Raw genomic sequence first — 72,089 nt, 5'->3', positions numbered from 1 at the left:
TGTCTCCCAAATAACAAAACTCTTCCACACACTCAAGAGATTCACCAGCAAGTTCAATCCTTTAACGTCTGACAATCTCCACCTGCTCACCTCTGCACGCCGTACACATAAAATCAGCATTATCTCGCAGTCTACCTCTGATACCACTACATCTCTTATGCACCCATTTATCACACACGCTGCACAAGATGGAATTACTTCCCATGCCCTTGTGGCAAACTGCACATGGCCACTCTCCCTTGTCTTTGACAGTACCGCCACCAACCCTAGATATCATCACTTTTGTTTTATCTGCATTTACCCTTAAACCCTTTTGCCCCATAACATCTCTCCACTTCCTAAACCTTTCCTCCACCTCCCTTTCATTCTCTGCAATCAACACCAAATCATCAGCATACAACACCTCCATATCATTTAAGAGTCTCTCCCACCTGCTCACTGTGACATCCTCTGGCACAGTCACCTGAGCACACCGACTGGCACTAGCACACCTGTACAAAATATCGGCCATTTGGCTCACATTAGTATCAATGTCAGGATCAAACTGGGGAATATCGAATCGAGAAAGGTCCCCAATAAAGTTTTCGATGTGAACATCACAAAACTTTATAGGACGTTTTAACCGAGATTTCTTCTTCTTACAACTTCAATACAAAACTGCATGATCACCAAGCGAACCCGCCCGCACACCAAGGCACACCCTATCCACCACAGGGGGGGACAGAGCAACCGCTATGGGGGAGTGATCCGATGGAATATAAAGACCATTATTCACAGTGAAACTTTAAATGCAGTTTAAAATATTGGTAGAAGCAATACACACATCTACTTCAGAAATCCATTCATTATGTTTCCTATACGTCAGATTGCTCTTATAATGTTTTTCACCATATTTCAAGTTATTTACCACCACTAAATTTTGTTCTACACATACAGTAGTCATAGTATTTGCATTCTCATTAGGCAAATTAATTTGCTCAGGAATCTCAGGGTAGGTGAAATAATCAGATCCAGGGACAAGTAAATTCACTAAAATACTTTGAACACCAGTACCAAAACGTGTGTTCAGGTCTCCCATTCGTAGAACATTACAATTTTCCTCTTTTCCACATATGATTTTCTCTTGTATATAACTGAAACTGTTAGGATTAAAGTACTGCGAATCTGTAGGGGGTATATACACAAACCCCAAGAGCACAGAGCTCAATAGGGACAATCTGAGCCAAACTTGGTCTTTCATTTTACAGTCTACACCCATCACAGATGACTGTAAACAACGCTTTACCAGTACCACTGTGCCCCCTCTATGTCCGTCTGACCTCACAGTGTCTCTATAACAAACATAGCCAGGTAGAGAGATACGATCACTAGTTTTCACTTCATTCAACCCTATCACATCGTAATTCATTAACAATGCCAGTACAGTACATTGGGCTTTTCTAACTTTGTACGAACCCCATTGATGTTCCACCACATGATTGCAACATGTCTTCTTTGTGGTTCACCTAGAAAGGAGCCGGCCGTCAGCTGTCGATGACCACCTGATCGCGATAAAGTTTCCTCTCATTCGTGTTCAGCCTGATCGTGCAGCCGACGTTCTCTGGTTTAGTCCTCTCTGCCGGCTCAACATCCCGCACACACACACACACACACACACACACACACACACACACACACACACACACACACACACACACACACACACACACACACACACACACACACACACACACACACACACACACACACACACACACACACACACACACACACACACACACACACACACACACACACACACACACACACACACACACACACACACACACACACACAGATAGATAGATAGATAGTTTATTGACCACAGCTTACAATATATTCTCATATACACAATCACAAAAACATATATGCATATAATTTGTACAAAAGATTATAACAAATTCACAATACTAAACAGCCATAGTCCACAAAATAATTCATCAAAATACAGCCAAAAGACTTACCGGTATCTAAGCAATTACAATAACAAAACAAATGATGAATCAGCTGACAAACGTTAATGATACACCATTAAGATATCATGAATTACTTTGCATGTTTTTTCAAGAGTAAAAGCTTCTCCGAAAAGATCCGCCATTCTCCTAAAATTATATTGTTCTCTGATATCCTCTGTTAAAGGGCACACCTCTACCACATGTCTCTCTGTTTGAATAAGACCACAGATACATAATCTCTCCTCAATGGGAAGACTACCACGCCCCCTCCTGTTCCACCTTCCAGTCTCCACCGCCAAGCTATGGCCACACACACGGAATCTTGTGAATGACATACGATGTGACTCGCTGACCAAGTGTTTTGTTTTATATATATCATGTAATACAAAGTCAGGATTAATTTCTCTATAAACACGACACCTAGATGCAACTGAGTCTGTAATCATATTGCGAACATTAACAATTAAGGAAGATTTGCCGGAGACTTCATTCTGAATGAACTCCTTAACAATTTTCCCTGTGTGCGTCCTTGCGTCAGTGGTAATTCTGATGGCAAGTGACAGCGGATCGTCATGCATAACAGATCTCTCTAACCACATTCTATGAAAAAACTTGTGTTGGGACCACTTAATAAAGTCCTGAGGTGTCGGATAGCCCGCCTCAGCATAGCATACAAGGTTGGATGTCGACCTTCTCACTCCCAACAATTGTTTCAATGCCCAGTTGTAAAGTTTAATGACGGGTTTAACGTCACCACCAACCCATGACTCACAACCGTACATTAGGGATGAGATCAAGGCTGCATCAAACACTCTCCTTTTTACAATAAACAGGACATCATTATTCTTATTTACAAAAGACATATATTTCAAAACATGACATAGCTTGTTTTTTGCATGCAGCTGAACGGCTGAGGACACGGAGCCATCACTCGTGAAGGGTGAGCCTAAGTACACGTAACTAGAACATTGCTCAATAACCATGTCCCCCACGTAGATCGGCTCCGCGTCCCTATCCTCGCCATTTATCACAAAAAATTTAGTCTTACTACTGTTTATCATCATCCAATAATCTTGACAGTATTGGTATGTTATCTCTAGTTTCCGTATCATGCTATCTCTGCTTGTTGAAAGCAACACAGTATCGTCCATCATGACTAGGATGTGTAACCATTGTAGAAATCCTTCTGGGTGACATTTATCCTTCATTACCTTTATCAGTTCATTGACAAAGAGTACAAATAAGAGGCATGAGGTCGGAGATCCTTGCCTAACACCTACTGTAGCAGTCATGACGGCAGCGCCCACAATACTCTCCGTTACCCGGTACATCGCTGCTATTGCTGCTAGCATCACCAGACCACAACCTAACCTCTTTAGAACTGAAAACAACTTTCGTCTCGGAACTAAATCATACGCCTTAGAAAAATCTATAAATGTTACAAAAAGTTTTAGTTTCTTTCTCTTTGCAGTATCAATAAGGAGGCGCAAAGTAACTATACTGTATGTTCCGTACAACCGCGGTTCTTTTGCGCTCCTGCCTGTTCCCTGAAAGGAGTAAACCATCTTCCTAACCGCTCACATAACACCATGTCATATAGTTTAGCTATGCAATTTATGACACTGATTCCCCTATAATTATTAGGGTCTCCTCTGTTTCCCTTCTTAAAAATAGTGAACATTTTTGCCCTCTTCCATGAGCTAGGATACAAACCAGAGAAAAACACATTGTTAAATAACGTTGTAATAGCAAGTATCCACTGCGCTGGGAGTAGAGTCAACACACCCAGGGGGAGACCGTCTGGCCCACACGCTTTATCAGGCTTTATTTTCTTTACTTGTTGGTGCACCTGTGCGGGCGAGATGGGCTCATCCAGTACGGGGATAGTGACATCAGTTGTCACCTCATCTACAACCTCATTGTTCACATCCTCTCTGTTCAGCACAGACTCAAAATGGAATTTAAAATCCTCATCACTGGGGCACAAGATTTCATCAGGTCTGTCCATGTTAAAGTCTCCTTTCCAATCAATTGCTCTCCACACTCTTGCGTCATCAGCGTCATCCAGCAGCCTCTCCCACCTACCAAGATTGCTACCACCTATCTCTACTGCTCTGTCTACCCTGCCTACATTGTCCTCCGCACACGAGTATAAAGCGTCAGTGATGCGCTTCTCAAAAGCTTCAACATTTACATAATCTTCATTAGGTACTCTTTGCATAATATTATTCACAAATGCTTCTTTTTTGATTCTGTTAAATCTGAGTGACTTTCTCATTAAACAAGTCTTGCCAGCATTTCCATGAAGGGCTGCGTGATCCCCTAGCGACCCCGCCCTCGTCATGAGACTGTCCAAATCTACGCCTGAACACGTAACTGTTACTGTAATGGGGGCATGATCGGAAGGGAGGTCACCCCGCCTTAACACAGAAAAATCACTCATATAGTCTATCAGAGACGGTGACGCCACACACGTATCCACCTCCGAAACCCAGGTGCCGCGTCTCCGATATGTTTTATCACCAGGAAAATGTTTGTCAGCATACATGAGGTTATTAATGACAACCAATCTGTTATCAATACATATAGTACACAACAATTCAGCGTTATCGTTAGCCCTGTTTACATCATCGTGAATCACTGGGTATGACATATCATTTACATTAGGTATCTCCGCTATCGACACACACACACACACACACACACACACACACACACACACACACACACACACACACACACAGAATTTATTTTTGGGTAGGGCTGGTAAAGAGACCTGTATGATCATGAGAGTTAACAGAGACAGTATTAACACTCTTATGACTCACTCTCAGCTGAATGCCATCGCCCAGCAGTACCTGGAATAAAATACTAGAGTTGCCCCTACCATGAGAGGGCCCGGGTACCATCTAGTGGTTGTAAAAGTAGCTGGACAAGTCTCTCGTCTTGGTAGGCGTCGCTACTTGGCTACTTTTGCTAGTGGCCGTATGACAGTGGAAGGGCGAGGGTGTGTGTGTGTTGCTGTACCATCATTCCTCTGAGGTAAGTGTTGGATAATTGCTGTTTTTAGCCATTAAGGTGACTACATTAGGACACAAGGATATCGCACTGACAGCCAGGAAGTATCATGGCCCAAAGAAATATTACCTATGAGGCTACTAGACGTAATTCTGATGAGACAAGGGGGCTGTTGGTGTGAGGGAGATGAGGAGGCCTTGTACCGCCTCAATCTTGGTGTCTCAGACCAGTGAAATAGCAGTGTGAGTGTCATCCTGTAGATTCTCGTTCCGATCAGACTGGTGGACTAGGCTTGCCTGCCTCCTTGTCCATGTCCACCCAACAGTACAGTTTGGGACCTGAATGTAAACTGATAAGTGCGATTCAGATATGAGAGGGACAATGTGATGGAAAAAATTATTGTATGTAAATTATTTTGTCCTGAAGCGCATGCACACACACACACACACACGCACACGCACACGCACACTCGCACACGCGCGCGCACACACGCACGCACGCACGAACTCACGCGCACGCACACACACACACACACACACACACACACACACACAAAGTATATTATGGTGTTGTTCATTTGCCTAGGCCGAGATCGTCGTTTTTTTGCAGCTGATTTCCCGTAGTGCAGTGGTAAATTTGGACAAATATACAGCTCTGCATCATTTCCACGTCCCTTCTTCGTGACTAGCATCAATCTAGTGTTAACCCCTTGTCACAACACAAAATTTAAGAAAGAGATTGCAATTTTACGCCAAGTTAGATTGAACAGGGGTCCTTATCCTGCAGCGGTGTGTCACAGGCTGATGATGATGATAATAGGGTTGTCGGAGATGATATTGATAATGATGATAGTGATGCTGCTGATGATAGTGATGTTGAAACTCCTGAACCAACTAACTGGACCGAGATTATGGTGATTGTAATGATGATGAAGCAGTTGGGATAATAATGATGATGATGATGACGGTGATGGAACTTATGTAGTAACTCTTTAACAGGGTTGTGATGATTGCTGTGCTTGACGCTGTTGCTCCTGGCGATGATGATGATGACGATGATGATGATGATGATGATGATGACGACTACGACAACGATGATGATGGTGATGACGATGATGATGGTGACGGCGACGATCTTCATGTCTATGGCTGAGTCACCTCTTGTTTTTCGTTTCTCTTCAAATGTAGTTGGTGACTGTGTGTAGGAGAGAGAGAGAGAGAGAGAGAGAGAGAGAGAGAGAGAGAGAGAGAGAGAGAGAGAATGTGTGTGTGTGTGTGTGTGTGTGTGTGTGTGTGTGTGTGTGTGTGTGTGTGTGCGCGTGTCCGCGCATGCTTCTGTGTATTTGCGTGCGTGCGTACGTGTGTACAGCATTTCCCTCACACTCGAACTATTTATATCATAAGAGTGCAAATGAGGTCAGGGATATTGCTCTTCTTGGCCATACAAATACTAAACATTTACACTATATTCTGAAAAAACATACTGGATTCCTAAGGTCACTCAATGGGTTTCAAAAATCATTGTTCACTGTCTCTTTATTTATCGCAAGGAAAGGGATGGATGTGTGTCCGAAATAGTAGCTCAGTTTTGGTCTTTCTCTGGACCGTGAATGATTTAAATGGAATAATTATCCTTATTTATATTGGTTTAGTTGTGAGGATGCAACACACGTTTTGTTTACGTTTTATCAGGGCACATCAAAGAGCGGCCATGTCCATCTGCTTCTCACTAATGATTTTCGAACGAGGTTCTACATTCCTCTAGATTTTAGGGACAGTGAAGCCGCACAGCACCACAACACGCCATACCATACCATACCATACCATACCACACCACACCACAAAACCCCACACCACAAAACCCCACATCACAAAACCCCACACCACACCACACCACCCCACACCACAAAACCCCACACCACAAAACCCCACACCACAATACCCCACACCACACAACCCCAAACCACACCACCCAACACCACACCACCCCACACCACACCACACCACACCACCCCAAACTTTACCACACCAACCACCCTTCCACACCACACTAGACCAAGGAGATTAACCTAAGATGCGAACCTCGCCCATCTAGTAATTCTGAGCTTGTTTCCAGGTAACTCCACACACCTCAGGTCACGTCTTTCACAGAAGAGATAATGGAAGGACAGCGAGCGTAACTGAATGGCAAGCCAGAGATGGAGTGAGAAGAAGAGGTGCACAGAGAACAAGATGGAGAGATCATATGATGCAGATCTACCGAGCAATAACGGAACAGGCTAACAATCAATGGATCAGAGTGGAGAAAGGTGAGAGGGTCCTTATCATGCAGTGGTGTGTCACAGGCTGATGGTGATGATATTGATGGTGATAATGATGTAGATGCTGATGGTGGTGATGCTTTAACATCTCAACGTATGAGGTTACAGAATGCACAGTGAGGCTGCATAGTCAGGAAACGGAAGAATATGAGTGCATTTAAGTATTTATGTAATGTGATGAATAAGGATGGAAGATTAGAGGATGAAGTGACTGAAATGATGCGTCAGGGAAGGAGGGTTGCTTGTTCTCTAAAAAGCAGTGATTAGGAAGAGGGAACTGAGGATGAAAGTATGAAAAAAAAGGGCACTGCATGCTGTGATTCCCACTTTAAAGTATGGAAGTGAAGCTTGGATCTTATTGAAAGGACGCAAGTCAAGAGTGAGAGCGGTGGAAATGAGCTACTTGAGAGGAGCATGTGGAGTTTCATAGAGAGACAGACAGACAAATGGGCAGATGAAGGAGCGTTGTGATGCTGATGTGGATGAGACTGAAAGCGTTAAGAGAAACACTTCGAGATGGTTTGGCCATGTGGAGAGGATGGCGAATAAGAAAATGACCAGAAGAGTGCACTTGGAAGGGTAGAGTTGGAAGGGTAGAGGGGGATGGGGAGACCGACGATGAGATGGAGGGAAAGAGTAGAATCATATGAGTGCGATACTTGAGCTAAATGGTAGAGGACAGTACATCATGAAGGCGATTTGCTTGTGGCCACCCCTTACGGGATTAAGGAGTCTGGCTATAGGTAAACCGATATAGATAAATAGATAGATAGGTAGGTGATGATGATAATATGATATTGATGATGATGATGAGAATGGTAATGATAATGAGAATGACGGTGTATATAATGATGATGATGATAATGACGACGACAGCTATGATGATGATGAGGAGGAGGATATTGATGATGATTTTTGTCGGCAGGTGGAAGGACGAAACAGCAGGAACTCTACCATCGGTCCAAGCATCCACGATTCCACATCCATCCATACATCCATCCATCCATCTTGCTTGATGTTAAAAGCTAAGTCTATTTAACTTAAGTAGTACCAATTGCTTCTTCATAAGCTTTCCAGCTGTCTGAACAGATCTGCAGTAGCTTTTAACTTCTAGAATAACTCGGTTCTGGTGCTCAGTTTGGTACTTTTATTTTCCTTTCAGCAGAACTGCCGCGGCAGATTTTGAGAAAAGTCCCTCAAGTAACTCCTATTATTTTTTTTACTAGGTTTCTAATGATGTCCATAGATCCTTTGTTGCTTTAATAGTTTCCTAGACAACACAGTCTTGGCGCTATTCTCTGCCACCCTATTATACCATGTCATATAGTGTTCTCGCTCGCTTGCCCTGTTCGCTCGCTCGCTTGCCCTGTTCACTCGCTCGCTTGAACAATAAATCACTGAAGAAAAGGTGGTATAAAAACCCCCTAAGCCGCCATAGTATTACACCCTCGGTATGCAGTTCGTTCCCTGTGGCATTGTAACTTTGTGTACCCGGAGCGCTTACAAAATAACTTACAGTAATTTTCCTTTCGTAACTATACTTGTTTCACTTTAACTTGGCCTGAGTTGTTGTTGTTGTTCTTGTCACATCTTAGGCTCCTCTGGATGTGAACCCAGTGCTATGTTGAAGGACTGTCTGTGTTGTGGTGGTGTGGTGCAGGATGTGAGTGGGTGTGCTGTGGTGTGGGGGTGCCACTTTGCGGTATGAGCACAGGAGATTGTATGTGTGTTATATTTTGTGTTACTGTTGTAGCAGGGAAGGTTGGTATGCTCGTGTCTCTGAGTTCGGTAGTGTCTGAAGGGTGTATGCCTGGTGGTGGCACATGAAGGATGCTGTTTGGTAGAAAGTTTTGGCTGGCTGGGGTGTCCGCGTGTTTATGTATGTGTTTGGTATAGAAAGTTTTGGCTGGCTGGGGTGTCTGTGTGTTTATGTATGTGTTTGGCAGAAAGTTTTGGCTGACTGGGGTGTTTGTGAGTTTATGTATGTGTCTGGGAAGTGTAGAGTCGGGTGGAGGAGGGGATATGTTGCAAAGATAATCTGTGTAGTGTTGGGCGGTTGTTCGATTTTGTTTGTGGAGAGGATGATGCAACATAAGGTTACAAAGGTGGGACGGATCTTGAGCTGAAGTGATGAACTGTGTGCCTCTCATATTCACTTGGTCTCTGACTGAAATTAGTTATGTTTCTTGGTGTAGGCTGTCAGTACTTGTGGTCTTAGTGTCTTCTGCTATCAAGGTATTGTTTTCTGTTCTTTAAAGCTTCTTCGTGTTTGTGTTGGATAACATTACGGCTCAGCTTGTACGGCAGTAATTCACGGTTGTTTTAATGTATTACTTATAAGTGGAGCATGGAGTTGGGATGTATATGAAAGAGGGTGTGAATTAGGGGGAGTGATGCATAATGACGGGGGACAGGGTGGCATAGAGGCGACTTGTTTGTGGCCACCTCTTACGGGATTAAGTCGTCTAGCTATAGATAGATTGATAGACAGATAGCTTATAGTTTCCATACGGTTTGCCGAGTAGTAGCGATAGTTATCACTAGAATATGATGGTAGTCACGAATGAGTGCCGTGGAAAGGATGTTGGGCTGTAGTATTGGCTGTTTCTGCTACTGATCTGCGTGACATTCTCATATGCTTTAAATGAAACTCTGTGTCAAGTTAAAGTGAAAGGCGTGTATGTTTGTGTAGGAGGAACGAGAGACAAGGAGGTATTCTGTGGCCTGTTTTCTTGGGACTTCCTACAAGACACAGTAATAGTTATGACGGGGCATTGATGGCAAGTTTGTGGGTCAGCACACACTTACGGCCTCTCATTATACAAGGTGGTCCATATATTACGCCACCCAGTTCTTGTGTGTTGCGGGCACGGCTCAGTGAACATTACCAGTGTCTACCCTGCATCATTATCTACTTCCCACAACCCTCTTCAGGCTTAGCTTTATAATATAGGCTTTAATTTAGGTCCATTGATTGCATGGTGGAGAATTCCCATAACCTTTTTTATGCTTAGCTGTATATCATTGTATTGTATAATCTTTTATGCCCACTGATCACACGGCTGAGCAGTAATTTGGTGAAGCGATCAGAATGTCTTAGCTCATCACAAAAGCCGTCCCCACAACACACAAGACTGCAGAGCGCAATATACTTATCACCTATATTAAGTCAAAGCCACAGTTAAAAAGGTAATGAAACAAGACAGAAAATTTAAGTTTTCATTATTAATACTTCAGTACAAAATACATTAACAGAGACAGCAATATAAAATATGCATTCAAAAGTAGCATTTGTCCACAGAACATCCTGGACTTGCAAGGCAGATCACACCATCACCACCAGGCTTCTCTCGGCAGGTCAGGGCAGATCACCAGCAGCAGCAGCAAGTAATCTCACGGCTGGGGAAGACACGACACCCTGCCGCCGCCGCCGCCGCCACCACCACCACACCACCAGGCATCTCAGAGTAGGGGAAGACACCAAACCACCGTCAGGCTTCTCACAGCAGGGCAGACCAAACTTCAGCAGGGTATGACCAGTGTGGCAAGGAAGCAGCGTCAAGGCAGCAGACTCCAGCATGACCTGTGGACCAGATGTGTATTAGTTCAAATCAGTGTTAGCTTTAGTTATTTAATCTTCTATCTATCTCTATCTATTGCCAGACGCCTCTATCCCGTTTGGGGTGGCCACAAACAAATCGCCTCCAAGTCGCCCTGTCCCCCGCCATTTCACTGCCCTGCTTCCAACTCACACCCCCCTCTCTCATATACCTCTCCACCCCATCCCTCCATCTCATCCTCGGCCTCCCCTCCCTCTTCCCCCTCCATCTCACTCACATACATTCTCTTCGTCAGTCTTTCACCCTCCATCCTCTTCACATGGCCAAACCATCTCAGTGTGTTCTCCTAACGCTTCCTATCACATCCACATCCACACCACAACGCTCCTTTATATCCTCATTCGTCAGCCTGTCTCTCCATGTGACTCCACAGGCTCCTATTAAATAACTCATTTTTTCTGCTCTCACTCTTGACTTGTGTCCTTCCAACAACGTCCAAGCTTCACTTGCATACGTTAGAGTTGGTATCACAATACTGTCATGTAGTAACTTTTTCACTTCCATGCTCACTTCCCTGTTTCTTATCACTGCTTTCAAAGAACCAGCAACCTTTCTTCCCTGCTGTACCCTTTCAAGCACTTCACCCTCCAAACCTCCTTCCTTACTCATCACACTACCCAAGTACTTAAACGTACTCACATTTTCCAATTCCTCACCATCGAACCTCGCTGCACATTCACTGACTTCACCTCTCTCACAGACCATGACTTTACTCTTCCCTACATTCACCATTAGATTCCGTTTCTTACACACTCTCCCAAACTCATCCACCAATCCTTGTAGCTTTCCTTCGTCTTCACTCAACAACACAGTATCATTTGCAAACAACAGTACAGGGAGTTTCCAAACACTACCCTTTCTCACCAGGGCCACTCCAACATCCACTACCCTACCTTGTACCTCTTTTATTATCCCATCCATGTACAGATTGAACAACCATGGAGACATGACACATCCCTGTTTCAACCCAACCTTCAAAGAGAAAAATTCACTTTGTTCACCATCCACACGCACTACAGCCTTTGCACCATTGTACATACTCTTCACAGCATTCAACAACTTCCCATCTACTCCATATATTCTTATCACTTTCCACAATCCTTGTCTATCCACCCTGTCATATGCTTTCTCCAAATCTATGAAAGCCGCATACAACTTCTTTCCCTTCTCTAGAAACTTTTCCACTAAAGATCTAAGAATGAATATCTGATCTACACAACCTCTTCCCTTCCTAAAGCCTTCCTGTTCTTCTCCAACTAATTTCTCTGTTCTTTCTCTAACTCTGTCAATAAGTATCCTACCATACACTTTTCCTATTATACTAAGAAGACAGATGCCCCTATGATTACCACAAACTTCTTTTTCCCCATTTCCTTTGTACAAGGGAATAATTATACCTGACTTCCAATCATCTGAGACTCTACCTTCCTCCCAGGCCAATCTGCACATCTTCCACATCCATTCTACTACTATCTCTCCCCCATGCTTCAGCATTTCACCACACACTCCATCAATTCCTGGGGCTTTCCCCGATTTAACTTTCTTCATTGCTTCCACAACTTCTATCCTACTGATTTCTTCCTGTCTTCTCACCTCTCTCCTTCTCCCAGCCATTCCCCAGCCACTTATACTCGCATTACTTCCATCCTCTATGTTCTCTATGTTAATAAGTAAATGTTTAATTTGAAGTGTGACGTCACTGGTGCATTATAGGAGCAACGTTGAGAGATGCTGGAGATGAGTGAAGATTTTATTCTTTACGGTGTTAGTCTACTTCTTATTATGGTAATTCTTATGCCCATGTGTTTATCAGTGTTTGCTGTCATTATCGAGAGGTGTAGTCGGCTGATGTAAGTTGTAATTATTAGCTATAAGGATGATATACGGCGGTGTGTATCTCCAGGTGACCAAGATGTCCCTTTAAACTCGAGTAAGCAGTGCTACTTAAATCCCCCGATATTCACACCATCTGTTTAGGTTTAAAGGTCGAATGTGATCCTGTACATGGGCAGGCATAGTAGGTTAATTGGCTGGAAAAAATGAGGGGATGTGTGTAAAAACTAATGGGTAGTTTGTTTACATCGGGGATATAAACTCCGCGAGTCCCTTTAACTCTTGCAATCCCGGTGATGCCCTTTTCAGTTTATTCATAGTGCCAGAAGGCAATTTTATTCAACTTATGCAAAGTCTCTGCTATTGCAGGAGTTCAGTGAGGCTGTGCCTAACCCCTACACTTCCAGAAGTCTATACAAAGCTAAATATAATCATGAGATGGCATGAAAAAAAAAAATCCCTGCTCTGTGAGTTAAACTAGTGAAGACTGAAGGTATTAACATGTGTAGGAGAGACACTGGATAAAGCCTGATTGGAGATATAGTATATTGAACTGGAAGGACTGCATACCTTACATCCTTCATTAACCATTGCTGCTACCTTTAAATAAGAATTATCATACTGAAGGTAATTACTAGCAGCCTTCATTAACATATTACTGTACTGTAATTAGGAGAGAGGTTTCATAAGTTGATTGGAAGTCAGGAGACAGCAGGAATATACCATTACTGTTGAGGGGGATGAATTTGTGTGTAGGCTATGATATAGGAAGCATATCTCAGAATATGGATGTACAAGGTTAATCATATCTTGTATAGTACTTACACTTTCAGATTTGATAGCTTTTCCTTTTGTAATCTTTACTGAATGATGCAATCAGTTCATGATTACACATTATATAATCTCAGACTTCATCTGTGTCATTGTAGTTGGCTCACCTTGACAAATTTTAGTCCTTCTGCTGCTTAGTTCCTGTATCTAAGTGGTAGAATAAGACAGTATTATGGTTTTGCATCCTCCCCATAGATCTTCATTGTGATTTGCATGATAATCTAGTCTTTATCTCTAGAAACAGCTCAGCATTCAAGGTGGAGAGATGCCAGGTTTTTGTCAGTTTAGGGTGGACATGTAGTCTAATAGTTTGTCTTTATTGTTTTATGTATTCATTATTATTATTTTTTACTATGGATCAAATTTAGCGATTCATCTCTTCCGTTTATAAATCGGTACAACAGATAGGCTTTCATTCTCAGAGTATGACCACTGAGTACTGTACTGTCTTCCTGTGCAGTGTATATTTTGTCATTTGTACTCTCATTATAATTTTCATTAAAGAATTTGTATCATATGTTTAGTTTCTGTGTCACTCAGTGTGTTAAGTTTATGTAATATATGGTTAATCGTTTAAGTCATGCCGTTGGATAGCAGGCTAAGTTGCAGTTTTTACTTTCTCCCTTTATATAAGTAGCAACTGCTCTATATTCTTTCCATAGCACTTGTTCATGATTAGCATTAAACTGCAGGCTTAGGTATTCCAAGTAGCTCAGGAAATTTCGAGATATCTCCTCCTAAAGCGACATTAATAGGTACATGACAATTTAGTTTAGTCTGTGCATGTTGTTCAATTTCCCATTTTTTGTAACCTGTAAAGAAATAAAATACAGTAGAAGTTTTAGCCACTACCCTAATGGGGGCGCGGTAGCATGGTCAGTATGGTGCTGGCCTGCTGATCAGGAGGACCCGGGTTCAAGTCCCGGTGTGATAGAGGTTTCTTTAAAATGTGGCTGAGGGAAGTTTGCATAGCAGGCTTTCCTTAAAACCACAAGGCCCCCATACTTACACTTAGCTCACACACACCAAGACACTTACACACACTACTACATACATACACACACCGACCGACACACACACACACACGACACGTACATAGCCACAGCCACCTTCACACAGTAGACACACCACACACACACACACAAGACACGTACACAGCCACCTTCACACAGTAGACACACCACACACACACACAAGACACGTACACAGCCACCTTCACACAGTAGACACACCACACACACACAGAGGGTGAGACAGACACACCACAGGCAGACAGAGAGGGGTATATACAAAACACAGGGAGTGAGAGAGGAGGGGGGTTTATTAAAAAGTCCAATTTTGGTATACCTCCTGTGGCAAAATTGATATACCCCCCCTTTAATATTTTTTGGATATTTTCGTTTAGTGCCCCCCAGGCCCCAGACCCACTCGGCTGAACCAAATTGTCTGGCGTCAGCTGGAACATGATATACTAGAGTTATGCCGGTCATGCAGGGGTTAATGGTGAGTGTAGTATAACTGTCAGGCTCCTATGACTCACTCAGCCGAACAAAATCGTCTGTCAGCTGGAATGGAATACTAGAGTTGTCCCAAGCACCAGAGGATTAAGAATCTTAACCCCCCAAGCATCACTCAGGGGGTTAATCTTAACCCCCTGAGTGATGCATCACTCAGGGGGTTAAGATTAACCCCCTGAGTGATGCTCGGGACAAGCATCACTCAGGGGGATAAGATTCTTAACCCTCTGGTGCTTGGGACAACTCTAGTACCCCATTTCAGCTGACTCAGACGATTTTATTCGACTGAGTGAGTCATAGGAGCCTGACAATGTCAATACAGTCACCATTAACCCCCTCACGACCGACATAACTCTAGTATCATGTTCCAGCTGACGCCAGACAATTTGGTTCAGCCGAGACAGGATCCTAGGGTCCTGAGAGACACTATAACAGCGGTTCCCAACCTGGGACCCATGGCCCCCAAGGGGGCCATGGGACATTGACTGGGGGGCCATGGGCCTTATTGGTAATATAAGATATTATAAGGTATTTGGTCTGGGTAAAACCTGACAGAAATCAAGTATGAAATATACCTTACTGTGCTAGTTTAGCCTTAAGTATATTGTGGTAATTACCGTTTTCTGCACAATATCAAATATTAAAAATATATTAATATACGATCTGAGTTATATAGGGGCCATGGAGCTTCTCATAATTTTCTCGGGGGGCCACAGGACCAAAAAGGTTGGGAACCACTGCACTATAACATCACAAACAAAATACAAAATGCCTTCCCTCCATCCTGAACGTACTATAATTCATTTACATTAAGTAAGCTCGTATTTTCGTATTTTTGCAGGTTATTTCATGTATCTTAGTTAAAAGAAAAAAATACTACCAGCCGGTGAATAAAACCAACACTTGTAGACGAAGAATATAATTACCAAACAGTTTCGGTGGACACTGCCACCATCTTCAGTGGTCAAGATAGTGAGAGGGAGTGACATACTGACACTACAAGGGTTCCTTTTTATGCCTGTGTGTGTGTGGAAGGGTGGGGTAAAGGTGAGGTGGGGTGGGGTAGATTGTAAGCGGGGATTAACCCAAGGGGGATTTTGGGGGGAACATTACCGGACAGGTCAGGTGTAATTCCTATCTGACCTTACCTGTGTCGTAGCAGGAAGGGACATGTCTCTTCCTGCTACGACACAGGTAAGGTCAGATGGGATTTACACCTGACCTGTCCGGTAATGTCCCCCCCAAAATCCCCCTTGGGTTAATCCCCGCTTACAATCTACCCAACCCACCGCACCTTTACCCCACCCTTTCACACACACACAGGCATAAAAAGGAACCCTTGTATAATCAGTATGTCACTCCCCCTCACTATCTTGACTACTGAAGATGGTGGCAGTGTCCACCGAAACTGTTTGGTAATTATATTCTTCGTCTACAAGTGTGGGTTTTATTCACCGTCTTTGATTATCACGCAAGAGTGATTCATCCAGCCAATACTACGAGCTCTGTATCTTTTCATAGCCCTTCTTCGTGACTAGCATCGTATTCTAGTTATCTATAGTTACAACTGAGCATTCAAGTTGGAGGGATCACAACTTTAAGCAATTACAGTAAACAAACAAACAAAAAGCAAGTGTCGTCCTCTTGACCTCTCGTCTTCGCAGGAATGCAGCGGTGGCGCCATCTTGTGCGTGGAATGCGTGAAGTGCAGGCTCTTGAGTGGAAGGAGCACGGAGCCACGGGAGACTTAATAATATTCGCTAGTCAGCCGGTCTAGAAGCCTGGGACATTTGCCTGAAATAATAATAATAATAATAATAATAATAGTAATAACAACAAAACCACTCATATACATAATTCAATATCTTAGTCACTCGATCTGTCCATTCCGCCTCTTCTGTACGAGAAGCATTTCTGTAAGCTATTTTTTCTAACATGGGAGGTTCGATACGTTTGATTCAGCCTATCCATAAGACTCCTAAAGCTGAGTAAATGCCTCTGAAAGTTGCAAAATATAAAATATAAAACGTCTATATGCTATAAAAACCTTTGTTCACCTCCGGGAATCGATCTGTGGCGCCTAGAACAAGTGCTGACGTCATGTTTACACTTTGGCTACCTTTAGACGATTTCCTGGAGCTTAAAAAAACCCTCTCGGGATGATGGGACAGACACAATAACCCCTTCAGACAGAGAATGACTTAGTTACTTTGTTCTAGGTAACCGGACGATTTTATTCAGCTTAGGAGATCCCCTCGTAGTGAAGGGGTTGATGGTGACTGTATCTAACCCCTCCAGTAGAAAATTTCTCTCCAGAGTTGAAGAAAATCGTCTGGAGGAAGAAAGATGAATATGGAAAAAAGTGTTAATGTGGACAATGAGTTAGATAAGACTGGTTTGGTTAAGGTAGGGTAGGGATGGGACGGTTGTGGCAGGGTAGGGTAGCGTTGGGTCGGTTATGGCCGGGTGGGGCAAGGTTGGGTTAGTTTTGGCAGGGCGGCGTAGGATTGGGCCGGTTTTGGCAGGGTGGGGTAGGACTGGGTCGGTTTTGGCATGGTGGGGTAGGATTGGGTCAGTTTTGGCAGGGTGGGGTAGGACTGGGTCGGTTTTGGCAGGGTGGGGTAGGATTGGGCCGGTTTTGGCAGGGTGGGGTAGGACTGGGTCGGTTTTGGCAGGGTGGGGTAGGAATGGTTCGGTTTTGGCAGGGTGGGGTAGGAATGGTTCGGTTTTGGCATGGTGGGGTAGGGTTGGGTCGGTTTTGGCCGGGTGGGGTAGGATTGAGTTTTTTTGGGCAGGGTGGGGTAAGGTTGGGTCGGTTTTGGCATGGTGGGGTAGGGTTGGATCGGTTTTGGCAGGGTGTGGTAGGAATGGTTAGGTTTTGGCAGGGTGGGGTAGCATTGGGTCGGTTTTGGCCGGGTGGGGCAGGATTGAGTCTTTTTTGGCAGGGTGGGGTCGGTTTTGGCAGGGTGGGGTAGGACTGGGTCACTTTTGTCAGGGTGGGGTAGGATTGTGTCGGTTATAACAGAGTATAGAATAGGTTTTGGTTGGTTTTGGCAGCGTGGGTTAGGATTTGGTCGGTTTTGGCAGAGTGGGGTAGGACTGGGTCGGTTTTGGCAGGGTGGGGTAGGATTGGGTCGGTTTGGACAGGGTGTTAGGACTCCATATTATAATTATAAATCATAATAGTTCCGTCATATCCAACGCCTATTTCACTCAGTTATACTACACTGTCTCATCCAATTTGGGGCGATCTTCTCTACGATTTTTGTTCTTCCCCGCTTAGTTCAGTCCTTTAGTTCATTCATGACCCTTGGCTTTCCTTTTCATTTTTATTTTTTTTATGTGGTGGAGCGCAGGGGCACGAGGCTAGACCACCATTAGTCCAGAATATTTAAGGGTAGGCCACCAAGCTACGCCCTGGTAACGTCTACACGTCAAAACATCTGTCCACCTCTGGGACTTGAACCGCGGAGCGCTGGACGCAGAGCTCCCGGTTTGCGGATGTCACTTTTACACTTTGTTAGCTTCTGACGATATCCTACAGCTTCAGAAAACCCTCTTAGGATGACGGGACAGAATCATGTAACCCTTCAGACCAAGAACGATTTATTTACTTTGTCCTAGATGACCGCACGATTTTATTCAACTTAGGAGATCCCCTGACAGAGAAGGGGTTGATGCTGGCTGTATCTAACCCCTCAAATTCAAAATTCCTCTCCAGAGCTGAAGAAAATCGTCTGGAGAAAGAATGAAGAAAACTGAACAAAGTGTTAGAGTGAAAAATGAGTTAGATAAGATTGGTTTGGTTAGGGCAGGGTAGGGTTGGGTCGGTTATGCCAGGGTGGGGTAGGGTTGGGTCGGTTTTGGCAGGGTGAGGTAGGACTGGGATAGTTTTGGCAGGGTGGGGTAGGACTTGGATGGTTTTTGAAGGGTGGGGTAGGGATGGGTCGGTCTTGGCAGGGTGGGGAAGGGACGGGTCGGTCTTGGCAGGGTGGGGAAGGGACGGGTCGGTCTTGGCAGGGTGGGGAAGGGACGGGTCGGTCTTGGCAGGATGGGGTAGGATTGGGTCGGATATGGCAGGGTAGGGTAAGATCGGGTCGGTTTTGGCAGGGTGGGAAAGGATTGGTCGGGTTTGGCAGGGTGGAGTAGGACTGGGTTGGTTTTGGCAGGGTGGGGTAGGATTGTGTCGGTCTTGACAGGGTGGGGTAAGGTTGGGTTGGTTTTGGCAGTATGGGGTAGGGATGGGTCGAGTTGCGTTTGGGAGGGTAGGATAGGTTATGGGAGGGTAGGATAGGTTATGGCAGGGTAGGATAGGGCTGGGTGGTGGTGGGCTGGGTAGGATAGGGCTGGGTGGTGGTGGGCTGGGTAGGGTAGGGCTGGGTAGGGTAGTGTAGGGCTGGGTAGGGTAGGGTAGGCTGAATCAGGGTAGTGTAGGGTACAGAAGAGAGGTGGGTATAACTGCCGTTTAGTTCCGTCATATCCAACGCCTATTTCACTCAGTTATACTACACTGTCTCATCAAATTTGGGGCGATCTTCTCTACGATTTTTGTTCTTCCCCGCTTAGTTCAGTCCTTTAGTTCATTCATGACCCTTGGCTTTCCTTTTTATTTTTTTTTTTTATGTGGTGGAGCGCAGGTGCACGAGGCTAGACCACCATAAGTCCAGAATATTTAAGGGTAGGCCACCAAACTACGCCCTGGTAACGTCTACACGTCAAGACATCTGTCCACCTCTGGGACTTGAACCGCGGAGCGCTGGACGCAGAGCTCTCGGTCTGCGGATGTCACTTTTACTCTTTGCTAGCTTCTGACGATATCCTACAGCTTCAGAAACCCTCTTAGGATGACGGGACAGAATCATTTAATCTTTCAAGCCGAGAACAACTTATTTCCATTGTCCTAGCTGACCACACGATTTTATTCAACTTAGGAGATCCCCTGACAGAGAAGGAGTTGATGCTGACTGTATCTAACCCCTCAAATTCAAAATTCCTCTCCAGAGCTGAAGAAAATCGTCTGGAGAAAGAATGAAGAAAACTGAAGAAAGTGTTAGAGTGAAAAATGAGTTAGATAAGATTGGTTTGGTTAGGACAGGGTAGGGTTGGGTCGGTTAAGCCAGGGTGGGGTGGGGTTGGGTCGGTTTTGGCAGGGTGAGGTAGGACTGGGATAGTTTTGGCAGGGTGGGGTAGGACTTGGATGGTTTTTGCAGGGTGGGGTAGGATTGGGTCGGTTTTGGCAGGGTGGGGTAGGGATGGGTCGGTCTTGGCAGGGTGGGGAAGGATTGGGTCGGATATGGCAGGGTAGGGTAAGATCGGATCGGTTTTGGCAGGGTGGGGTAGGATTGGGTCGGTTTTGACAGGGTGGGGTAGGGATGGGTCGGTCTTGGCAGGGTGGGGTAGAGATGGGTCGGTTTTGGCCGGGTGGGGCCGTCTCCCACCTGCATTCAGACCTCGGCAAATGAAGGGGCCCGTTTACCCACAAATATCACACATTTTGTTGGCCCCCACCGCATCCCACCTACTCTGCCAGTGGGAGCAAACAGTGAGTGGTTAGATGAGTATCACTGAGCGAGGCAGGGGAGAGGTGAGGATGGGCGAGAGGCAGCAGCCTTTGCCAGAGCGTCAGCATGCTCATTGCCCACAATGGTACAAAACCACAAAGCAGTCCCTAGCAAGCACAGCCATTCTAAAACACTGTAGACAACAAAAGAGGATTGGACGGGAAAACACAAAATGGAGATCGGCAGAGTCGCTAAAAACTGTATAACAAACAGGAGGGAAGCTAAATATCAATTTGACTGCGAGTAAAATAGCAGTAAGTTCTGCGATAAAAGTAGATACGATGGGGAGAAGACTACTACCACGAATGAAATCGGGAAATATAACACCCAAGCCTGTCCCCTCACGGGATTTCAATCCATCAGTACATACGAGAATCGAGACACTGTGAGAGGAAGCATGTTCTAAAAAATAGCAAAGAGCCGCCTGTGAGGAAAGAAAGGCCCCTCTCTCAGGAAAGTAAACACGCGGTTGCACCCCTGAGAGGAGCCAGGGAGCCATCCTTGGTACACGCACAGGACAAACAAGAAAGGTTGGAACATCCACATCCCCCATGGCAGCCTTCACCCTGTACCCAAACGGATGTGGATAGCGAGGATACGGCGAGGCAGACACTCCCTCCGGAACAGAGCCAACAAAATCTTCCTGAACTTTAGCAAAGACGGTGACACTAAGGACACTAGTTTGAGGCACTCCCTCCTCTTGAGGATATGAGGGAAACAAGGTGGCACCAATACGGAAAAATTCCATAATCAGTAAAGGCAACCTACCACGCAAACCAAGATGGTGACCTGCAATACCTGGCTTGTGAAACGGTAGGACAACAGCCCCCCGCCAAGAAGCAGCAGTGGACGAATCTCTCCAAATTCTATTTATAAGACTCAGGAGGAAGGACACTGCTTCATCATCCAGGTACCTCAGCACTGCATGGGGAATATTATCGACTCCGGAGAAGTGTCAACAGGGAAAGGGTAGACCAAAGTTTACAACAAGACTAAGGGATGTTGTAAGTCTCTCCACCCCCAGAACGGATGTCCAACACCTTAATCTCCTCCACCTCCCTAAGCCTGGCAAAAACCGAAGAACGAGTATCCCTACAGGAGACCTCAGCTGTAGGATAGGGTAGGGAACGCTAGGGCAGGGTAGGCTGGGGTAGGGTAGTGTAGGGCAGAGAAAAGTAGGTTAGGATGGGTTGGTTTAGGCTAAAGTAGGACAGAATAGGAGAGGGGTAAAATGTGCCTAGTCCAGGAACGAAAAATATATCAGTTATCCATGTAACTAGCGTTTTCTATTTCGGTAGATTATTTTCTTGTCTGCCTAAAGTATCGTGATGTACGAACAATGAGATTAGATATCGAAACTGTAAGATGCGAATTAGTTACAAAGACGGTATTTTGTTTTGGCTAACGTTACATCGATACGTTCAGCTAAGAGCAACTCGGCAGAACTGAACAGTATATGACGTGCTAGATGAACGCTGTGACCGGAAAATAAATATATATGTATATATACTTCAGCATACAGTAAGCGATTTTATGTTAACTGAAGAGAAGCCACCACAGCTAATGGGTTAAGTTTACACACACACACACACACACACATACACACACACGTTGCGAAAAGTTTCACTGACGAAGTGGGTGGCTACTGTCCCCCTCGAGCAAGGGGACTGGTGTGTGCGTGTGTGGTCACAGCCTTGCCCTTAGATCGGACTATATGAGCTCTCAGCTCCCTTGCGGGAGGGTAAAAGCTGACGATCACGACCATCAAGTGATCCTGACCGACCCGGTGAATTACACACACACACACACACACACACACACACACACACACACACACCATTACTTGCAACTGGCTGGCCTATCATACAGCCATATCCTATATTCATGAAGTACAACACATCTTACATTTATGTAGTATGTAAAAAAAAAAAAAAAAAAAAAAAAAAAGATGGTTATATAATACAGAACTGGGAAATATGATGATGATGATGATGATGATGATGATGAGAGGGGAGTAAACAGGGTGAGATGAGGAGAATGAGAGAGATGGATGGACATAACAGTGAATGTATTATGTATATTAACCTGACAAATGCCGAAGTAAGCTGGTAAGGGTGAGGTAATATGGAGCCTGACCCTACCGTGACACCATATAACTATTGATTTATCCACCGATAGATCTATCTATCTATCTATAGCCCGACGCCCCAATCCCACAAAGAGTGGCCGCAGACAAAACGCCTCCAAGTCGCTGTCACCCACCATTTGACTACCCTCCCCCCAACTCACCCCCCCTCATATACCTCTCAACTCCATCCCTCCACCTCATCCTCGGTCTACCCCTCCCTCCACTTCACCTACATACACCCTTCTAGTCAGTCTTTCATTCTCCATTCTCTCCACATGTCCAAACCACCTCAGTGTATTTCTCCCAATCTTCTCAATCACATTCACATCCACCCCACAACGTTCCTTCACTTCTTCATTCGTCAACCTGTCCCTCCACGTCACTCCTCATGCTCCTCTCAAGTAACTCATTTCCACTGCTGTCACTCTTGACTTGTTCCCCTCTTGCAAGGTCCACGCCTCGCTTCCATACGTCAGGGTAGGGATCACAATACTATCATGCAGTGACTTCTTAACTCCCATACTCACTTCCCTATTTCTCATCATTGCTTTCAGTGTACAAACAACCTTCCTTCCCTGCTGTACCCTTTCACGCACTTCATCCCCCAAAGTTCCATCCTTACTCATCACACTACACAAGTACTTGAATGCACTCACATTCTTCATATCCTCACCAACTAACCTCACTGCACACTCTGTGACTTCATTCCTCTCGAACACCATAACTTTACTTTTGTTTACATTAACTTTCAGATTCCTCCTCCTACACACTGTCCCAAATTCATTCACCAAACCTTGCAACTCTCATTCATCTTCACTCAACAATACTGTATCATCAGCAAACAGCAACACCGGAAGCTTCCAAATGGTTAACATAATGTCTGAATTAATGGCATATCTGTCACACTGATCAGAATTAAGACGTACTGTAACGATATCTTATACATGTACTTTATGGGTTATAACCAGGACAACACGACTCTTATCTAGTTCCTATGTTGATATATAAACCCAAATATCTAAGTATGTATGGACGAACTAATGGCATACTCATCATATTTATCAGAATTAACTTATTATAAATCAATGACTTACTAGGTACTGTGCTATATAATGAAGTAGTTTTCTCAATATTCATTGTACTCACCAAAGATCCTGCGATGGGTGAAAACAAAGGAGGACGGTACACACTGTCCCTGCAAGGAAAATGGAATGATTACTATAACTGCACATTATATGGCTACATAAAACTAATATTATAAATGTGGATTTCTCTCAGAATAAGGCATAAAAAATTGTCATTCCACTTTGCGAATATCTCTGCACGTACATGTTATCTCATGCATGGTGTACACTAACATTTTTTTTTATATATATGCTTGCCTGGTGCACATGTGAGTGAATGTGTGAATATTTTATGTATACATGTGTGTGTGTGTGTGTGTGTGTGTGTGTGTGTGTGTGTTTGCTTCGTGTTCCATGTGTTTTCTGTAACTGTTGCTCCGTTTTTCGTCTGTTTTATATATTTTGTTTGTACTTTGTGTTACTGCAGCTTTATATGCTTGTATGTTTCGTGTTTCGTGTGACTAAAGGTGAACTGCTTAAGAACAGTTCCTTTTATAGATACGATTGCTTCTTCCGGAATACAGCAAATGTTTTCAGTTTATTTCGCTCTGTGGACGATTGTATAAGAGCGTCGTGGAAAATACTGGAATTAGAAAAACTGCAGTAGATACAGCCTTGTTTACCAGATATCCTGCCCAAGTTTCATTAGCAGATACGTTGCCCAAGTTGAATAAAATCGTCTGAAGTAAGAATAAGCTTGAAGAGACGTTGCTGTACTGAAAGTCATTGGATATGCCTTGTTTTATGTCTTTTCGTATGTGGCTGCGAGATAACAGACTCAGGTTCAGTCTTTTATGGCAAGCGTTAATAGATATCTCAGTGCTTTCTTTCATATGAAGGTTAATATATCACTGGAGTGTTTCTAAAGCTTTCCGCCTCCTCTCAAGTAAACATGTTTACTGTCTATTACACTCTCCCAATTGGTAGCATAACTGGTGTGTTAACAGATCCCCACCTCTCAGGCAAGGGTGTTTACTCGTCTCTGTTACATGGGTGTCTATTACACACGTCCTATTGGTAATCTGTTGATGGTTTTTCAAAGCTTCCCACCTGTCTCTCGTGCAACGGTGTTTATTATCTATTACACTCCTCTTATTAGTGATGTGTCAAGAGCATGTTTTTAGATTCCGACCTCCCTCGTGCAAGGCTTTTTACTGCTGATTACACACACCATAAAGGGAGTCGCACACATTATACAATGACAACTCTCTCAAATCATTCATGGTCTTCTCATAGCCTTCATCAGCCTCTGAACCACGTAGTCTCGTCTGCTTATACTTGAACTCCTCATAGTCCTCATCAGCCTAAGAACTACCAATGACTAGCATCCAGCACGGTAAATGTTTCCCTGGTGTACAGGAAACCATTTGGCTTGTCACTCAGTGTAGAGTCACCCACAGGCAGAAGGAAGGGGAAAGAATGAAGGAAAGAAAGACAGAAGAGGGGGTGTAAAGTCACCTGTAAGCAGAAGGATGAGGAAAGAATTAAGGAAAGAAAGAGAGAAGAGGATGGAAGGAAAGAAGGATGGAGGAGAGGAAAGGGCAGACCCTCGAGAGCAGCTCTACATCGAGTGAGTGGATGGTGAGCGCTCCCACCTACCACAAATAATAATAATAGTAATAATAATAAGTACTTTAATAACCCTGTCTCCTGCCATTTCACTGATCCCCCCCTCTCATATACCTCTCCATTCCTACCTTATCCACAGTCTCCTCTTCCTTCTCCCTCAACTCCCTATGCCAAATGAGGAGGATGGTGGACCGTAGGAGAAAGGGAACTTCTGGTTTCCTGTCCAGGCAGCTGGCTGGTATTAACGTGGCAGCTGGTTGGTATTAATTTGGCTTTCTTCTCCCCCCCTGCTCCCTCTCTGTAGGCGGTTTCCATGGCTCAGTCAACTCACACACCTGAAAATATACTACACATTAGTTCTTTCCTTTCAAACCTTGATTAACAAAAGTAGCTTGTTGGCAGCAAGAACATTATCATCTGGAGACAACATGAGTTAAATAACTTGTCAATAACAAATGCAAGATGTTTTCAATAATAATTCATCCATCCATCCATCATCCAATCCTACATTGCCCCATGTGGAGCATAGGAGCCCAGGGCTAGGTAACTGGTCCCGACAATTATGATGAGAGTGACCAGCCTCACTCATCCCTGAGTGGCATTACATAAGCAATCAACCCCAACCACCCCTTGGATATAAACCTTCACTGGCTCAATCCAATTGGAACATCACAATTACCCACTAAATCACCAGGCGCCAAAATTTGGTTATATGGTTACAACCCAGCATAGTAAATGGTTTCCTGGTGCACAGGAAACCATTTGACTTGTCACTCAGTGTAGTCACCCACAGGCTGAAGGAAGGGGAAAGAATGAAGGAAAGAAAGACAGAAGAGGGAATGTAAAGTCACCCGTAGGCAGAAGGACAAGGAAAGAATGAAGGAAAGAAAGACAGAAGAGAATTGAAGGAAAGAAGGATGGAGGAGAGGAAAGGGCAGACACCCGAGAACAGCGCTACATCGAGTGAGTGGATGGTGAGCGCCCCTACCTACCACAAATAATAATAATAGTAATAATAATAACTACTTTAAGAATAACGAGAACCACTCTAAGTCTCAATGGCATGCCTAATGGGCCACATCCCCACACATCATTCAAGGCCCTGAAATCCTGATACCACAACACAGGCATAACTATCCACACACAGGAGGAGGCCGTAGCACGGGCCGAACAGGGTAGTACTCCCGAGGGGAATGGGAATGCTGGTGATAGGGAGATCTGGAGCTCCTGTTTCACTAGCTATCTAACCATCCCCCTTTGCTGACCTTTTCAGTGTGACAGTAACATGGAGAGTAGACCAGCATACTCTCCCAAACATTTCCTCTAACTATCTATGCACTACACCACATGCACTTTACATTTCACACAACGTATCCCACTACGTTACAGGGGTTGGCGCCAGCAAGGGCATGCGGCCAGAAAACTTCGCCCCCGTTACCTAGTGGCGGACTTCTGGGGGGAGGCGTGGCGGGGGTTCCGCCGGCATAGATCATGGGTCCAGGGCGAGATGGGGCTCGGGCCTGTGCTAGAGGGTACAGGGCATTGCGGTTCCCAGGCTGCCGCTTACGCCCAATAGAGAGGAGGCCCGAACCTGGGAGTAGCGCCCCAGGAGGCTGCCCTATCAGTGGGTGTATAATGGCGGGATAGTTGTAGTGCCAAGACGCGCTTGGAGGGTGTCCCTGCAGCTGTCCTGGCAGGGTGCCCCGAGGCCACTACCACAGCCACTGGTAAGCTGGTGGGCTAGGGGTCCCATATCCACTGCCTGGACCTGGGACTGTGCAGTGAGTGGGACCTGTGCTGTGTCTGTCCCCCTTTATTAATACTGAAGATGACAAAACAAAATAAGTTTCAAAGCAAGCCTGAGGACAGTAAATCATCCATGGGGATGAGGGTGGGCTCACGGAATGTGGGAAGTTTGAGGGGAAGAGCAGGGGAAGTCGTTGAGGCATTCAGTAGGAGGTGGGTGGATGTGGCGTGTCTGCAGGAAGTCCGGTACAGGGGTGGATCAGCCAGAAAGATTGTTGGGAAGGACTGTTGCTATAAGATGTTTTGGCAGGGGGGGACAGACGGATATGGAGGTGTTGGTGTGATGGTTGCGGAGAAATGGGTGGAATATGTTATAAATGTTTTGAGAGTAAGCGATAGGATATTGGTAGTGAAAATTCTGTTGGAAAGAAAGATAGCTGTGATTATATCGGCATATGCTCCACAGGCAGGATTGGATGAATCAGAGAAAGATAGATTTTGGGATGATTTAATACGTGTAGTGGGTGGTATGCGGGATGATGAGATAGTGATTTTGGGTGGGGACTTAAATGGTCATGTTGGTGAAGCAGCACAAGGTTATGAAGGAGTGCATGGGGGATGTGCATATGGTCTAAGGAATGCAGAAGGGGAAAGGATACTCGAGTTTGGGGAGGCAACGGACATGATTGTGTGCAACACATATTTTAGGAAAAGAGACAGTAGGTTAATTACGTATGAGTCTGGGGGAAATAGCAGTCAGATAGATTATTTTCTGGTTAGGAGGGCCGATAGGAGGTTAGTGAGGGATGTTAAAGTTATAGGAAGTGAGGAGTGTGTGCAGCAGCACAAACTATTGATTTGTGATATGTTGCTTAAAGAACAAGTGATGAAAAAGAGGACTTATGTACACCCGCGAACCAAAGTTTCGGTACCCCCCTCGATGGAAGGAAGTTGAAGTCAGGGTTAGAGAGAGGGCAGGTGAACGGACAACCGTGAGTGGTACTTTGGAACTGAGCTACGAGGCGAATAGTGAGAAACTTAATGACACTGGATTCGAAACATTTCCATGCAATTCACCTGCAAAACATTATGCGTTCGTAACATACATACTGTAACATATAACATAGACTACTGTGTTATCATGGTGTCCTGTGATACTGACCCATTTGTTTCGGATCCTCATCACACAAATAAAGCACCGAGCCAGTTGTATATAAGTTGCAACTTGTCATTATAACTGCAGTCATAATTTTTGTGAATGTTATCCCTGGATTGTCTATAGCTATAATAAAGAATGATTGTGAATTTAATGTTGATTTTCACAGTAGTTGTGCGGATGGTTATAAATGTGGCAATTATTTTATGTGGACGACTAAACCACATTGTGATGGACAGCGGAGAGCATTCGCCAATAATTTACTATAACCAGATGAAATTAGATGTAAACAACACAAAATATTATGAGACAACGACGACACAGCTGTGGTATCCTGCTCCGTCTTGTTATCAAGGCCTTAACTGTGGCTTCACCTCATACGTGCATTATTTCCCTTCAGTCGCTGCCTCTTTTATTACTCTTACTTCCCGGTATCCTCTTACTGCGAGTCGTCATATTCCTTGGAGGGTTTCTTGTCGTCCGATCCTATAACCCCTACTGTATTACATTATTCCTCACATCATCACTCCCAGACAAACAACGTTAGCACAAGACTAATGAATTTGTTAATACCATTATTGCCACTGCCACTACTATTCCCCCTTTCCCCATTGTGTCTACTGCAATTCCCCTCACAGTACTACTACTGCTACTCCTATTACTACTCCACTATAAATCTGTATAATAATACATATGATTGTCCTTATGTCTGTGTATCTGTTAATCATATTGTCCCTGTCCCATCGTCCACAACTCGTCACTTACCCCGCACCGCTACCCCAGTTGCACCCCACCCCCCTCTCTCCCACCCGCCATGAGCTCTATTCCTCTCCCACTCCGAACCATTTTACCCCTCACCTCCTTCTTGGGCCACCAGGCCTGTTGTTCACCTTTTACCGGTGAATATACGTGGCATGCATTAATAAGAATAATTATAAAATTGACAGCAACAACATACATCTGCAGTATTCCGAACATTACATAATTATAAAAGTTGCAGACCCAAACGTGCTTATATTACGGAGCTCTGATATATTAACCACAGAACCGACCACAGACCGTTCCTATCATTGCCACTGGACCTTACCTGTAGCACTTCACCATAGTAATACAACCCACTGAAGTCCTTTGTGGGATCACTACACACGTTTGGGAAAAATAACAGCGCACAACATGCCTACAACCCATGAAAGTTTCACTGACATCCAGTAAATTGCCTAGAAGTTAGCGAACAAACACACGGCTGGACATAGACTGAGGCCGAATGTCTCGCATCGGTATATGACAACCTGACAAAATTATTACGATCCTGCTTTGTAGGTGTCATCATAGTTATAATAATAATAATAATAATAATCATAATAATAATAATCGTAGTAATAGTAATAGCAGTAGCAGTAGCAGTAGTAGTAGTTGTAGTGGTGGTAATAATAGTAGTAGTAGTAGTAGTAGTAATCACATGTTAATATCCATGATACAGAGGAGGACAAACACCATAATCTCCCTGATAAAACAAGTGAAAACAGCTGTGACATATAAAACCAACCAGTGCCATAATATGCTGTAATGGTAGGGTTTTAGTAATACTAAATTAATGTTTGACCGCAACCCAACCTTCTGTCATGGCAAACAGATTCTGCATTGCGTCGACACATGCCATGCCAGTGTGTGTCCTTCTCAGTATCGTGCCTAATAACATGTGATTTATTATTATTATTATTATTATTACTGTGATGACACCTGCAATGCAGGATCACAAGAGTTTTGTCAGGTCATTACATACCAATGCGAGACATTCTGCTTCTGTCTGTCTGTGTCCAGTCGTTTGTTTGTTTGTCCAGTAACTTCTCCTAGGCTATTTGATGGATGTCAGTGAAACATCATATGCTTATTTTAGTGGTTTGTAGGCATGTTGTGCACTGTTATTTTTCCCAAACACGTGTAGCGATCTCACAGAGGACTACAGTGGGTTGTATTACCATGGTGAAGTGCTATTGGGAAGGTGCAGTGGTAATGATAAGAACGGTCTGTGGTCTGTGGTCGGTTTTGTGGTTAATACTCGTATATCAGTGCTCAGTAATATAAGCACGTGTGGGTCTGCAGTTATTAAGTGTAATGTTAGGAACACTACAGTACACATCTACGATGTTGTTGTTATTATTACATTATTATTGCCTACCTTTAGAAGGCAGAGCGATCATGTTTTTAACTGCATCTGTGTGTGTGTGTGTGTGTGTGTGTGTTCCTATTATATCTCATGAACGGCTTGAGCTATCAACATAAAACCTTCTTGGTATCAATATATGGCCTAAAGTTTGGACTTGGCAAACAGAACATTTTAGAGGCCGATTAGCGTTTAGCTCTTAAATGCCTTCTTTTTTATCATTAATGCATGCCATGTATATTCACAGGTAAAGGGTGAACAACAGGCCTTCTACCCCAAGGATGAGGTGAAGGGTAATGTGGTGTCGGAGTGGGGGAGGAGTAGAATCCATTGTGGGTGGGAACTGGAGTAGCGGTGCCGGGTCAGTGACGAGTTGTCGACGGTGGGACAGGGACAATAATTATGATTAACAGATACACAGACATAAGAACAATCATATTTATCATTATACAGATTTATAGTGGAGTAGTAATAGGAGCAGCAGTAGTAGTACTGTGAGGGAAATTAGACAATATGAAACGGGGGATTACAGTAGTAGTGGCAGTGGCAATAATGGTAGTATTAACAAATTCAGCAGTCTTGTCCTAACGTTGTTTGTCTTGGAGTGATGATGCGAGGAATAATGTAATACAGTAGGGGTTATAGGATCGGACGACAAGAAACCCTCCAAGGAATATGACGACTCGCAGTAAGAGGATACCGGGAAGTAAGAGTAATAAATGAGGCAACGACTGAAGGGAAATAATGCACGTATGAGGTGAAGCCAAGGCTTCACCTCATACGTGCATTATTTCATCTGGTTATACGTGCATAATTTCATCTGGTTATAGTAAATTATTGGCGAATGCTCTCCGCTGTCCATCACAATGTGGTTTAGTCGTCCACATAAAATAATTGCCACATTTATAACCATCCGCACAACTACTGTGAAAATCAACATTAAATTCACAATCATTCTTTATAATAGCTATAGACAATCCAGGGATAACATTCACAAAAATTATGACTGCAGTTATAATGACAAGTTGCAACTTATATACAACTGGCTCGGTGCTTTATTTGTGTGATGAGGATCCGAAACAGATGGGTCAGTATCACAGGACACCATGATAACACAGTAGTCTATGTTATATGTTACAGTATGTATGTTATGAACGCATAATGTTTTGCAGGTGAATTGCATGGAAATGTTTCGAATCCAGTGTCATTAGGTTTCACACTATTCGCCTCGTAGCTCAGTTCCAAAGTACCACTCACAGTTGTCCGTTCACCTGCCCTCTCTCTAACCCTGACTTCAACTTCCTTCCATCGAGGGGGGTACTGAAACTTTGGTTCGCGGGTGTACCTAGGAGGAAAATATGAAAGCTGAAAAACCAAGTAGTAAGGGATGGCTTCTATAGCGAGTTGAGGAGAGTGGTGGCTGAACAGGGAGCTGTAGACAAAAGCGTTAATGAACAATACAGAGCCCTCAAGAAATATTTCTTGAGAGTTACTGATGTAACATGTGGCTGGACAAGAGGACCACCAAGACATAAAGTAACTTGGTGGTGGGATGAGGGTGTAGAAGCTGCAGTTAAGGAGAAAAGAAGGCTTTTCCAGGAATGGAAGAAGGGTGGTAGCAAAGAGGAATATTTGGCTGCCAAGCGTAGGGCTAGGAGAGAGGTATACAGGGCAAAGTCTGAGTCACAGAGACAATTACTTGATAACCTAAATCATGGGGAAAGGAAAAATATATTTAGGGTGGCAGGTCAGGTGAAGCGGGATAATCGGGATATCATAGGTGAGCAGTGTGTGAAGAATCATGAAGGAAAGGTAGTGGTGAACAGTGAGGATATTAAAGATGCATGGAGAGAGCATTATAACCGGTTGTTGAATGAGGAGTTTCACTGGGACAGGGAAGGTTTGGAGCCAGCAGATCCAGTGTCTGGCCCTTGGCCTTTGATTGATACTGCTACTGTGAGTGAGGCAATAGCCAGGATGAGGGTGGGGAAGGCAGCAGGTGTGTCTGGGTTGACCGCCGAAATGTTGAAGGCCTCAGGCGATATAGGGGTGAGTTTAGTCACTGACATGATAAATAGGATTATTTATGGGTGTGTTGTCCCAGATGATTGGCTGAAGTGTGTAATTGTAAATGTGTATAAAGTGATGCCCTGGAAAGAGGAAATTACAGAGGTATAAAGCTTTTAGATCAGATAATGAAGGTAATGGAGAGAGTTTTAGAAGGTATGATTAGAGAAAGAGTGAATATTGATGAGATGCAGTTTGGGTTTATGCCAGGTAGGGGGACCACGATGCCATATTCATTGCTCGACAGCTTCAGGAAAAATATATATTGGTAGGAGAAGGGATCTTTATTTCGTTTCTCTTGATTTGGAAAAGGCCTTTGACAGAGTCCCTAGAGAGGTGGTGAAGTGGGCAATGAGAAAGCTTGGCTTGGAGGAGTGGCTGGTTAGGGTGGTTATGGCCATGTATGTGGGTCCTCACACCCAGGTGAGAGTGAATGGAGATTGGAGTGATGAGTTTTCCGTGAATGCTGGTGTGCATCAGGGGTCAGTCTTGAGTCCCATGTTGTTTATCATGGTACTTGAAGCCCTTTCACGTGACTTTAGAAAAGGACTCCCGTGGGAATTGTTGTATGCTTATGATTTGGTGTTGATTGCAAAGAATGAAAGGGAGGTGGAGGAAATGTTTAGGAAGTGGAGAGATGGTATGGGGCAAAAGGGTTTAAGGGTAAATGCAGATAAAACAAAAGTGATGATATCTAGGGTTGGTGGCGGTACTGTCAAAGACGAGGGAGAGTGGCCATGTGCAGTTTGCCATAAGGGCGTGGGAAGTAATTCCATCTTGTGCGGTGTGTGTGATAAATGGGTGCATAAGAGATATAGTGGTATCAGAGGTAGACTGCGAGATAATGCTGATTTTATGTGTACGGCGTGTCGGGGTGAGCAGGTGGAGATTGTCAAACGTGAAAGGATTGAACTTGCTGGTGAATCTCTTGAGCGTGTGGAAGAGTTTTGTTATTTGGGAGACATGTTGTGTGCTGGAGGTGAGGCTGGAGCTAGCTCTGTGGCTAGGGTGAAAAGTGGTTGGAAGAAGTTCAAGGAGCTCTTGCCTCTCCTGACATTGAGAGGGCTCTCCCTACGTGCTAAGGGGTCTTTGTATGCAGCATGTGTTAGGAATGTAATGCTGTATGGCAGTCAGACCTGGGCAGTGAAGGAGGAAGACATTCGCTGGCTCAGACATACAGAAATGACAATGATTAGGTGGATGTGCAGTGCGTCCCTGCGTCCAAGGCCTGGAGGGGCTGGGTTTACAATGGAAGAGTTGAGAGGTAGGATGGGACTGGAGTGTATTGGTGTTGTGATGAGGAGAGGTAGCTTGAGGTGGTTTGGACATGTGAAGAGGATGGGGGATGATAATTGGGTGAGGAAGGTGAGAAGTGTTAATATTGGGGGTGGGGTTATGAGGGGTAGACCAAGAAAGACATGGGACGAGGTCATGAAGTGTGACCTTAGGGTTAAGGGACTGAACAGGGAGGCTGCAATGGATAGTGCAGCATGGAGAGCCGCCATTAGGTGACCAAAGCCGACACATGCAAGCATGTTGGAGCCTTTAAAAACGAAAACAAAAACGAAACACATGCATTTCATAAAACCCATCCAATAATCCATCCAACTTTTCAAGTTAAATAATTGCTGTCAACCCTCATTATGTACTCCCCCATACAAATGTCATCCAATCATCATCTATCTGCTCAGCAAAAAATCAAACACACACCAAAATGAGATACTGGTCTCTGGTTTGAATAAACCTACACCACCTGTCTACATATAGCCGGACCCTTTAATCCTGTAAGGGGTGGCCACAAACAAATTGCCTCCAAGTCACCCTGTCTCCTGCCATTTCACTGCTCCCCCCCTCTCATATACCTCTCCATTCCTACCTTATCCTCAGTCTCCTCTTCCTTCTCCCTCAACTCCTTATGCCAAATGAGGAGGATGGTGGACCGTAGGAGAAAGGGAACTTCTGGTTTCCAGTCCAGGCAGCTGGCTGGTATTAAGGTGGCAGCTGGTTGGTATTAATTTGGCTTTCTTCTCCCCCCCTGCTCCCTCTCTGTAGGCGGTTTCCATGGCTCAGTCAACTCACACACCTGAAAATATACTATACATTAGTTCTTTCCTTTCAAACCTTGATTAACAAAAGTAGCTTGTTGGCAGCAAGAACATTATCAACTGGAGACAACATGAGTTAAATAACTTGGCAATACCAAATGCAAGATGTTTTTAATAATAATTCATCCATCTACCCATCATCCAATCCTACATTGGCCCATGTGGAGCATAGGAGCCCAGGGCTAGGCAACTGGTCCCGACATTTAAGATGAGAGTGACCAGCCTCACTCATTCCTGAGTGGCATTACATAAACAATCAACCCCAATCACCCCTTGGATATAAACCTTCACTGGCTCAATCCAATTGGAACATCACAATTACCCACTAACCCACCAGGCGCCAAAATCTGGTTATATGGTTACAACCCAGCATAGTAAATGGTTTCCTGATATAGACATAATCTCCATCAGTAACCTTCAGAATGACACCAAGGTGTAATATACAAAATAATTCGCTATGGAAAAGGTGTTAGGAAATCTCAAGTCACATATAATATGGCCCAAAAGCTTATGACATCTAACCTTCAATCCGATGACCTAACAGTAATGAGGGGGATATGAAGACTAAAGCTCACCCTTTCAATTAGGAAAGGTTGCTTCCTAAATGAATAAAATTGCTTGTCGGTATCCACACTATAATGAACCCCTTCAATACGATGTCTACTAGATTTAATTATTGCAACTGCCACGAGATTTTATTCAACTTATGACATCTCAAAACTCTTCATCTTAAGTGGAACTGCCGAGACAGACAAAGAAAGAGACAGACGGAAGCAGAGACTAGCAGAGAGACAGAGGCACAAGCAGAGGAAGATTTAGAGGAAGAGAGATTGGATCACTTGCAAGGACAGGGAAAACTGATGAGAGGAAATCAGGTAAGGAGAAGGGTAGAAGGACAGAGAGAGAGATTGAGACAGAAAGCAGGAGGGAGAGACAGAGAACATGATGCAGAGGTGAGTGCATGCAACTGAATGAGGTAAACGTGAGAGGATGCGGGGTTTGGAAGTGGACGAAATGGAACGATTCTTTCAGTCTAAAATGGAAGAGGCTGAAAGAGTGCGTAGGCTGGGAGCAAGAAAGAGGAAGGAGAAAATAAGTTACTTAATGACCAAGTGTAAGATGGTGAATTGAAGTAGGAAATGCAAATGTGGAAGACAGGAAGACAAAAGATTATTAATGAGAAGCAGTGGAAAATAGTGATTTGAAAGCAGGAAATGAATACATGGAAGGCAAGACAATGCTTGATAGTGTCCTGGTACCAACACAGACGTCGGGCAGTGAAATCTGAACAGTGATGGCGAGGTAAACAAAGAATATTTACACTCCCACTATATTTTGCATTCTGAAGTAAGGCAAAGAGCTGTGAAATACAACACTTTCTGTTTAAATTTTAACAATTGAACAGAAGACAGAGCTGTGAAATAACTATGCACCTCACATTTCAAGAAATATATTATGAGGGAGGGGGGGGTGAGTTGGGGGGAGGGGAGTCAAATGGTGGGTGACAGAGTGACAGAGTGACTTGGAGGCGTTTTGTCTGCGGCCACCCTTTGCGGGATTAGGGCGTCGGGCTATAGATAGATAGATAGAACTTTTTTTTTAGCATAAACAAATATTTTGGCTACTCAGAACTATCATACACGCTGAAATGTATGGGGAAATATTGTTTGGTTTCAGTTTCATGGATGGGAGAGAGTTCGTTACCTTTCTGTTTGATTTAGTTCAGGAAGACAGCTGTTCAGGAGAGGAGCATAAACACCCCAAAGAGGAGAGAGAGAGAGAGAGAGAGAGAGAGAGAGAGCACAAAAACCAAACACAAAACAGCCAACGAGAACTACAACACTGTGGAAAAAAAAAGAAAGAAAAAGGAACTCGAGAGCATAAAAACATGTATGCCTTCAACAGAATACCTTGGGCAATTCTGTGCTGTCTGGACATTGCTACACCTCACCCTGCCCTTGGGTGGGAAAGGAGGTTCGGATGATGATGATGATGATGATGATGATGATGAGGAGGAGGAGGAGGAGCAGGAGCAGGAGGAGAGACACGACGACGACGACGACGACGAGGAAGATGAGTGAAGTTTAAAATATAAGGAGTCGATCACGCATACACAAATAGGGCTCAGAAAACCATATAAACACAACCCTCTACTCCCATCTGATTCTGTGACCTACGTCTTGGCTTCAGTCTTTCTCTCCCTATTTCACTCTCTCGTAAAAGTCTTGGTCCCTGTCGAAACGCCTAAATTTACTGCATTGTCAAAGTGGTTTATGCGTTCGTTCGTTGACGATTTCCTCCCCTATAGGGAGGGCCGGGCCTTACATTAGCCCAGTCACTGGATTTTTGACTGGATTTCTTAGTTGGTTGTGTGGGCTGTATTTGAGGGGGAAGAAACCACCGTGGTGGTTTTGTATGGTCTTTTTTTTTTTTTAAATATTAAATAATATAGCTCACAGGTGCATCATATGCCTGCACACGTTGATGTATAAAAACATCCGCGCATGCAGGCACAAACACACGAGTGATTTTAGAGTGGGAGGGTATAATGGAACAGGTGACAAGGTGACCGTTAGGCGCGGGGATTAACGGTACCTGAACCGTATGGAAGGGGGCATGGTGACTGAGACAGTTGTGGCTGCCTGACTGAGTGATTTTAAAAGGGTGGGGGGAAGTGTGCAGTGATGTTTGCTAGGGTTGTTATGGGTGTATTAGCAATCACTGCAGCAGCTGCTTGTTTAAGTGTCTCCTCGGGGCTGGCTGCCGTATTTATGCGGGGTGTATCTGGGTTGGGGAGATTGACAGGTCTGTTAAATTTATTGGTGTTTCGGCAGCTGAGAATATAGTGGAGAAACGGGAATGGGGTATCAGTGTTGCAGTTTTCACACGTGCTGGGTTGTGCCTCATTTGTGAGTATATGAGCTTTACACTTATATCCCAGGCGGAGGCGTCGTATACTTTTAAGTGTTCTGCTTTTGAATTTGTTAATAGCATTTATTGGCTCATATTTTGTAGCGGCAGCATACCATATTGCAGAAGGGGAGCCCGCCTGGACTTGATGCTCGTGTTCTGAGCGGTTGATTGTTGCTGCCTGCATTTTAATTGTTCTTTTGATCTGAGTGAGGCTCGGTGTTATGTCAACCTGAACGTGTGAATATTCCGTGGCTTCTTTGGCTAGTTGGTCTGCCAATTCATTCCCTTTGATACCTACATGGCTGGGTATCCAATTAATTGTGATAGTTCCGCCAGCATCTCGTATTTCTTGCGCGGTGGCAATTATGTCAGTAATTAAATGAGTGTTATCAGACGGATCCTGTTTTCTTAGCGTTTGTATTGCGCTGGCGGAGTCTGTATGGATGATTGTATGGGATGTTGGGTTGATGTCTAGGGCATCATCCATGGCGGTAAGAATTGCAATTAATTCAGTCTGGAGTGTAGAGGTTCCATCTGATACACGCACGCCAAATGAGTGTTCTCGGCATACGACTGCAGCACCTGCTTTATTGTTATTCACAGAGCCGTCTGTATAGTAGGTTGATGAGTTGGGGGAGGTGGGGGAGGTGAGGGAGGCAATTTGCATTAAGCTCTCTTGGCGTAATTGTTGTACGGGAGTGAGGGCTTTAGTGGGTTATGCATTGCGGTTTTTTGTTGGTCGGTCCATCCAAAGTCAAGTATCACACGAGGTGGACGTAGTTTTGTGTGTGTGTGTGTGTGTGTGTGTGTGTGTGTGTGTGTGTGAGAGCGCTTGTGTTTGCTTCGTGCTCCATGTGTTTTCTGTAACTGTTGCTCCGTTTTTCGTCTGTTTTATATATTTTGTTTGTACTTTGTGTTACTGCAGCTTTATATGCTTGTATGTCCCGTGTTTCGTGTGACTAAAGGTGAACTGCTTAAGAACAGTTCCTTTTATAGATACGATTGCTTCTTCCGGAATACAGCAAATGTTTTCAGTTTATTTCGCTCTGTGGACGATTGTATAAGAGCGTCGTGGAAAATACTGGAATTAGAAAAACTGCAGTAGATACAGCCTTGTTTACCAGATATCCTGCCCAAGTTTCATTAGCAGATACGTTGCCCAAGTTGAATAAAATCGTCTGAAGTAAGAATAAGCTTGAAGAGACGTTGCTGTACTGAAAGTCATTGGATATGCCTTGTTTTATGTCTTATCATATGTGGCTGCGAGATAACAGACTCAGGTTCAGTCTTTTATGGCAAGCGTTAATAGATATCTCAGTGCTTTCTTTAATATGGATGTTAATATATCACTTGAGTGTTTCTAAAGCTTTCCGCCTCCTCTCAAGTAAACATGTTTACTGTGTATTACACTCTCCCAATTGGTAGCATAACTGGTGTGTTTACAGATCCCCATCTCTCAGGCAAGGGTGTACTCTCGTGTCTGTTATATGGGTGTCTATTACACACGTCCTATTGGTAATCTGTTGATGGTATGTTTTTCAAAGCCTCCCACCTGTCTCTCGTGCAACGGTGTTTATTATCTATTACACTCCTCTTATTAGTGATGTGTCAAGAGCATGTTTTTAGATTCCGACCTCCCTCGTGCAAGGCTTTTTACTGATGATTACACACACGATATTGGGAGTCGTACTCCTCTCTGATTATACGATGACAACTCTCTCAAATCATGCATGGTCTTCTCATAGCCTTCATCAGCCTCTGAACCACGTAGTCTCGTCTGCTTATACTTGCACTCCTCATAGTCCTAATCAGACCTCAGAGCTACCTATCCAAGCCGTATATTACTGTTATCCTGTGTTCTTTTTATCGTTCTTCTTTTTTTCACTTTTTCTGGCCCCATTCATGCCATTCTGCGTTTTGTTTCAGTCATTTGCTCTCTTTATCTCATACTCTGTTTTTTTTTGGTTTTACTCTCTGCTCTTTTTCTCTTATCCCACCTCTTTTTCTCTCGTATTCCTGCCACGGTCCGCCAGTTACAATATTTCACGGTTTATGATGCAGATACGAGGCTGTAAGTAATGACCAGACAAGATGATATATTGAAGCCGTTGCGAATCAGGCAGAAATATATGGTAAAATGTCAGACACAGACTTACACATGCACTTCTAAACTGAACTGGAGTAAAGATATATAGAGAGAGAGAGAGAGAGAGAGAGAGAGAGAGAGAGAGAGAGAGAAAGACAGAGTATAAATTTTTCTTTACAGAACATAACTCACACACCGTAAACACACAGACACACACACACACACACACACAGATACACACACACATAGACAGACACACACACACCATCTTCTACTTGTACACAGAACCGGCGAAACTTGGACTGTTACACCCGTAGACTTTCAGAGAGCATAATTTCTTATATAGCGATTTTATGGGCGACCGAAAGTTAGGTTAGGTCACTTTGGGCAGGGTTTGGTCTGATTAGATAATTTTTGGTTGGGTTGGGTTCAGATCGACTAGATATAGACGGATTAGGTTAGATTGCTTTAGAATAGCTCGGTTTTGATATATTTTGGGTTGGGTTCTATTGGGTTGGGTTAGGCTGGGTTAGGTTTCGGTTGGATTTGGTCATTTGAGGCTTGAGTGGGTTTCGTTAGATCGGGTTTGATATGGTTAAGTGAGACTGGGTAGGATTAGGCAGGGTTAGATGCAGTTAGGCTGCGTCAGAATTAGTTAGTTTAGGTATGGGGAGATTACGTGAGATAGTGAGGTTAAATACAATTAGACTGGGTTAAGTGAGGTTAAGTTAGATTAGTTTGGGTTATTTTAGGTTGAATTACGTCACTCGAGGTTAGGCCAGGTTCAGTTCGAGCAAATATGGATAAGTTAGGCAAGACTGGCTTAAAATAAGACTCAGAGAGCGTTATAAACACAACCCCCTCCTCCCATCTGATTCTGTGACCTACGTTTTGGCTTCAGTCTTTCTCTCCCTATTTCACTCTCTCGTAAAAGTCTTGGTCCCTGTCGAAACGCCTAAATTTACTGCATTGGCAAAGTGGTTTATGCATTGCGGTCTTTTGTTGGTCGGTCCTTCCAAAGTCAAGTATCGCACGAGGTGGACGTGGTTGTGTGTGTGTGTGTGTGTGTGTGTGTGTGTGTGTGTGTGTGTGTGTGCGTGCGCGCGCTTGAAGCTGTGTGTACTTGAGTAATGCCCACATGCACACACAAAGGCCAGGACAGTAGTGTGTGTGTGTGTGTGTGTGTGTGTGTGTGTGTGTGCAAACGTGTGTACTTGACTGATATCCACATGCATACACACAAAGGCCAGGACACACAGAATAGCTGTTTATGTGTGTGGGTTTATGAATAGACTACACTTACACTCAGGGCAGGACAGACATAGCGTAGTGTGTGTGTGCGTATGTGTTTGTATGTGTTAACCGAATACACATACAGAGTACCATGTGTGTGAACAGAATATGTAGAGTAGCATGTGTGTGTGTGTACGTGTGAATAGAATACACATGTAGACGTGTGTGCTACCCACACTGACACCCCCTAATTCTTTCAGCCAGGATTGGAGACGTAGCGTGTATATGTCAGGACTCGATATTATAATTACAAATCATAATAGATAGCATGATGGATAGATAGATAGACAGATAGATAGACAGACAAATAGAAGCAGCAAGTACGTGTGGACATTCAAGTGCATATACATACATACCAGTTCTCACAAACCACTTACTAAAGTCAGTGAATAATATCTTTACAAACACTCCCGACGCAGTGGCAAGCGACACAGGTTTCATAGCACCATTTTTTTTTTTTTTTAGGGATTTATGTGTATTAAGCCTTAAGGATTCTTTAGTATGTTGCGTTTATTGTTTTGATATAGACACAATTTCCATTAGTAACCTTCAGAATGACACCAAGGTGTAATGTACAAAATAATTCGCTATGGAAAACGTGTTAGGAAATCTCAAGAGTCACATATAATATGGGCCAAAACCTTATGACATCTAACCTTCAATCCGATGACCTAACAGTAATGAGGGGGAAGTGAAGACTAAAGCTCACCCTTTCAATTAGGAAAGTCTGCTTCCTAAATGAATAAAATTGCTTGTCGGTATCCACACTATAATGAACCCCTTCAATACGATGTCTACTAGATTTAATTATTGCAACTACCAAGAGATTTTATTCAACTTATGACATCTCAAAACTCTTCACCTTAAGTGGAACTGCCGAGACAGACAAAGAAAGAGACAGACGGAAGCAGAGACTAACAGAGAGACAGGCACAGGCAGAGGAAGATTTAGAGAGAGAGAGATTGGATCAGTTACGAGGACAGGGAAAACTGAGGAGAGGAAATCAGGTAAGGAGAAGGGTAGAAAGACCGAGAGAGAGACTGAGACAGAGAGAAGGAGGCAGAGACAGATAACATGATGCAGAGGTGAGTGCATGCAACTGAATGAGGTAAACGTGAGAGGATGCTGGGTTTGGAAGTGGAGGAAATGGAACGATTCTTTCAGTCCAAAATGGAAGAGGCTGAAAGAGTGCGCACATATTCATTCACGCAAACACTGATACAAGCACTGATCAGCGCATGCACGCACACTAATACACGCAGGCACTGATACACGCAGGCACTAATAGGCACTGATACACACAGGCACTGATACACTATCTATCTATCCATCTATATACCTAGGCTGCTTCCCCAAGGTGTATGGTCTCAATTAATTATGGTTTATTAGAGCCAGGACAATAAAGTAATTAACTTAGTATTCAATATGTATTCGTATATAGTTATTCAATAAATCGCTCTTCAGCTACCCTAAGGTATTCTTCCATACAACAATATAAACAAATAATTCAATCCCTCTAATATTATGCTACATATAAAAAAATTCAGGAGAGAAAATTAATCTGCTTATGACTGTACAATGAATGTGAATATGATCATTTGTATTAAGGTATGTGTATCATCAATGCAAGTATGCATTTGTGTGTGTGCATGCATGTATTGTGAATACAGGCATGCGTGCATGCAAGTGTACGAGTGTGCATATATTGTGAATGTACAGTGAGCAACAGTAGTAGTGTTGCGGTTTTGTCCGAAGATTAAATGAAACTCGTGAAACATTATGAACCGTCTGTATGACAGACGGCCGAATGTATCAGACGCTTAGCCCGTTAGCTTATGTTTTCACCAAATTTCACGACACGATTATTGTTGCTTACTGTAGGTGTGAATGTTTGTTTTGGTGAGTGTTCTTGCCTATATACTTATTTGTGTTAGGTTTGCTTGTCTCTTTTATTTATTAAATACTTTTGAAATAGCCAAAACAGAGAGCAGCAACCCAAGAGTGTTGCAAATCAGGTGCCTTTTACGAGAGTTTTTCCCTCAAAAGGCTCAGCCAATGAAATATTCACGTTTTTTATTGTTCTTAATGTATACATGTTTTTGGCTAAATAAAACATTTTCAGTTTCAGTGAGCAGATACAGGAAGGTGGCTCGAAACAGCTCTTAAAAACATCCACACACAGCTGGGCCAGGCTGTTTCCTGCAGTCTCATATTTATAAACTCGTTCACAGAATGCTACGCATGGTACTAATAAATGAATATTACAGATTCTGAATATTACATATGAATATAAGCATTGCGTATCGGCCACGCGTAACAAACCATATTGAAGGGGTTCACCTGAGAGAAACAGTGGCGGCAACAACACAAACAAATTAAGCTGAACGTCATCGTACCGAAAGGATTTAATGTCAGGGAAATGTAATAATGCACTTAGAATATTAGGACTACGCGACACAATATATCCTCAATCAAGTGGATTACACATGGAATACTAACACACAGTACCGTGAAAGGCCTTAATCCCGTCACTACGATGATCTCTATTCATTTTATGCTGGCTAACTCCGGATAATTTTATTCAGAAGAGTTCTCATATTCAGGGTGTTGTATTCTACCTCAATTACCCCATTACCTACGATGGCAATATATACATCAGCCTCTAATGGAGGTGACGTCTCGTGTTTATCTTACCTACGCTACTGACTGATATTCTTCGGCTTAGGGGAGGCAATTTCCGTAACCTCTTCCCAATGATGACGTCCTTCATATTTTACTTGTTATTCACACATGATTATACTTTAGGTTTGGGCAGCTCTCACGTAGAAAAGGTGTTAAATTCGGTCTGGCTCTCTCCTATCGACTTTATTCGGCTTGCTAAGAACTAGTTGATTCCAAGAACTTAACCGCACTCCCTGCTCCTCAAGTTCTCCTTCCCCTCCTCAGCAAACTCCTTGGCATCACTTCTTCCCTTCCCTCAGTTCACCTCCCATTCCTCCTAACTCCCCTTTCCTCTCTCCACTAGCTCTTCTTTCCTCCTTCCACTCAACCATTTCCCTTCCTCCTCCTACCATCACCAAAGACGACTGTGAATCCAACCAAAAGGGCCGAAGTAAGTTAATAAAGGGGAGTGAGTGTTAACTGACAGAATTACCATCATATTAGGCTAACTCTCTTGCCCAAATACATGGGACGGGAGGGATCCAGAGACAGGAACAGGATAGTAAAAGTTAGGAAATCTATCAACAGAGTCCCTTCAAAATCTGCCTATTTTCAGGAAACATTTCGTTTGGTATTTTTCTTTCGATGGGGAGTGAAATGGATGATGATGATGATGATGATGAGGAGGAGGAGGAGAACAGAAACGAAAATAAAGAAGATGAAAGGAAACAAAAAAGGACAAAGAAGGAGAAGAAATTAGAACGAAGAAAGAGCAAAGGCGAAGAAAAAAAGGAAATGAGAAATAAGGAAAACAAAGGAAAAGGAAGAAAGACGAAAGAAAAAAGAAAGAATGAAGAATATAGGAGAAAGATGAACGAAGAAATGAGAGGAGAAAGGAGAGAAGAATGAAGAATGGAGAGAAATGAGAAGAAAAAGAAGGTAAGGAAGATGAAGGAAGAAAGGACGACGAAAGGAAAGAAAAAAGAAGAAAGGAGGGAAGAAAGAAGAAAGGAGGGAAGAAGAAAGGAGGGAAGAAAGAAGAAAGGAGAGAAGGAAGACTGGAGGGAAAAAGAATGGAAAGAAGGAAAAGAAAGGAGTGAAGAAAGGGGAGGTAAGGAAGAAGAATGATGGAGCAGGAAGAAAAAGGAAAGAACATGAGAGAAGAAAGGAGAGAAGAAATAAAATGAGAAGGAAGGAGAGGAAGAGAAGGAAGGTTAGGAAGAGAAGGAAGATTAGGAAGAGGATGAGGAAGAACAGGAGGAAGAAGAGGAGGAAGGAGAGGCAGAAGGAGGAAGAAAAGAAGGAAGAGGTGTAAGATGAGGAAGAATAGAAGGAAGACGTGGAGGAAGAGGAGGAAAAGGAACAGGATGAAGGAGAAGAAGAGGAAGAGGTAAAAGCAGAGGAGGAAGGAAAGGAAGAGGAGGAAGAGGATGACGAGAAACGAGAAGAGGAGGAGAAAAAAAAATGGAAGAAGGGGAAGTGAAAGAGGAGGAGGAAGGACGAAATGAAGGAAGAGAAAAGGGAGAGGAAAAGGAAGAGGAAGAACAAGAGGAGGAGGAACAGGAAGACGAACAAATGGAAAGGGAAGAGAAAGATGAGGTAGAGGAAATGAAAGAGGAAGAGGAAAGGGAAGAGGAAGAAGAGGAGGGAGAAAGAGGAAGAAGAGGAACAGAAAGACCGAGGAAAAAATGGAAGCAGAAGAGGATGAGACAGAGGGAGAAGGGGAAGAAGGAAGAGGGAGAAGAAAGATGAAGAAGAGGAAGAGGAAAAGGATGAAGAGGAAGAATAGGAAGAAGAGGAAGAAGAAGAGGGAGAAGAGGAAGAGGAAGAGGGGGAAGAGGAAGAGAAGAGGAAGAAACAGGAAGAGATGGAAGAGGAAGATGAGGAAGAGGAAGACGACGAAGAAGAGGAAGAAAGTGAATATAAGGGAGGGGGAAGAAAATATATAAAATCCAGCTAATCATTTCTAAATTGTCATTATCACATTTAGAAAATAACATGCACGACACAAGCCGGCAGGTAGGTAAGCGTTAACTATCGTAAATGATTTAACTGTACAGCAATAATAATACCTCCCCTATTCCATAGAACATCCAGATAATAACGACATGATGAATGCAATCAGTTTAAACCGGTAAGGAAGTTACAGTATGAGGTAATTATCAAGAAGCCTGCGCTTACAAAATGTAGGACGATCAAAATGGCTGACCTTGCCGGTGGTGTCGGGGTGGCGGCCGGGCAGTTCACCTTAGAGTCTTCGGGACCTCAGTCAGGCCCCGTCTCTTCACACCAGAGCGAGGCTATCAGGTCCACAGTCACTCTTGTTCTCGGAGATCACGACAAGACGCATATCCCACACAAATTAATGAATACTTTCTTCTGCGACGCCACCTGCGGGAAGAGACGGGAACTAGTGTTTTGGAGCAGGGTAGGTGGCACGTGGTGGGCAACGCAGGTGTGCCAACCGTCTCGTGTCACAAGTCAGTAACCTCACCTGCCACAATCCAACGTGCTACGTAATCCACAAGCATCAAACACAACCACACAGGCTACTGACTAATCTATCTGCATTTCGGGATTAATACAAAGTGGTTCTGAGAGTTTCACAAGCCTAGACAACTAATATTAGAAAATAAAATTAAATATCACCTCTCAATCACTGAGTGCATCGGAAGCATTGGTACACTTGATGCTACAGACATGCGCGATGCACAAGCTCAACTGAAGTTGCTACCGATCAGATTTACAGCAAGACTAATAACAGTCAATAAGCCACTTTTTACGGCTCAGCTATGTATAGTTTTTAGCTATATTTAATTACAACACGATGAGTTTGTTAAGAAATGATGATAAGAATTACTGGAATACAATATTTAATCGCACTAAGCAACAGCACTTGTTCATTCCGCCTTTGAAAAGAATAGACAGGAGGAGGGGCAGGGGCTGGGGGGAGGTGGGGGCTGTTGCAGGGGAGAGAGGTTGGGGATGTCTTCGTCTTGTTTCACTATTCATAGTACAAAAGATACACCCTTAGTTATCGGGGATGTGAATGATAGAAACAGCCTCAGGACAATATGATGGAAATGAATGACAAAGAGGAAGGCGACCTGCAGAGGTGAACGATCAGTGTGCACATCCGAACACTGTTTAAGATAAATAACGTCTAATTTCTATCCCGTGTGTTATTTTCCATTACGGTTCGCACTCGGTGGAACTAGGTTTGAAAATAATGCGGTTATGGTTTACACCAATTTAACAAGACATTAATGTGTTCAAGTGATACATCGATTAATGTGTGTGTGTGTGTGTGTGTGTGTGTGTGAGGAGATGGAGGGAATATGAAGGAAGGAGGGATGACGGAGAGAGGGAGAGATGCCGGTGACAGCCCCTGGCCCCATCCCCTCCCCCTCTCCTACCAGTCCCCCTCCCCCTCAATCGTGTGCTCCGGTAATGTACAGAACATACTGACCCTCCTCCTCCTTTCCTCCCCTTCCCCCTCCTTCCCTTCCCCACTTTTATTCCTCCATGTTCTACAAACTCTCCCCCCCAAGCCCCTCGCCCCCTCTACGTTTCCTCTCTTTTTGCCCCCACTTTCCAGTCTACCCTTCTCCTTTCCTTCCTTCTTCTGTTCTCTTCTTCCTACCTTTCACCCCACCTTCCTTTCCCCAACCCCACTCCACAAACCGTCTCCCCAACCCCAAACCTTCCCCTCTCCCCCCGCCCCGCCAGGTTCATCTACATATACGCTCGATTGTCTCTGGCTGGGGTCGGGGTGGTCGAGAGTGAGTCGGGAGTTTTATGGCGAGAGAGAGAGAGAGAGAGAGAGAGGTACACACAAGTTATCGTACGTAGTTACACGGATACACCGAACACACAGACTTTACTACCCTTTTTTTTTCCACATAACTTGGCCTTAAACTTAAATGAACAACTTACTTTTCAATTTAAGCTTAAGAATGGGAGAGAAAAGCAGATGAAAGGAGGAAAATGGAGCAAGGAGACGAGAAGAGAGAAGGGAAGAAGACAGGACAAAACATGAAAAGAAGAGGGAAAGACATGAAGGAAAAGAAGAGGAAGAGGGAGACAGAGGACAAGAAGAGAGACAGGAAGAAGAGAGGACAGCGGAAGAAAGGAAGATGGAATGACAAAGAGGAAAAGAAAAGGAGGGAAACAGAAGAGAAACAGAGAAATAGCAAGGAGATAGGACAAAGGAAGAAGGAGGAGGCAGTAGAAAGAGAAAGAAAGAGGAAGAAGAAGAGGGGACAAGGAGCAAGCAGGGGTGAGACAGGGAATGGCCAGTTCAAGTAGTTTATGGCGCAGTGAGGAGAGAAGAAGGACGAGGAAGTGGCGAAGAAGTGGATAAAAGGTGAAGGAAGAGAGAAAGAAAGAAGGACAAGAATTATGAAAGACGAAATAAGAGAGACAGAGAGAGAGAAGATGAAAGATGAATGAAGGGATGAGGATAAGACAGAAGAGGAGGAGGGAAAGTGAAGGAAAAGAGACACAGGGAGTGAAATGAAGAGGATGAAAGGTGAGGGAAGGGTTGATGATAAAGGAGAGTAAGAGGACGGACGATGAAGGAAGATATGAGGATAAAGGAGAAGAGGGGAGGATAATGGGCGATACACTGGCTTCCATATCCAGCTCGGAATTACAAGACTCTCTCTCTCTCTCTCTCTCTCTCTCTCTCTCTCTCACACACACACACACACACACACACAATTTATATACTATTCTCGGCATAAAAGTTGCATATATCCTTCAGTATTTAATCAGTCAGCATTTCACAACACACATAACTTGGTGAATCAGGTATATAATGTCTGAGATGCACTTTTCCCAACCCTGTCCATTGCCAACACAATTAACATTATTAGGTGTCAGAGCTGCACATGTAATTGCACATTTTACACAGGTCGCATTACACCAACAACCATGCCCTTGAAAAACTTGTGATATTTGGGGGATCACACACACACACACACACACACACACACACACACACACACACACAGAATACTGCTGCTTTAATGTATATCTTCAGTATTTCCTTTTCCCTCATCCTTCCACCCTTTATGCATTTATTCCAACTACATCACTATTTTCTCCTTCATTCTTGTTGCCTACGGACGATTTTATTTATCTTCCATGACTCTTTTCTGTCTGGCTGGGTTTGATACAGCCTTCATTAACCCCTTCACTACCAAAGGCCTCTCATGTACTGAATATCATCGTGTGAAGGCAGCGAGAATACACCCAAACAACACGGCATTGTAGTGAATGGGTTGGGTGTATTCATTATCTGTACTACTTTATTTAACCTTTCATTCTTCCCTACACTTTGTCGTTCTTTTATTCTTCCCTGCATTTTGTCCTTCTTCCATTCTTCCCTTCACTTTGACGTTCTTTCATCCTTCCCTTCATTTTCATTTTTTCATTCTTCCCTCCAGTGTCCTTTTATTTTTCCATTCATTTTGTCAATACATTCTCCCCTTCATTCATTTTCCCCTTTATTCTTTCACTCTTCCTTCAGTACATGTCAGGGTCTCTCCCAGTAACATTCTAAGGGTTCTAACACTCACTCTTACTGAATAAAATCCCGTGAAGTCAGCTGGGGTGAAACACCGGAAATGCCCCACGTTGTTATGTTTACATCATCTCATTTCTTAACACATACTAAATTCCTTAAATTCTACCAGATTATATTCCACCATATAAGTTCAGCAGTAAAAATATTAATACATGTTGATCAAGGGTCCAGAGGGATAACAATGATTAGTATTCATTTTCTGCTAAAAAATATGGTTAAGAAATTCTTTCGGCAGAGGTCGATTCCTTTACACCATAATACAAGCTTTGATAATCTGGTTCACTGGGAGGGAATATCTGATGTCGTTATTTATCACAACACTTTTAAAATTATCTTGAAACAGAAATGTGGTGTAATGTGTGAAAATTCACTTGATCTAATGGAAAAAATATATATATAAACATCAACACAAGGAGGCCATCCGAACACTGTCCATAAATCACAGAGTTGTTCGTCGGGAAGAATGTGGTTATGTGCGGTCTGAAAATTACCACAAAAACCTCTAGGAATAAGCTATTTTCACCATTAAAAGTGTACGCTATAACGAAACATTAGTATCTAGAGTACCCGAACGAAGACTGATAAGGAAATAAGTGTATAAACACTGATTTAGAAGTTTGTTTACGTTCTCATTCGTCAACCTTCTCCTTTAAATGCCTCATCATAACATGTGAGTAAAGGACTGCAGCTGCTAGTGACTTAACTCTGGCCGTGTCCACCTCTCCACCAAGTTATCTACCATCCATGACTGAACTGCTACACATTCTTGTGGCTGGGACTCTCGGCAGTACACATTAACATGCCACAGTGGAATCAAGGTTGGTACTGCTGTTTTTTGTTGTTTTTTTTAGTACACATTAAACTTAAGCCATAGTGGAATCAGGGTTGGTATTGCTGTGATTTTTCATTAATTTATTACCAAACACGCGCGGCCTTTTCATATTTTCCATCGAAATGAGTCTTTCACAGGTTATTTGTTATTTTTCCTGGAGTACCGTGCCATAGCTACTGGGCATTTTTATAAAGACAATGAACGCTGAGGATTTAGAATGAATAATTATTCCACTGACGTCTACCAGTAGCTGGCCATATCTTGCGTCCCCAACACTTGCTTTTAAAATTGAGAGATTGCTGTCATAGGTTGGATCAGGTTTGGTGGTAGGTGGTGGCGACCGTCATTCGCTCACTTGATCTTTCCTCTCACTTTTCATTACTCATTCCATTTTAGGCGACTTTACATTGAGCGTCAGCCTAATGGTTTCCTGTAAGCCAGGAAACAATTTACAGCGCTGGGTGGTAACCATATAACCAGCCTTTACGTGTTCCCTATGTGTTAACAGGTGGGTTGGCGTAGGATTAGTGTTCCTCCTCGTAAAACCACTAACTCAGAGACAAACGGCTACCCTTTACGGAATTATGGCGTCTGGCTATAGATAAACAGATTAACTCTGCTAATATCAATCAGTATTTAAATATGCACTAATACGTACTAATTCTGCCCTTACTGTATCATGTCACGCCTTTATTTACCCAATTTAGTGCAATTATGTTGTATGTATATATAAAGCAGTGAATTAGTGACGATTACCGTTGATTTAAAATTCTCTCTCTCTCTCTCTCTCTCTCTCTCTCTCTCTCTCTCTCTCTCTCTCTCTCTCTCATCAGTAATTCCTTGAAATCTTGTGAATCCATCTAAATTCTTTCTTCCCTCCTTCCTCCTCTGTTCCTCCTCATCTTCCTCATTCCCTTGTCTGCAGTGTCCCTTCCCTTCCCTGTATCTTTCACTTTCGTCTTGATTTCATTCTCTCTCTCTCTCTCTCTCTCTCTCTCTCTCTCTCTCTCTCTCTCTCTCTCTCTCTCTTGCACTTAACTTGTCTTGATAGGGAAGATAGGCTTTGATCTCTTCTTCAGATGAGATCCAGAATATTGAAAATGGAAGAGGATAAGGGTGAACTGTCCCCCCATCTCTCTCTCTCTCTCTCTCTCTCTCTCTCTCTCTCTCTCTCTCTCTCTCTCTCTTATCCCAAGCTCATTAAAACGCCCAGAGAATTCATAAAGGCCTAAGAGTACAAGAGAATGAGAAGGTACTCGTGCGTAGGTGGGAGGCGTAGAACATAAGAACATAAGAAGAGAGGATAACTGCAGTAGGCCGGTTGGCCCATGCTAGGCAGCTCCTAGAAGAGTAACTGAACTACTAGAATGAGATAAGGATAGCAAAGAAGAAGGGTACCTGGCGTATGACACTGTAGAGGAGGAGGAGGAGGAGGAGGAGGAAGAGAAGTAGAAGACGAAGGAGAAGGAGGAGGAGGGGATGAAGAAGGAGGAAGAGGAGGGAATTAGTTAGCTAATGATGAAAGGAAATGATGATAATGATGATAATTATGATGATGCTGGGAGGGGGAGAAAATCCAAAAGAGGTTCAGGAAGAGGAGGTGGGAGGAAATACTGAAGAGTGGAGAGGTATGAGTGGGAGGAGGAGGAGCGGGGGAAAATAAGTAAGTAAGAGCAGAGAAGGGTGGAATAAGTACGTACGAGGAGGAAAGGTATAAAAGTACTCATGATACGTAGATCACCTGAGCGTAAATGAGAAGCGTAGGAGAAAGACGAAGAGGAGGATGCCTAAAGGGTGAAAATGAATGAGGCACTGCTTGAGATGGAGAGACGGCAACTTTACGCCTAGCTGAAGTGAACAGGGTGTTGTGTTGGTTAAGGGTAAAGACAGGGATGATATCAGGTAACCGGTATTGTGTAAAGTGTAGGGAAGTGTAGTGTGGTGTTGTGAGGCGGACAGGGAGACGCATACATCCACTTGAGGCTCCTATGACTCACTATCATCTCCATATAATCGTCTGACATTACACGTAGCTAGAATGTAATGCTAGAGGAGACGCGGCCATGTGAGGGTCTGAGGTAGAATATCAGGCAACTGGTGTGGTGTAAAGTGTAGTGTGGTGGTGTGAGGCGGGCAGGGAGACGCATGGTGTGGTGTAAAGTGTAGTGTGGTGGTGTGAGGCGGGCAGGGAGACGCATGGTGTGGTGTAAAGTGTAGTGTGGTGGTGTGAGGCGGGCAGGGAGACGCATGGTGTGGTGTAAAGGTGTAGTGTGGTGGTGTGAGGCGGGCAGGGAGACGCATACGTCAACCTCAGGACGCACGCTAAGACGCACACCATAAATCCTCGTACCAGGTGAAGAGCAGGGAAGGGGGGTGGGGGAAGGGGAGAGGAAGACAAAGGGATAGGAAGCTGAGGAAGATTGAGAGAGAGAGAGAGAGAGAAGGGGGAGTAGTGTTGGAGGGCGAAAAAGTGTGAAATTATACAGTACAAACAAGAAGAGAGGCAGACCTATAACAAGGTGGGGAGATAAGGTGCCAGAGTGTGTACGAGTAAGGCGGGGTGGTAGTGCGTTGTGAGAAGAGTCGTTACTGAGTAGGGACACAAACGCCAGGGCAACTATTTATATAGGATTATGGGCAGGTTTCTCCATAACCAAAGTATATTACAGTTCACTTTTGTCTGATTTAACATTTTTCATATTTTCCACTTAAATATTCAGCCAGGTTTGGTTGCTGTTTGGTAGATGGAAGGCGGATGATGCAACTAAACAAGCAGTCTTATGCATTACTTCTCTATCTATCTATTGCCAGACGCCTCAATCCCGTTTGGGGTGGCGGGCCACAAACAAATCACCTCCAAGTCGCCCTGTCCCCCGCCATTTCACTGCCCTGCTCCCAACTCACACCCCCCTCTCTCATATACCTCTCCACCCCATCCCTCCATCTCATCCTTGGCCTCCCCCTCCCTCTTCCCCCCTCCACCTCACTCAGGAGGGTAAGGAGGGAAGAGGGGGAGGGAAGGAGGAGGGAGGAGAGTTACAGCAGTTGCAAGAGTCTCCACAAAGATGAATCAGATCGCCTGGTGGTAGAAAGAATAAAAGAAGCAAGCCAACACTAACATGCCAACACCATCATGCTGAAGCGATTAATTCAGATGTGAGGGACGAATCTTACACGTTACTCTTGGTATTTGCAGACGATTTTTACTCAGCCGTGGCAGTAAAGGAACGAGGTAAAGAATGACCCCTGAACGTGAGATAAATTAATTCAGATGTGAGGGACGAATCTTACACGTTATTCATGGTATTTGCAGACGATTTTTACTCAGCCGTGGCAGGAAAACGACAAAGTAAAGAATGACCCCTGAACGTGAGATAAATTAATTCGGGGACGGGAATGGATTTCTTCTTGAGGTTATCCATGTTAACTACAAACGGTTTTATTCAGCTTAGGAAGGACTGCTGGTACTGACAGGATCGAACACTGTTTATTGCATTACGGTAGTCTCTTATTATACCTGTATATTATAGGATCGAACACTGTTTATTGCATTACGGTAGTCTCTTATTATACCTGTATATTATAGGATCGAACACTGTTTATCCCATTACTGTAGTCTCTTATTTTACCTGTATATTATAGGATCGAACACTGTTTATTGCATTACGGTAGTCTCTTATTATACCTGTATAGAAGGAGTTGACGTAAACACCTCAGCTTACTCCAGTACTTGCATGTACTTACTTCGTATTATTCTTATTATCTACAGAAAAGATTTACTCAACTCGCCAACAAAAGAACCGGGAGGGTAAAGAATGATCCCCGAACGTGAGATAAATTAATTCAGGTACGGGGCCGGGTTTTTGTGGACGCAGCAGCAGCCGCCAAGAGAGGCCAAGACAGCCACACGGAAAAAGGCCCCTCGCCCTGCCCAGGAAATGTGCGGGTAAAGGACATCCTGAATTCTGGACGGGTGGCCGCGAATTTGGCGATAAGGAGTTTGCGAAAAAGAAATCAAGGGGCTGAGATAGAGGTTAAGAGGTTGAGACAGGAGTTGTTAGGGGTTGAGAGAGGGGTTACTGGGAGTTGAAGGGTTGTGAGAGCGGGGTTGTTGGCGGAAAAGTAGGTGGAGCAACGGGCAGGGGATTTGTGTGTTAATGGTGAGAAAAATGTGTTGAGAGAGAAAACGAATGAGAAAAAGGCTGGGACTGGGAGAGTAGTTATGGGGGTTAGAAAGCGTTATTAGGGGATGGAGTGAAGGGTTATTAAAAAAAAAATGAAAAAGAGGTTACAAGATTAAGGAGGTTGAAAGAGGGGCTGAGGAGGAGAGAAAGAGACTGAGAGATAAAGGAAGTGCTGAAATCTGGACGGGTGAGTTGAAATTTGGCCGAAAGGAGATTGAGAGATTGGTCATTAGGGGATTGAGAGAGGAGTTATTTTGGGGATTTTAGAGAGAGAGAGAGGGGGGGGGTATACGTCTTGATGGTGAGTGTGTATCAAGTAAGCAGATTGCATACCGTGGGAGTGGCATCCTTCTCGAAGTGTATGGCACCACCAACACAAAAATGCCGACCAGATTTCAATAACCTAAGTGCTCGGGCTGGGGGGAGAGGGGGGGAGGACATAACAGGGAGAGGGAGAGAACGGAGTGTGGGGAGGGGAGAGGGGTGTGGGAGGTTGTGATGGTGATGCGAGGGGGTGTAAGGGTAGGGGGCAGGATAGGGCAAGGAGACGAGGAAGACTGAGGGATTAAAAAGAATGTGAGGTGGGGGAATGACGAGGAAGGAAGGAGAAGCAGGATGAGGATGAGAGAGGAAAGAGAGAGGGGAGGCTGTGGGGGAGCAAAAAAGGGAAAGGGGTGTGGGGGAAGGGGTCGAGAAGGGAAAGGGAGGAGGAAGCTGAGGGAGCGATAGGAGGGAGAGAAGGAATAGGGAAGAGAGGGGAGTGGGGAAGTTAGAAAAGTTGAGAGAGGATGAAGAAGGAAGAGGGAAGAGAGGTGGAGAGAGGGAGATGAGTATAGGGGAAGGGAGAGGGGGAGAGGAGGGGGACAAAGACAGGTGATACAGAGATAGAGGAAATTAGTTGACATGGCAAAATAAAAACAGGGGTGAGAAAATAAAAATATGCAGATGAGATGGATTGTCATTACGTGGAGTGACTACTGGTGGAGAGAGAGGCGAAGTACAAGAGGAGGGATGGAGGGCAGGAAGGAAAGGAGGAGAGGAAAAGTGCAGGAGGAAGAAAGAAGGGTGGGAGTCTTTACGTGGGAATTTTGTAAGAAGGTAGGCAGGGGAAAATACTGCTGGTTGATGGGCCTGTGAAAAGTAGGTAGTTAGGTTGGCCAGTAGGTAAGTAGGCTGGTAGGTAAAGAATCACTATGTATATGCATGAAGGAAGGTAGGTAAGTAGTAGACAGAAAGGCAAGTAATCTAGTAGACAGGTAGATGGTTAAATCGATATAAACAAAAGTGTGAGAGACAAAGGGAGACGTGGGAGGTCAAGGCCTTCTAAAATTAGAAGGCCTCTCCAATCCTCTTGTGACGTCAGCCGCGTAGGTCAGGGGCAAGGTGCGTGGTCAGGTAGCGATCTCTTTGTTGTGTGTGTGTGTGTGTGTGTGTGTGTGTGTGTGTGTGTGTGTGTGTGTGTGTGTGTGTGTGTGTGTGTGTTGTTTAAATGATATTATATATTAATAGACTTATTGGTACTCAATAATTTTATTCACGTGAAAAATTTACAATGGTAAAAGAAGAGTTACTACAAAAGAAACGTATGTAGTGACATCTGAAATCTGGCATATATTTTATATATATATATATATATATATATATATATATATATATATATATATATATATATATAAATCATATACGTATTGGGGCTGTTATATTGGAGGTATATTGGGGCTGTTATATTGGTGGTATATTGGGGCTGTTATATTGGTGGTATATTGGGGCTGTTATATTGGTGGTATATTGGGGCTGTTATATTGGTGGTATATTGGGGCTGTTATATTGGGGCTGTTATATTGGTGGTATATTGGGGCTGTTATATTGGTGGTATATTGGGGCTGTTATATTGGTGGTATATTGGGGCTGTTATATTGGTGGTATATTGGGGCTGTTATATTGGTGGTATATTGGGGCTGTTATATTGGTGGTATATTGGGGCTGTTATATTGGTGGTATATTGGGGCTGTTATATTGGTGGTATATTGGGGCTGTTATATTGGTGGTATATTGGGGCTGTTATATTGGTGGTATATTGGGGCTGTTATATTGGTGGTATATTGCGATGTTATATTGGTGTTATATTGGGGCTGTAATATTGGAGGTATATTGCGATGTTATATTGGTGGTATATTGGGGCTGTAATATTGGTGGTATATTGCGATGTTATATTGGTGGTATATTGGGGCTGTAATATTGGAGGTATATTGCGATGTTATATTGGTGGTATATTGGGGCTGTTATATTGGTGGTATATTGGGTCTGTTATATTGGTGGTATATTGGGGCTGTTATATTGGTGGTATTACATTGGGGTGTTATATTGGTGGTATATTGAGGTGTTACATTGGTGGTATATTGGGGCTGTAATATTGGTAGTATATTGGGGTGTTATACTTAGAATCTTACTGTGTATTGGGGTGTTATATTGATGGTATACTGGAGGTATTATATTGGGCCTCTTATATACGGGGTGAACAAGGTAATGCAGATTTCGTTTGAATTCGATTCAGTTTCTTTATAGAGGAAAGCTGTGGAGATATGTAGGAAAAATGAAGGGTTATATATTCCTCTCTTATCCAGCTCCAGCCACGTCTGTGTAATGGCTTTGGTCCTACACCCTAGCATGGCTAAGGCCTCATTTTTCTTATATTCAGTACAATTACGATGACTTAAAGCTTCTCACTGTACTCTCTACACTTTTCTGATAATAATGAACAGAAAATAATGTTGTACTTACCCTGCTGTTCCGATTTGGAGTGAACTGGTCGCGCTTAATGGCACGTAGCCACGTGGAGGCAAGTTCTTTATCTTGCGGGAAGGACACTTACTTTTGTTCCATTTTTATAATTTCCCTTACATCTGGGAACACAACACATGTAAGGCATTATTACCTTAATAAAACATACAAATAATGTAAATATCAATATATAATACAATGTTTTTCCGTCCTTATTGTTATTGAACACACAGCGTGACCTCTCCCGACCATAGCTGACCCAACACTACCTAGACCTACCTATAAGTACGTCACGGCTTACCGTCCCCCCCACCACGAGGCCTTCTAATTTTAGAAGGCCTTGGTCCGACTCTCCTCTCCACACCGCGCTCTCAGCCCGCTGAACCTTTACTTGTATCGTCTATGTACTTCCTAAAAGTATTTGCTCGCCACATACAACTTGTGTAGACATTTGGCTATGAATTTAAACTAGACATACATCATTAAATAAAATCTCTTGCTTAAGTAGGAATATCATAATTCAGCAGTTAAATGAGTCCTTTATTTACACATATCATCACCATCAACAATTGGTTTACATGTATTATTAAACTGCCCACTTCACTTCTCACAGAAACAAAACCATTACATGTTACCATTCACATTACTATCAACCGCATCACTCCACCGACGTCCACTTTCTCATTATATTGCACTTAAAACATTACACTCACACTCTCTTCCATCACCACACTACAGTGCTGTCCCGGGCGATAAAGTGCAGTACATCAATGTTTATGAGCAATGATGAAATTCTGACTATAAGTTAACAGGAGTATGATGGTAATTGAGCCACCTGGGATAATATTTACAGGCTGTCTGGTTTTTGTTACCTACCCTAACCTAACTTTACCTTACGTCAGTGTCTGTAGCTTCCTTTTTCTCCCTGTCTTTTTATTTTGATTTATGAGATCATTTAATTTTGCACCGAAATTATTTAGCAACGCATTTGTGGAAGCCCACAGTAGCATTCTTCGGATTTTTTTCTATGTTATGACCTTCATTACAGTTGTTCATAGGAAGGAAGGCATCTTCATCCATCAATACATTAAGTGTTATCTCTGTGCCTATATTTCTTTGATTTACGGATTTTGTGAACTCTGGATGTTGTGTAAGTTTGTTAATGATTATATAATTATACATGATAATATTTACAACAGCATCATCTGGATACAATAGAGCCCCTCTACTTATGCCCTGTATGAAATTATGGTTGTCTGGTAGGCATTCCATTTCGTCATCAGTGGTAAGTAAGTCTTTACATAATTCACATTTCACTTTTTTGTACACAGCAAAGCAACAGAATCCTGCAAGGTATGTTATTACTTGAAGGAGATCCATGGAGTTTTCTATATCCTCTGGAGTCACATCAACATCGAACCTATGCATGTTTACCATATCATTATTTTCCATTTTCTCCCAGTTTGCTTCTTCAAATACTTTAAAGTAAACACTTTGGTTATAAAGAGGTAACTTCAGTACAGATATCATCCTCAGGTTAAATTCACACTCAAACACTTGTCTAATGGATATGTTATAACTGCCTCCTGCAAGCTGCCGATATTTTCCAAATCTTGCCTCCAAATGATCAGTTTGAAATTTTCCTGGTAGTATATATTTCATGTTTAGTTCACCTATGCAATAATCGGTTATTTGTAATATGGCTGTGGTCGTATGTCTCAGAGCAGTAAATGTTTCATTCGTCAGTTTTCCAGTCACTTCTGTCATGCCATCCCAAAGATTTAACCAGCTTAGGAAATTGTGCAGGAACAAATATCTTTCATCATTGTCATCACTTGTCATTGGAGCAGCATATTTGTTTTTAAGACGACAACCTTTATATGGAGATTTTACGTTCATTACTGTCCACCAAGTATAGATTATCTGTATGTAATTAGCAACATCTTCAAAGCATGGTAAATTATGTGTTTTCCCTAGAGTCATTAATGCTTGTACAATATATTCGGTGAAAATCTGCAACACTAAGCTGACATTTTGTTTTTCGAGATTTGAGGGTGATAAAGACTTTAGCGTAAGCTTATAGGCATGCTTGAGGAGGGAATCTGCTTCTAGAGAGTGAAGTTGTTTTTAGAGTAGTAAAAGGAGCTTTACAAATTCTGGTTACTCTATCACATATCTCATCAATGGAAAAGTGTGGAAATTGCATGTACTTGTCATGATTTTTCTGATTGATCCAATTATTTCTAATGTATTTGAATATATGTACTGAATCAAACATAAAAAAACAATGGCCTGGAAGTCTGTGCTGGATGGCGATAAACAGTGGAACATCGTGGTGGCGAGTGAAAATATGACATGGCCTTCCTATTGATGGAGCTGTTGTCTGTCACTGCACATATGACTCTGAAGCCTATCTCCTCTAAGCCAATGATGATCCGCTTTATGAAATTGAACAGGTCTTCTGCTTGCATAGTTTTAGCAGGCAGTATGTGAACAACATCCTTAAATTTTGAGCACAAGCTACTTATCATAAACACAAATGCACTGCTAGCTGCCTCAGTACTGTTGAAAGCTGACCCAACAACATTGCCACCTTTATAATCAAAATATTGCTTAATATGAATCTCATCAATCATTAGTGTTACAGTTACGTCACTTTGTGATAGAAATTTAAATTTATTCTTAATATACACCAAAAAGTTACTATTCTGCTGTTCAGCTGCCGGGCTCAAATGTTGTGATAGGGTGAGTTTCCTAGCAGTAGTGTAGCTTGGCAAGAGTAAGTAACCAGTGTTCCTCAACAATCTGTAACCTTGTGGGGAGCAGTTATATAGTAAGGATGAAAATACCATGAACTCTGGTGAATATTCCAGTTTTTTTTAATGTCATTAGGTGTAGCTGTTCACATATTACTTTCACGGTATTTATGTGCTTAGATGTCTCATCTCGTAAAAGTGATAACATTGAAATGACCAGTTGCAATATAAAAATCATTCTTCCAGGACTAGAAGCAGGTTCCTCACTTACATTTTTTTAGGTTTGCCAACAGCTCTTCGAGAGAATTAGTGTCACTGATATGTGACGGAATACGATAGTCACCTAAATTCTGCATCTCAATTTCACCTACAAATACCCTCACTGCACAATGTTTATCAATTTCATGCGTGCAATATGGCATATCAAGACTGATTCCCGATTATTGACTACACTCCAGAATGTATCCAGAAAATCGAGCTTCGCTAGCAGTTCATCCATCGTTGCAAACTTTCTTTGTTGCTTATACAGCGAATCATCTGCAACACTTTCTGCAATTGCAGTCTGAATTGCACCTTCTTCCTTTCTGCATCTCCTTGTATCTGGAGATTCTCTCAAGGAAGTAGTTGTTGAAAGATAGGAGGGACAGTTAGGCAACTTTGAAGGAACTGCCCCCTTCCTAAGTCTTGGCCTGCCTAATTTTGCTGTAAGTCTCCTCCCTGTTTTCTCATCAAAGTATGATGTTTCCCTCTCTATCTCCTCTGGCCGAAAGTGTAGTTCACACACCTGTACAAAGGTGGCTGCTGTAATTTATATATTTATTTTTTCATGCATGTATACGTTTGAGTAAAAAATAATAATGAGTGTAATTATATAACATCCCCAACATTAGGGAATATTGAACAATTTATAGTTCTAAAAAATTCTGTTGCTAACTTTAATACTACGTCAGTCTGGTCATACGACTATTATAGGTATACTATAACAAGAAACATCTGACACGTTCATCAAATAAAAAATATATATATATCGTTTTTAGGAGAACGCGCATTAGAGAAAATGGGAAAATAAAATGGGGGAACTATCGTTTTTTTTTAGTTCACATAATTACTGTGGCTAACGTTGGTTATAATGCATTATGCTGGTATTACAAATAGCAGAGGCAACATCCTGCATGCTATAACAAATACTACATTACTCAGATAAAGAAATGAATAATGAATTGTATCAAACGGAGAGTGCACTTTACAGAAAATGGAAAATTAGGCTATTTTAGTTCCTTGTTTACTAATGCAGTAAACTGATAATAATACGATTGTGATATGTATCAATGTCCATGTTATAACAAAGAACACCGGGAACATTCCCCAACTACTTGTATATCGGTGCATATATTATCTAATTTCTTTGAGTCGTCTAAAATGCGCTATAGGCTACTGTGACCCCGCGACCTCCGCCATTAAGGCTACCAAGGTCACCTCACTAACCCACCGCATGTTCACTTCGGGTCACCAAGTTTTTAACCTTTTCGTCAATATCTGGCAATCAACATATTATCTAAAGGTTAATAATCTTAGAATGTAATCATGGGACTATAAAAATAATACATTTACTTACCCTGCTGTACTGATTAGGTGACAAATTATCCCGTTTTATTGCCCTTGTCCACTCGTCCATAAGTTCCTTGTCTTTAGGAAACGAGAAAATACACACCGAGGGGCCATTTTCATAGTTTCCTTTGCGGAATGGCACACAACACTTGCTTGGCATTATTGCAGATAGCAGTTAACAAGCCTGGGAGTCAAAGAAACCATGAATAATTCTAATGATTGAAGATACACTGGTGTGGTGTGCTACCCTTACGCTCCAATAAATCACACTGACCAGTTGCCAATTAGACTCGTGGACTCGTGGTCGAGTTGCCAATACGGCATTGGAACTTGGAAGGACCTAAGGTCGTGACGTAGTGCTGACGTAGCAGAACATCTATCAGGCCTTCTCTCTCGGTGGCCTTGGACGGCCACGATAAATGCCAAATGCTGGAAGCGGCAGAGTGGATTAATTCCTCTCACTTCCTGCAGTTTATGACGCTGATATTAAGCCCGTGCCAGATCTATGAGAGAGAGAGAGGGGGGGGGGCGGCATAGCTTCGTCTCTTCATACCTATATTTGCTATTAAAAAATTATCTTCAGGTTTGGAGGCCCATCTAGTAGTGAGGAGAGAGAGAGAGAGAGAGAGAGAGAGAGAGAGAGAGAGACAGAGTCTTACCCACCCTTCTTTCCTTCCTTCCTCAACCATCCACACACCCCCAACGCCACAAACACCCTCACCTACTTCCTGCCATGCCCCCTTAGCCACCCCCGCCTTGTAATTACCACCTGTATTAAGACACATCAACGTTTAACCAAGCACCAAGTTGACGTCGCGTGTTGAGGTATCGTATATATTCGTTAATTCCCGCCTTCTTTCCTGCAGAGTGGGGGCGAGGTTATGATGGATTAATTACGCTACATGCTTCAGCGGTGAGCCGGAGGGGGCGGGGAAGGAGTGTGAGAGGGGGAGTGAGAAGGAGAGTGAGAGGGGAAAAAAAGAGTAAGGAGAGTGAGAGGGGAGTGAAAGGAGAGAAGGGGAGAGGGGGGTGTTAAATGAGTTGAAGAAGGGGGAGTTAAGGGCAACGAGGGTAAGGGGAATGAGGAGGGGGGTGGAGGGTAGGGGGAGAGGGTTGGGGATAGGGAAGAAAGGACTCGGACAGAGGGAAAGAGTTGGGGTAGGGGATACAGGTACAAAGGAGTACTAAGGAAAGCAAACGCAGTAGACCTGTCGGCCCTTTTGTGGCTGTTTGGTATAGGGAAGGTTATTAACAAAAACTATTCTATAAGTTAAAGACAAGGATAGAAAAGTAGGAAGGCAGTGGTTAAGGGGTGAGAGGAAGAGGGGTGGGGGTTAATGGAAGAGAGAGGGAGGCTTTGGGGGTAAGGAAGGAGAGAGAGAGAGAGAGAGAGAGAGAGAGAGAGAGAGGGAGAGAGAGGGAGAGAGAGGAAGAGAGAGAGAGAGAGAGAGAGAGAGAGAGAGAGAGAGAGAGAGAGAAGTGGGTGTTCAGGGGAAAGAAGAGGGTACTTGGGGGGGGGGAAGAGAGGGGTGTGGGGCATGAGGTGAACGAGGAGAGGATAGAGATGGGGGACAGACCGGTGGGAGTTAAATGGAGAATTTGAATTTGAATTTGATACATTTATTGAGATACACAATACTGTACATATAAAAATAGTAGTTGTACAATATCTCAAAAGGAAGATGATACTTAGGTAGTCATCTTCCCGAGCCTATTAATGTATTATATTAGATTACAATATACTGTACGTGTGATTGGTCAATAATTTTAAAGTGGACTAATTAGTAATCTTATATACAGTAATACATGTATTAAACTGTACAGTGAGTATAAAGAGTACTGTTGTATGTAGTTACATGGAATTTGTTTGAGCATACTGATATATACCATATGTATATACATATTCACGTACACAAGATCGGTGAATGGAATAGGCAACAGAGGTCACAAACAGTAATACATTTGTACACACATAAAACTTATACATAGTGATCTACATATACATCCAGGAAAAACGCATTGTAAATACAAGTGTGAGGCTACAGAGTGTGGGTGCGGGAGAGGGAGGCTGCGACGACCGGAGTCCCCAGATTATGGGGGAAGGGTTGGGATTAGCAGGTCACCGCCAAACCTTACCCCCTCCCCTGGGTCCCCAACCACCAACCGCCACCACACCGCTCCCACGCTGTGCCCTTGGTGTATAGCATACTGTACATATTAGTTTAAAATGTTGTACATTGTTTAATTTATGTTATTTCAATAAAATCAATAACTCATTCGATTCAGGTCAAGGTTACAATATATTCCTTAAATTCTTGCACTTAGTTAGCAACTCTGATAATTTGTTGTTTATCATCCATACAATTTGCTCAGAAACAGAACATAATTGGTGGTTCCTAAATTGTGCCAGTGAGGGGCAGTGGAGCACATAGTGTTGTAGTGTGTGAGCATCGGGCTGGGCACACAGTTTACACTGGAGAGGGGAGTAGAGGTAGGGTGAAGGGGAGAAGGGGAGAGGAGGTAGGAGGTATCAGGAGAGGGGAATAAAGAGAGAAGGGGAGGGGTAGAAGGGTAGGGGGCAGGTGAGGGGTGGGGGTGTTAGTTTCTTAGCCATTCGCCAACCTTCCGGTATTAAAGGTAAGTGCACTTAAATTCTCGCTTCCTTGACACTTACTACCAATTTCCCTCCACTTTTTATTAAGGGGGAATTTTTGTGAGAGAGACGATGCGTATTTTTTCAGCCGCTTGGTAAAATTAATACAATATACGTACGCATAGACAGCTCGTGCATACATAAATTTATGCACAGATTTGTACATAGGGGAGCTGGACTGATATTTTCACGAATGCAAAACCACACACATACATACATACAAAGCTGAACAAATAAGAGACTAACTGCACAAAAATGACAACTTTCTTTACTTTGATTACCACCAGATAATTATTTTTGTTCAATGATTTTACTACAACAATGCAGGAGTTGAGACAGGCAATACTTAACAACTCTAATTCCAACAGCCTAACCAGACTGCCTAGGGAACAACTACTACTACTACTACTACTACTACTACTACTCTAATTCCAGATTAAAGTAATTCTATAGCTGAATAAGACCGTCGGAAGATAGCAAGAATAAATAGCAACCGCGCTGAAGGGGGTTGCGTCGCTGTAGTTATGGCTGTACTTTTGTTTACCTACACATATCCTACTAAAAAAAAAAGAAAAACCATGGATTTCACTTTCCAAAATGGACTGTGGAAAAAAAGCTGTTGGTGTCCAGTGCTCAGAGCCACAAATATAATCGTTTGAGGGAAATCGGATTAGATTCGCCCAAAAACCAAGCGAAAAAATGAAAAAGAATTGGCACAGGATAAAAAACACCACAGACACTACAGACTAAAATATATATATGCAACTGGAATTGCGATTCTCTCTCTCTCTCTCTCTATTTCACATTCACCCACACACAAACACACCTTGCCTCCCTCCCCCTCCCACACATGCCATCTCTGCCCCCTCCCCATGCCCCTCACCGTGACAGTTTGAGGAAAGGAGTGGGAGGAAGAGGAAATGAATGTCTCACACACACACACACACGCACACACACACACACACACACACACACACACAAATCGTCCACATTAATACTTCGCCAATATGGTGGAGGATTATTTCTGGTTATCACTCTCCCTATGAGTAGAAGGCCCGGTGATGCAGTGATCGTCATATGGACCGATACAATATACCCAGCCCCTTAGGTGGCATAAAAAATCCAAAGCAGAATAAAAACGAGTGCAGACAGCAAGATTATACAATTACCCATTAAGACACAACATTAAGTCACTCCAAAATCACTTCCTCATTTCCAAATCCACCAACAAATGTCACCACCAAACCTACATTAATCATATCCTTTATTACTACACCACTTAATGAGGCAGTCAGTAAATAATATGGCCTTAATATTGGTGATCAAGGGAGGCTGCCACTCGAACACAAACAGGATATTGATGAACATAAGAACATAAGAAGAGAGGATAACTGCAGTAGGCCGGTTGGCCCATCCTAGGCAGCTCCTAGAAGAGTAACTTAACTACTAGAATGAGATAAGGATAGCAAAGAAGAAGGCTCTCCCCCGCCCTCCAAACCCTCCAGCCGAAGCCGGCAGGAAAAAGTCAGAAAGAACACCACGCCGTATAGAAAAACTGGCGTGGACATTTTACAGGAAAGTGTGAAAGGAGAATAGAGACTATCATAGTGTAACCTGAAAAGAAAATTTATTTTTGAATTAGTATTGGTTATAATATTTTCTTTATTCTATATCCACCCCTTATTTGTCATATGCTTATCTAGCCTATGCTTGAAACTCTCAATGGAAGAGGCAGCAACTACTTTACTAGGTAGCTTATTCCATTCGTCTACTACTCTATTACCAAACCAATTTCTACCGATTTCCTTACTGAAACGGAATTTTTCTAGTTTGAAACCATTATTTCTAGTTCTATCCTGTATGCTCACTTTAAGTACCTTGCTAATATCTCCCTTATTTATACCATTCATCCACTTAAACACCTCAATTAAGTCTCCCCTTACTCTACGCCTCTCTAGCGAATGCAGACTTAGTCTTTTCAGTCTGTCTTCATATGACAGGTTCCGGACGTCATGTATCATTTTTGTCATTCTTCTCTGTACATTTTCTAACGAATTAATATCCATTCTATAGTAAGGACACCAGAATTGTACTGCGTAGTCTAAATGTGGCCTTACTAATGCTAGATAAAGTTTTAGTATTACTTTAGATGATCTATTGCTCACGCTTCTCGAAATAAATCCTAGGACCCTATTTGCTTTATTTCTCGCATTAATACACTGTTGCCTAGGTTTAAGGTCGTTACTAATCATAACTCCTAGATCTCTCTCGCATTCCGATTTGCTAATTTCTTTGTTATCTAAGCTGTATTTAGTATCTCCAATGGTCTTGCCTACGTTAAGTACTTTACATTTTTCAACGTTAAATTCCATTTGCCAAGTTTTAGACCATTTGGACAATGTATCGAGGTCTTTTTGTAAGTTATGGCAATCGTCAGTCGAGTTAATGATACGCCCTATTTTTGTATCGTCGGCAAATTTGCTGATGCTGCTATTGACTCCTAAGTCTAGATCATTTATATATATGATAAATAATAAGGGACCGAGTACTGAACCCTGTGGTACACCGCTAGTTACTAATCCCCAGTCCGACTTAGGTCCATTTATTAATACTCTCTGCTTTCGTCCTTTCAGCCAGGATTCTATCCATTTTAAGATATCGCCGTCTATACCGTGTGCTCGAACCTTTCTAACTAACCTTTCGTGTGGGACCCTATCAAAAGCTTGACTAAAGTCCAGATAAATAACATCGTAAGCTTTATCGCTATCTACTGCCTCATAGACCTCCGAGTAGAATGACAACAAATTTGTGAGGCAGGATCGTCCTTGCCTGAATCCGTGCTGACTTTCGTTTATAAGATTAAATCTTTCTAAGTGTTCTCTAATCTTATTTGCCAAAATTGACTCTAACATTTTTCCTACTATTGACGTTAGACTTATCGGACGATAATTCGACGCAGCTGATTTATCACCCTTTTTAAAGATGGGCACTACGTTTGCTGTTTTCCACGCCTCTGGAACTTCTGAACTTAAAGAGTCATTAAATAACATTAAAAGTGGCTGACATAATTCTTCTTTGGTTTCTTTTATAATTTTTGCATATATATCGTCCGGACCTGGCGATTTTTGAGGTTTTAACTTATTAATTTCTTTCAGTACGTCCTCCTTACTAATGGTTATTTTACTAAGAATATTTTCCGTATTCTCATGGTAAATATTTGCTGCTTGAGGGACCAGGCTTAGATTTTCCTTGGTGAATACTGATATGAAATAATTATTTAGGATGGAGCACATTTCTTTATCTTCACTGGTAATGTCACCTGATTCTGTTCTGAGTGGTTCTATCCTGTCTTTATTTTTCGTTCGGTACATCTAGGCGTAGACTTGCCATCTTGAATGTTGAGCTGTAACAGATCATCATCATGGCGCTAATAATGAAGTTCTGTGGAAGGGATAGTTGAACCCTAGTACAGTCGTCCTCTGCCACTGAGCTATGACAATTACTGTATGCTGAGAATGAACAAAAATCTTTATGGATTTAAAGTGTGAACTACACACTATACTTTTGTTGCCTTAACTTGGCCTAGGTTTTTGTTTTTTTGCAGCTTATATCAGACAGTTCAGTGGCAGAAAAATACAGTGCAGTGGCTTTGCATCCTTTTCATAGCACTTCATATCTTCTTTGCTATCCTTATATCATTCTAGTAGTTCAGTTACTCTTCTAGGAGCTGCCTAGCATGGGCCAACCGGCCTACTGCAGTTATCCTCTCTTCTTATGTTCTTATAACGGAATTTTTCCAGTTTGAAACCATTACTTCTAGTTCTATCCTGTATGCCCACTTTAAGTTCTGTACCTTGCTAATATCTCCTTTACTTATTCCCTTCCTTCACTTAAACACCTCAATTAAGTCTCCCATTACTCAACGTCTTCCTAGTCGGTGCAGATTTAGTCTTTTTAGTCTGCTTTCATGTGACAGGTTCCGAACATCATGTATCATTTTTGTCATTATTCTCTGTACGTTTTCAAACGACTTTATATCCATTCAATAGTACGGACACCAAAATTGCACGGCGTAGTCTAAATGTGGCCTTATTAATGCTAGATAAAGTTGCAAAATTGCTCCTCGATATAAATCGTAGGAGCCTATTTGCTTTATTTCTAGCATTAATACACTACTGCCTAGGTTGAGGTCTTACTAACCATAACTCCTAGATCTCTCTCGCATTCCGATTTACTAATTACTTTGTTATCTAAGTTGTATGTAATATCTCCCATGGTCTTGCCTACGTTCAGTACTGTACAGTTTTCAAAATCTGACAGTGAATTACCCACAAAATTTGTACAAGTGGCACCATTGGATTGTCAAGGCCAACGTCAGTCGTCATCGCCGCTCGAGGGCAGCACATACAAGGTTGACTCCACCCTGCTTGCCTGTCACCATCACGCGAGGCTGATGCAGTGACATGGTGATTTTCAACACGCTGCGCAACTTGATGACCAGTGTGTACGGGGCTTAACATGGAGGCAACGCAAGAACAAGACAGAGAGAGAAAAAAAAACGAAAAGACAATGATCAGTATAAAGATTCGTCGAAGTTACATAAGGCTCCCCTCTATTTTATGGGAGTTTTCCTTGTTGCAAGCCCCGCCCCCAATGCGGCGCCCATCAGTCTGCCTCTACCTATAAAACCCCCATGCCAGCAGCCCCGGCCCCCGAGTCAGTGAGAGCCTCAGTGTCGCTCTTGCCAGGGTAGGATATGTATCTCCGACGGTTAGCCCATGGCGCCAAGCCGTCTACACTCGCATGATCGCATCTGCCGCACCAACGGTTACCTTACCCCCTCCCTCGCCTTCAGTCACCTAATGTTGGGTGGGGAGTGTGCACGTGTGATGCCCAGCTCCGCGGTGCCTGGCTGTCTTTTACCCACAGCTCATTGCAAATGAGAAATATGTTTCGCTGAGGGTGGGGGTTGGAGAGAGGATTATTGAAAGGAGCATGTGTAAAAACACTCAGTACATAATGTTACCAGAGGTCTACTATTTCATTAGAGGGAGGGGGGGGGTGAGTTGGGGGGAGGGTAGTCAAATGGTGGGTGACAGAGTGACTTGGAGGCGTTTTGTCTGCGGCCACCCTTTGCGGGATTAGGGCGTCGGGCTATAGATAGATAGATAGATAGAATGTGTAGTTAAAAGAAAAGACAGACTGACAAATGAGGAAGTGCAGGAGCGTTGTGGTGTTAATGTGAACGTGATAGAAAGAGTTAGGAGAAAATACACTGAGGTGGTTTGGCCATGTGGAGAGGATGGAGAGCGAGAGACAAGCGAGGAGAGTTATGTGAGTGAGGTGGAGGGGGGGAGAAGAGGGAGGGGAGGCCTAAGATGAGATGGAAGGATGGGATGGAGGTATGTGAGAGAGAGGGGGGTGAGCCAGTGGCGTATCCAGGAAATTTGCCAGGGGGGCAAACACTTGGAATATTTCCCCATAATATGTCACCACAAACTTTCCTAGATTTGATGTTTTATGTCATCAGAAATAAGTTGACATCATTACTGTCGCATTTGTTCCAATGTCTTAAAGAAAAACTATCTTTTCCCCACATATTGACAGCTTTCTTGAAGTTACTTTAAGTGAATAGCTAATAATCCTTTCAGAGGACAAGTATGTAAAAACACTCAGTACATAATGTTACCAGAGGTCTACTATTTCATTAGAGAGAAAATGGAAACACCAGCAATAAATTAGAAGGCACTGGAGTTGCCCTAGCAAAGACATCTCCATGTCACTAGTATCCTTGGTCATCAGGGTACTCTCGTAGATGGTAGTATTAGCGATACCTGCATGCTAACTTCCTTCCGTTCTACCTCAAAATATTTTTTTTTCCTCGGTACCACAAATTTCTTGAGCACTTTTAGTACTGAAAAAATGACTGTCAACGCTATACTCTTGGTGCATCATTTACCTGCTATCTTTATCTCTCTGTGCATATAAGGAATTACAGCTATTTTGCGTAATAACCTATGAAATTATAATGAATTATACCACACATCGGCACAGCAAGTACCATACGAGATCCAATGGCGTCCATACTATCTGTTTATGTTCGGAAATAAACCCTGTATTTTGATTGGCTGCTGGAAGAAAAATAGCGGAATGGATGGGCCAATGAAAACTCGAGATCTGGCGTGAGTGTCCCGAACACACACACTTTCCCACATTCGTATCGTTTTTTTATATTTTCCTTTGCGGTTCTCTCTCTCTCTCTCTCTCTCTCTCTCTCTCTCTCTCTCCACTTAGCACATATGCATAAATTCAAACCCGCTGCTGCAGCCACCCCCAGTCTGGTATTCTGTTTTGCACTACTGTTGTGGTGGTAGGCAGTAGAAATTCTGTTTTCCACTACTTATTCTTTTAGTTTGATTCTCACTGGCTCAGGCATCAGGGGTGGTGCATACGTCAAGACTGACCTAAGTAAAAATACATCTGCTGGGATTAAACTGTCTTAATCCTTGACTCAGGTGACCACGCCACCTGCCCCTCTCAGCAGGGAATGATTTTCATATCACCTGAACTGTACGGTGCTGCATTGAAAGGATTTTTCCATTAAGGAAAAAAAAAAAACGGCGTAGAGCAATTCATCTTGAAAATTCTCACCTAGAAAAGTGGGGGGACAAAAGATATTCTGTCCCCCAGGCTCCAAAAAGTGTGTGTGGGGGGGGGGAAGCAAGTCCCCCTTTCCCCCACACAAACGAGGCCCCTGGCACACCTATTTATATCTGCTTACCTTGTATAATGTAGTCTGAGGTGATCAAAATGGCTTCATGCAGTCTTAGAAAATTCTGCTTGTTTCAGTTGTGTGTAATAATTGTGCAGTTTTTGTTTGCAACTGGCTACAGGGTGAGAGGATATGGCTGCAGGGTGAGAGGATATGGCTACAGGGTGAGAAGATATAGCTGCAGGGTGAGAGGATGTGGCTGCAGGGTGAGAGGATATGGCTACAGGGTGAGAGGATATGGCTACAGGGTGAGAGGATATGGCTGCAGGGTGAGAGGATGTGGCTGAGGGGACAGGAAGGCCATTTTTACACCTCATCAGGCTTCATGTGCAAAACATCATTACAGCTCTAATATTAACCACGTCATCTACGGTGACACGGGAAATTGTTAACTTATAAATGGTCATTTTTTCCCCAAGGGTTTTATTATATTTAGCTTTCAATTTCAAAGGAAATTATTGCTTCCACATAAAATTTTTGGAAGTAGATAATATTGTTTAATATACAGGTGGTAAAATTAGGAAAATTGTATTGTCATACAAGAACTATGCCAAAAATCCCTTTCAGCATTTCCCCCAAATATTCCCATGGGGGGCAAAGTGTCCCCCTGCCCCCCCAGTGGCTACGTGTATGGGGTGTGCTGTGGGGGAGGGCAGTGAAATGGCGGGGGACAGGGCGATAAGGAGGCGGTATGTTTGTTCTTACGGGATGGAGTCGTCATGCTATAGACAGTTAGATATATTGGTGTAGTGTTAATAACTGTTCTTTATTCTTCATTTTATTTTGTATTAACCTCGTCATCCTTGTTCTTATTGTTTTTATAATGCTGAAAAGTATGGGGAAGACTGTAGGCCTATCATGTATTAAGCAGTGTAGCTCGGCCTTATTACACCCATTTCCTCTCCCCCTCCTCCTCCTTCTCCTCCTCCTCCTCCTCCTCCTCCTCCTCCTCCTCCTTTTCCTCCTTCTCCTCCTTTCTTCTTTCCTCTCCTGTCCTCTCCTCCTCCTCCTCCTCCTCTTCCGTCTTTTTTCCTCCTTTTTCTCCTCCTCTTTCTCCTTTCCTTGTCTTCCTCTCCATTCCTCTTTCTCTTTATCATTCTCCACTTCTTCCTCCTCCTTCGCGCTCTTCTCCCTCTTTCTCTTTTCCTCCTCCTCCTCATCCTTCTTTTCATCATTTCCTTCTTCCTTTTCCTCCTCCTCCTCCTCC

This window comes from Coenobita brevimanus, unplaced genomic scaffold, assembly GCF_032717465.1.
Source record: "Coenobita brevimanus isolate Jiangsu-jjx unplaced genomic scaffold, ASM3271746v2 jjx.HiC_scaffold_2729, whole genome shotgun sequence".
Classification (NCBI taxonomy): domain Eukaryota; kingdom Metazoa; phylum Arthropoda; class Malacostraca; order Decapoda; family Coenobitidae; genus Coenobita; species Coenobita brevimanus.
The sequence above is the reverse complement of the archived record's forward strand: the minus strand, read 5'-3'. Positions refer to the sequence as shown.